The sequence below is a fragment of the Arvicanthis niloticus genome, chromosome 4 (assembly GCF_011762505.2).
Source record: "Arvicanthis niloticus isolate mArvNil1 chromosome 4, mArvNil1.pat.X, whole genome shotgun sequence".
NCBI classification, from domain to species: Eukaryota; Metazoa; Chordata; class Mammalia; order Rodentia; family Muridae; genus Arvicanthis; species Arvicanthis niloticus.
Window position 1 is genome coordinate 2,442,899 of NC_047661.1, and position 72,089 is coordinate 2,514,987.

A 72,089-nucleotide genomic window follows, 5' to 3' on the forward strand; every position below is an offset into this window, starting at 1 on the left:
CAAAATTCCAGCATTCCCAAAATATGTCATCTCAATGTGTCCTAGAAATGACAGGGTAATTTTATCCATAATACTACAACAATATGACAACCTAGACAAAAACCTGAAAAAAAAATACCAATGGACCTGATAGCATGAAAGGAGAAAATCTCATGTTTCTTAAAATAGAACTAGAAACAACTAAGGACTGATGAAATAGTGAGAAAGTCTTCCCCAGGGATGAACCCATAATAGCTTATCTAGTACTAAATGGTCAGTGCTGAAGTTATACATATATGCATAAACTTAAGTTGATTGAAGGATATATATATATATATATATATATAACAATGACAATAAGGAAAAATATCCAATTTGTTCTATGAAGCTACAATTATGCTCATACCTAAACCTCACAAAGACCCAACAAAGAAAGACAACTACAGACCAATCTCCCTTATGAATATTGATGGAAAAATACTCAATAGAATTCTCACAAACTGAATCCAAGAACACATCAAAGCAATCATTCATCATGATCAAGTAGCTTTATCCCAGGAATGCAGGGATGGTTCAATATTCGGAAATCCGTCAATGCAATCCACTACATAAATAAACTCAAAGAAAAAAAACCACATGATCATCTCACTAGATGCTGAGAAAGCATTTGACAAAATTCAACATCCCTTCATGGTAAAAGTCTTGGAAAGATCAGGAATTCAAGGCACATACCTAAACATAGTAAAAGCAATATACAGCAAGCTAGTAGCCAACATCAAACTAAATGGAGAGAAACTAGAAGCAATCCCACTAAGATCAGGGACTAGACAAGGCTGCCCACTCTCACCCTACCTATTCAATATAGTACTGGAAGTCCTAGCCAGAGCAATTAGACAACAAAAGGAAGTCAAAGGGATACAAATAGGAAAGGAAGAAGTCAAATTTTCACTATTTGCAGGTGATATGATAGTATACTTAAGTGATCCTAAAATTTCCACCACAGAACTCCTAAACCTGATAAACAACTTCAGCAAAATGGCTGGATATAAAATCAACTCAAATAAATCAGTAGCCTTCCTCTATTCAAAGGATAAACAGGCTGAGAAAGAAATTAGGGAAATGATACCCTTCACAATAATTACAAACAATATAAAATACCTTGGAGTGAATCTAACCAAGCAAGTAAAAGATCTCTATGACATGAACTTCAAGTCTCTGAAGAAAGAAATAGAAGGAGACCTCAGAAGATGGAAAGATCTCCCATGCTCCTGGATTGGCAGTATTAATTTAGTAAAAATGACCATCTTGCAAAAGCAATCTATAGATTCAATGCCATCCCCATTAAAATTCCAAATCAATTCTTCATAGAGATAAAAAGAGCAATTTGCAAATTCATTTGGAATAACAAAAAACCCAGGATAGCAAGAACTATTCTGAACAATAAAAGAACTTCTGGGGGAATCATTGTCCCTGACCTCAAACTATACTACAGGGCAATAGTAATAAAAACTGCATGGTATTGGTACAGAGACAGGCAGGAAGATAAATGGAATAGAATTGAAAATCCAGAAATGAACCCACACACCTAGGATCACTTGATCTTTGACAAAGGAGCTAAAACCATCCATTGGAAAAAGGACAGCATTTTCAGCAAATGGTGCTGGTTCAACTGGATGTCAGCATGTAGAAGGATGCAAATCAATCCATTCTTATCTCCTTGTACAAAGATCAAGTCCAAGTGGATAAAAGACCTTCACATAAAACCAGATACACTGAAACTAATAGAAGAGAAGGTGGGGAAGACCCTCGAATACCTAGGCAGAGGGGAAAAGTTCCTGAACAGAACACCAATGGCTTATGCTCTCAGATCAAGAATTGACAAATGGGACCTCATCAAATTGCAAAGCTTCTGTAAAGCAAAGGACATTGTCAATAAGACAAAATGGCAACCAACAGATTGGGAAAAGATCTTTACTAATCCTACATCTGACAGAGGGCTAATATCCAAGATATACAAAGAAATCAAGAAAATATACTCCAGACAACCAAATAACCCTATTAAAAATGGGGTACAGAGCTAAACAAAGAATTCTCAACAGAGGAAACTCGAATGGCCAAGAAGCACCTTAAGAAATGCTCAACATCCTTAGTCATCAGGAAAATGCTAATCAAAACAACCCTGAGATTCCACCTCACACCAGTCAGAATGGCTAAGAGCAAAAACTCAGGTGATAGTAGATGCTAGTGAGGATGCGGAGAAAGAGGAACACTCCTCCATTGTTGGTGAGATTGCAAGCTGGTACAACCACTCTGGAAATCAGTCTGGCGATTCCTCAGAAAACTGGACATAGCATTACTTGTGGATCCAGCTATACCACTCCTGGGCATATACCCAAAAGATGCTCCAACATATAACAAGGACATGTGCTCCACTATGTTCATAGCAGCCTTATTTATAATAGCCAGAAGCTGGAAAGAACCCAGATGTCCCTCAACACAGGAATGGATACAAAAAATGTGGTACCTTTACACAACGGAGTATTACTCAGCTATTAAAAATAATGAATTTGAGAAATTCTTAGGTAAATGGATGGAAATAGAAATTATCATCCTGAGTGAGTTAACCCAATCACAAAAGAACACACATGGTATTTAGTCACTGATAAGCGGATGTTAGCCCAAAAACTTGGAATAGGGAAGAATCAACACACAGACCACATGAAGCTCATGAAGAAGGAAGACCAAGTGGGGATGCCTCAGTCCTACTTAGAAGGAGTAACAAAAATACTCAAGGGAGCAAATATGGAAACAAAATTTGGGACAGAAACTGAAGGAGGGGTCATCTGGAGACCATTCCACCTGGGTATCCATCTCATGTACAGTCACCTAAGCTAGACACTGATGTGGATGGCTGGAAGTGCATGCTGTCAAGAACATGATATAGCTGTCTCCTTAGAGGTCTGCCAGAGACTGACACATTCAGAGGAAGATGCTCACAGCTAACCACTGATCTGATCAAGGGTTTCTCAATGGGGAAGTTAGAGAGAAGACTGAAGGAGCTGAAAGGGTTTGTGACCCCATGAGGAGAGCAACAATACCAACTAACCAGAGCTCTCCAGGATCTAAACCACCAGCCTGGAAGCACATAGGGAGGGACCCATGGCTCCAGCTGTATATGTAGAGGAGGATGACCTTGTCAGGCATAGGAGGGAGAGGAGATTCTTGGTCTCATGAAGGACGAACACCCAGTGGGGGGGAATGTTAGGGTGGGGAGGTGGTAGTGGGGGGGTTAGGTGGGGGTATAGTCTCATAGAAGCATGAGGAGGGAGGATGGGATAGGAGGTTTCTGGGTGGTGGGGGGAAGTGGTGTAAGGGGATAAAATCTGAAATGTAAATATAATACCCAATTAAAAAAAAAGAAGAAGAGAATCTATGTTTAATGAAAGGGGAAAAAGAAAAAAAAAGAGAAATACACTAGCCTACGGGTAAAAGGATGTCATTTAGATTAAGTTTACTATTATTTCCATTTAGCAGAATAATAGTAGTATATTTCCTTTAATATCTATAATCCGTCAAGCTACAGGTTCTGGGCCTTGATAATGATGTTAGGAATGGATTTCATTTTGTGGAGCAGACCTCAAATCCAATTAGGAAGTAGTTGGTTATCTCATGATGATTTGGCCACTATTGTAACAGTGGCAATGTCTTGCCAGGGCCGTCGTTATAGCAGCTCTTAGGGTTCGTATCTGGGTAAGACTGATGAGTACTTTTTTCCTATAGCACTATGCACAGCGCATTCCAGCATCAGCCAGTAAAAATGAGAGTTTCCAGGTGAGTGCCTAAGGTTTCTAACACCACACACACACACACACACACACACACACACACACACACACACACACAAAGTGGTGTTGAAAGAATTCTGAGTGCTTGTGAGAAAACTCCAAAAATTGTAACCTCAGTTTCTTTAAAACACAGAACTGTTTTTAGAATGTGTTCTTCACTGGAATCATGTTCCTCCCAAGTGTAGAGGACAGGAGTAAGTTTACTTAGATTATTCATTCCAACTGGCTATTGTTATTTCTTTATATTCATCTATGGAAAAAAAAAAACAGGCTTTTGCCAGATGCAGCTTGTCCTTGTGATTGTGCACATTACTCGTGTGATTTATTTCTCTTAACTCTGGTAGTATAAAGTGTCTGATGCTTTGAATAAAATTGGCTAATTGGATGAGACTTTAGTCTGCTTCATTTTTAAGATTCATTCTCTCAAGCTGGTACTGCTTTTAAAGTAGTAAATACCCCATTTTAGAGCAATAGTGCCCCTACTAGATACCACAAGCTAACAAATAAAAGTCCAGTGCCAAGAATAGATTACCCTTTTGGAGTTGTTGACCAGTAAGGTTCCATTAAACCCTCAGATACTGTAATTATTGTCATGGCTCTTGGTTAGCCTCTAGAACCTGACGATAAGACCATGCTGCTGAAGATACCATACATTAATGGCATTTTTAATGTTTTTAAGAAAATATTTTAAAAGTCATGGAACTATTCCAAATTTCCCCACTGATCAATTCAATTTTATGAAATAGGTTGCCGAGTCATTATCTGTCTTGGACACATGCAATGCAGCCTGTCTCTAGTTTGCTTTGGGGTGGCTATGGCTATGATAAAGAGAGGGCCTCATAAATTCCTGGTAAGGACTCTGTGTTAACTATCTTACAGACCATCAACTTGTCTTTAGTTTTTCAGTAAAAGTTCTCACCCATATTTTACAAATTTTTTACATGTTTACCATATACAAGGAAATTACTATAAGGTGATATAAAAATAAACAATGGATTCATCATTTATAATCATTGCTACTCTTAAACAGTGTTTTACAGACACACACACACACATTCTGGGGCATAAAACTATAAAAATGGATATTGAGTTATTTTGGTCTCCTAACACATATTACACATATTAATATAAATTACACATATTAAAGCAAAGACCTTAGTTTTGACTTGCTAAGAGGTATCAGCTTCATGTAGCTCTTTTGCTAGAATGTTATGGACATGTATGGATAGCACATCACTCCTTTATTAGCATGCAACACCCTTCACTAGGCACTGGGTTCACACTAGTTACTATTGTCATTGAAAGATAAAACAAATTCAAGAGAGGAATAAATATTTTTCTTGAGAAAATAAATTAGAGAGCTTTGCTGAAAATAAGCAGAAAAAAAAGGGAAATAGTGTAAATGCCACTGCAGGGTCTGAACCAGAAAGCTGCCAAGTTAAAGTTTCATAGATTTCCACAAGCGTTCACAGGGTAAATACCACACTTCCTGAGGCCCTGGGAACTTCCTGCTTCCAAAGATAGATCCTTGGTAGCAAGGGTTTTCTTGTCTAAGCACTTGTAGAAAGAGACAGATTATTTTGGAAGACAGTGGCTTTCTGGAGCATGTTATAGGAAGAGAACTGGTCCCCACTGCAGCAATTTATTTTCTTTCTTTCTTTCTTTCTTTCTTTCTTTCTTTCTTTCTTTCTTTCTTTCTTTCTTTTGATGTCTCTGTCTTTGGGTTGGAACATGTACAAACATTAATTCATCTGTCTTTTTATGGGTTTGCTATGTCAAAATCATAGATGGGCATGTTTCAGTTAATCTACCATGTCAGAATTATTTGAATAAAAATAAATTCATATCCACGTTGGTTTTCCTGGCTGTAATTTGTCAAAGTAGTTACAATTTTCCTTGAAAAAAATGGCCATTGGCAACTGCAGGTTCTTTTGATTCCAGTCTTGATTACTAATTTTAACATTCAGATCACACACAAAACATCACCAATTGGACATATAAACCTGTGTGTGTGGAGATGGTGTAAGACCCCAAAAGGGGACTCTCACCCAAGTCCGGACCTGTACGAACCCAAGGACACACGAGAAACCTTCTTGATGCAATTGCAGAGGAGGTTTAATGACGAGGGCCCTCGGGCCGGAATATATCTCACGCAGGAGATAGGGATTCCGACGCTCTAGCCCAGGAAACTTGGGATATTTATGGGTAGGGGTTGGGGAGAGCGGGAAAGTTTGGCGTGGTTACATATGATTGGATATCTCAAACATCCGTTCCCAAGCCTGGTTTCCATCTAGCCCCCATCCCAATTATCCTAATTTACATCTGTATCTTGCTCCTGGGAGAATTCCTTTCAAGTGACTTCCGTTTACTCAGGTATTTTATTGCCTCTATCTTGGGTCTTTTGTGCCTTTGAAATGTTTATTTAAGCCCTTGGAATGCACCCCAGGGGCAGCTAACACTTGAGTGTAAATTGAAACTCTGAACCTAAGAAACCTATGTAAATTGAAACTCTGAACCTAAGAAACCTAATTTTGAGACCTAAAATTTCATTTTTACAATTTATTCTTTCATTTCCTCCTTTTCTCTCATGGTCAAATTCCAATCTTGGAATTATGAATCATCATCTGGGTGTAAAGAGTGATATTGTTGTCTAAGCATCTAATTATATCTTTGTCATTGAATCTTAAACTATCTTTTTCTCACCCCCTGGATGGTTTCTAGTATGTACTTAGGTAAAGTAGCTGTCTCTCTCTCTCTCTACATATATATATATATACATATATATATACATATATATATATATATATATACACATACACACACACTGATGGGCCTGTTGGCTTTTTTTCATCTCGGGGATGTACATATGTAGCTTAAGTCCCACTCTTTAAGGCTGTGTCTGGGACACAGTTTAGATTCAAATGTCTCTTATCTCTGACAATTGGGCAATCTCTATCCCTGTGTCTCCAGGATGGGCATATCTCAGGAGTCAAGGCCTGCTGGTCCTTGGCCTTGTAGAACGGCAGGTGATCTTGAGCCTGAGGAGGTTGTTCAGGTGTCTGGCTGTTCTCTCCAGTTGGCATCAGACGCAGGTGTCGGCACGAGTTATGTTCGACAGCATCAGGAATAGTTTCTTAGTAGCCTGAAAAATCATCTCTCACAGAAGAGGGACATTCTGGGTTTGGAATAGGGACAAGGAAAGGGACACTCTAGCCAGCGCCAGTTCTCAGGGGTAATTTAGTTTTTTAGGGTTCTGTTTATTCTCTCTACCTGTCCTAAGCTCTGGAGACAGTATAAACAGTGGAGCTTCTAATTAGTCTCTAATATTTCTGACAATTTCTGACTTATCTTACAAACAAAGGCAAGGCTATTATCTGATCTAATTATCTCAGATGTTTGAAAACCTCGGGACAACTTTTATTCTAGGCTGTTCCCTTTTAACTCTTTTTCTTATTTACTCTAAGTCTCATAAGCCTTTACTTGTTGGCATATCCTACACTGTCTTATCATTTCCCTGGCCCAAAACCTGAGGTCTATTATATGTTTTTAAATCTCTTGGCTGCTTGGTTGTACTCTTATCTTAAGAGTCTATCTGTGTATTTAACCTGGTAAATCTTTTGTTTTTTTGGGGAGTATAGTTCTCCCTTCTTGTGTGCACCATTTTATATTTTTTTCTAGATAGTATCTGGCAGGATGGCTAGCAATCTGAGTTCTTTCTCTTATTCTGTGTTTTAAGTGAGGCCATCTCTTAGGCCCACAACTGGAACAGGCTCTCATATCAAGACACTTGATTTGTCCAGTTATTGCCTCAGGCCACTGAATCTCTTCCCTTTTGGTGTCCTGGGCAATGAGTACTCACAGTTGCTGGCTTCATCAGGGTTTTCTCTCTTGGTATATAGTCCTGCAGACATGGGCTGTGGCAAAAGCACAACTGTTGTCCATGTAGATGTTGGTTTTCTCAGTCAGCCCCACAAGTTCCAAGGTTGCTCTCTGTACCGACGAGGCCAGGGGTGGGGAGTCAGCCCAGATGACATTTGTCCACCACAGTAACACAGTAAGTTGGCTTGTCTCTGACCAGCATGGAGAAAACTGCTCCCGTCTGTAAAGCAGGTTATCTCGGCTCCTGGCTGAAGTCAGTCTTCTATCCGTTGAATTTTTGTCAGCTAGTTGCAGCCCAGGAAGTGTTGTATCTGGATGTCCATCCTAGAGGGTATCCCCTCAACCAGACAGGGGATAGGAGTAGCCTAGGATGACCATAAATGAATGGGATACCCAGCCCATCTCTTAGTCCACCATTTTCGGGTAGTCCATGAATACGTTTTGACCCATTGGCCTGGAGGAAGCCCCCGTGTCTATCAAAAGTTGGGTGGCCCCATCTATCTCAATAGCCGTCTTCACACAGAGCTATTATCTTCACCACTTGGGGTGGGTGTTTTTCGAGGCCTGGGATTTTCTGGCCCTGGCTTTTATTTGTTAGGGCCCTCTTGGACCCTGAAGCTGGCTCCTTTACTTGCAATGCACACACTGGTCTTTTTCAAAGAGTTTTATCTCTCTTTGATTGGAGTCCCTTTTTTTTCTGCTTTCTGTAAATTTTTTCCTGTCACCTTTCTCTTTCTTCACCTCTCTCTATTTCTCTCTATACCTCTGAACTCACAGCAACTTATCTCTATTCTTCTTCTCTACTCTTTTCTTCTAGACTTACACTAAACCTTCTCTATTCCTCTTCTTTATTCCTTTCTTTTAAATCTTCTCCCACTTGCTATTACCATCAATAATTTTAATATGTAGTATATTTCTTAAATCTTTCAATGACTTATCCTGTAGTCTCTCTAGCCTCTGAAGCCTTGTCTACACTGACAGAATGTCTCTATGAGTTAGTCTAGAAAGACTGTGGGTAACTTATCTGATCTCTGCTTCCTGATCAAACTTAGTGGGGTCTCATGTAACCCTCTCTCTCAAGATCTATCAGCGGGATCTGGCGTGGGCCTTTGGGTGTCCCTTACCTTCTGTCACATGAAGGTCTCAGTCACATCTGCTCCAAATTGACCTGCTGCTGACCACAGCCTGATCAATTGACGGGGTCCCCAATGTCTCTATGTCTGAAGGAACATTTTTTCTCTGGTGTCCCCGCCTGCTCTTTACTTCTGAAGACCAGAACCTGTAAAGGTCTTGTGAAAGCAAGGCTTTTAAAATGAAACTTTTTTTTTTCAAAATATAATTAGAGCATAATTATGTCAATTTTTATCAGTGAAGTATAAGATAGTCTTACTACCCAGTCTATTTTTTTTTTTTTTTTTGACTAACTAGCACCTCTGTCATCTATCTTGACTAAAACATTTAGTTCTGAACCTGGCTTTAGGATGAATGTCAGCTGTCGACCATCTATTTAAATCTTTTTTTTTTTTTCAAGGTAAATAGCTATAAGTTTCCAATCCCGTCAGAAATCCAGAATGACTGAGTTAACTATAATTGTGGGAAGCACAAAGGATAGCTTTTAAAACTTAGTCAATTTATAGAGACCTCTGAACACCTGGAAGAGAGGCTTTTATCTTATTTATTGTTTTTGATCACCTGTAAAGCAGTAAATAGTCTCTTAGAACTCTGTACAGACTAGTGTATCTGTGAGGCTGCATGACTGTTGTTTATATCACACTAGAGACTATAACCTAATTCATTCTGCAAACAGTACCTTGTCCACAAGTGTAATGTGAGCTCACCTCTGAAGCTCTAAGAAAGAAACCAAATCAGAATGAATAGCCTTATCTGTAGCATTTCACAGCAAGGATTATTAAGGTGTTGAAGGTTCACACAGTTATTAACAATTTTTAAAAGGCAACTTGAGTTACATTTGACACTTATTTGAATTTAACTTTTAACAAAATAGAAACTTTGGTAGAAGTGATATACAACGAGAACAACAAAGTAAATATTTTATATCTAACATAAGAGCACAAGTCCTCACCACTTCTTCTTGTCTGAATTTTTACCTTTGAACCAAATCTTAATGGAAGTCTCATATAAATAATGAAATTATCTCAGACAGCAATGGCTAGAAAGTCTATCAAAATAGAAGCTTACATATATATATATTTTGACTCAGGACAGCCTGTAACTTTTTAGCTGTAACTAAAGGAAAAAAAAAGTGCTCTTTTATTTATTAAACTAGGAAAACCCACTATCAACTCTCTTATTATAGAAGTCAAAAAAACTGCTGGCCCCCTTCTAAGAGCCGCTTATGAAAACAGTCTGTTCTCTTCAAGGTTCTTTCTGTTAGTGTCCTTCTCCTGGCCACACAGCAGGGCGAATTATCAGTTTTTCTTGTGTAAATTGAGACTGTCTCACAAGTAAGTTTTAAATTAAATTAAGTAAGCAGTTTTAGTAGTTCATCACACTAAATCAGGCACCTGACACACTCTGTCTCTTCCTCCAGAGGAACAGAGCTTTTTCTTGGCCACAAGCTATGGAACAGGACTTGCCTGTCTCATTGCTTCTGCTTTTAAAACTCAGGATGTTAACACAGTATCAGTCCAGAAGAAAGAAAAGGAACGTCAATTGTCAGTCAGAGTCCAAGAACATGTGAAACAAATAACACAGAATGGAGTTTATCAAGAAAAGACAAGGAAAGACAACACAATAGACTGCCCCTATCACTATATCAGTGGCACAGAATTGTCAACAATCGCAGCGGTGTCTGGAAACCGCATGGCCTGTTGGGAAACGTAGTTCTCAGACCGGCTGCCATCTTGGATATACTTGTCAAAGCTGCAAAGCCTGTTGGGAAACGTAGTTCTCAGGATGACGAGCGCACTCACTAAAGCCCTTATCTCTCGCTAGGCGCCTGCCTGCATGTGTTCGCCACCCGCCTCTCGCCTCCCGCCTCTCGCCTCGTACTTAATTCATCACGGGCGGGAGGCTGGGAACTCATCTCCCGCCTTTTAAACTGCGGTGGGCGGGAGACCTGCATGTACTCTGGCTTCCAGTACCAGGGCGGCTCGAGCGCTGGCGAAGAGGGGACCACCGAGGGGGCCAGGGCAGCCAGTGGTTGTGGAGCCTGGCTCAGGTACTCTGCCACACAGTAGCGGCAGGGAGGGGTTCCAGAAAGACTGTACACAAAATATAAACACACAGAACTAACACAGTCAGACACACTTGCCCGAGTTTGGTCTCATAGAACCAGCCAAACGCGACCTCTGACGGGAAGGATTCCACATCTTCCCCCTAGCAGGAGCACTCATCTCCTGTTCCAAAACAGGGCAGTCAGACCTCCCTGACTCCCTAACCCAGATGGGGAAGGATACCGCCTTTCCCCAAGGGCAGCCAGACCACTCTGACTCCCTAACCACCCGTGAAGCGTCCTTCCCGGGCTGCAGCCTGTGGGTTTCAACACGTCTGTCCATCCACAGTCATTGGGCCCTCACGGTCCACAATGACAGCTGCACTCAGTCTCAGATGGGGAAGATTCCCCTCACCAAAGAAACCGATATCAAAACACAGAAACAAAGACAGCAGAAGAAACCAAAACAAAGAGACAAGGACAGCGGCGCCGCACTCTCACACACACCACTCACACAGACCTACCTCCAAGGGGCCATCGTGAGTCCTGGGGTCGTGCACTTCCCGGTCAGGGAACCAAATGTAAGACCCCAAAAGGGGACTCTCACCCAAGTCCGGACCTGTACGAACCCAAGGACACACGAGAAACCTTCTTGATGCAATTGCAGAGGAGGTTTAATGACGAGGGCCCTCGGGCCGGAATATATCTCACGCAGGAGATAGGGATTCCGACGCTCTAGCCCAGGAAACTTGGGATATTTATGGGTAGGGGTTGGGGAGAGCGGGAAAGTTTGGCGTGGTTACATATGATTGGATATCTCAAACATCCGTTCCCAAGCCTGGTTTCCATCTAGCCCCCATCCCAATTATCCTAATTTACATCTGTATCTTGCTCCTGGGAGAATTCCTTTCAAGTGACTTCCGTTTACTCAGGTATTTTATTGCCTCTATCTTGGGTCTTTTGTGCCTTTGAAATGTTTATTTAAGCCCTTGGAATGCACCCCAGGGGCAGCTAACACTTGAGTGTAAATTGAAACTCTGAACCTAAGAAACCTATGTAAATTGAAACTCTGAACCTAAGAAACCTAATTTTGAGACCTAAAATTTCATTTTTACAATTTATTCTTTCAATGGCAGAATGGTTACAGAGGTTAAATGGGTTGCAGCAAACTGCAAACAGGTCTTATTGAAGGCAGAGACAGAGAAGTGATACAAAAAGGCACTGCAGTGGCTAGATAAGATATTAAGCAATCCACTTCGAGAGCTGCTTCAGCAGAGCCTGGCTGCAGGGTCATAAGGTTTAGGTTGGCTTTAGAGTTGAGTCAAACTGGAACGGCAAGGTGCAGGACTCTGGAAGCCATAGAGGTGAAGCATATGATCAAATGACTGGAGGCAAAGCGAAAGGCTAGGTCTGGACAGATAGATGGATGGACAGATGGCAATCCAAGTAGACTCTATCCATGGTGAAAATGAAGTTAAACCAAACCAAACCAGGAATTCAGATGACATGTCCCTGAGGCTCTCCTCATCCCAGAATGACGACTCCACTTTGTTAGTGTGTCTAGGTAAGGATTTACTAGGATACTGTGTAGTAGTTCAGGTCAGTCCCAAATTCATGAGAGTCTTTTCAGCCTATGCAGAAATAAGGTTTTAGTTCTCTGCCATTTCCAGGATCTCTTCAATTTGGTTAGTTTGACTAAGAGTTTTTCAATCTTGTTTCTTTTTTTAAAGAACCAAATCTTTCATCGATCCACTGCTATTTTGGGCTCTATTTCACTAATTTAATCTTTGATGGTTTATTATTTCTTCTATTAATTTTGTGATTTTTTTAAAATGTAGGCACCCATTGCTATACCTTGCCACTCAAGAATTGCTTTCCTTGTGTTTTACTCATTCTGGTAAACTTTGTTTTCATTTCCTTTGACTAAATACACTTATAAATCAAGCTTTTAAAGAACCAATTTATCATTAAAATGTGTATTATTTAATATATACATATCTGTTGAGTTTTGATAATTATTTTTTAGTATATGTCATTGTGATCTGGTAATGGTAATTTTGCTACTGTTATAAATTGAAATGTAACTATCTATGTTTTTCCATGGTCTTTGGAGACTCCTGTGAAAGGATCATTCAACTCCTAAAGGGGTTGCAACAAACAGGTTGAGAACTGCTGCTGTAGATGTTTTAGGATGTTTGATCTGTAATGGTGTTCTGGTTTCTTTATTGATTTGTTTTTTTCTTGATATTGCATCTTTATGTTCACCAGTGCTTGTTTTATGAAACCAAGGACATCAATATTCAATGTACATATATAGATTTACAATTCACATATTTTTTGTTCTTTAATTAAAATATGATTATATAATTCCCTCTGTTTTCCCCTTCAACCTCTTTCATTTATCTCCCCTGTAAAAAAAAAAATCTGATTATTTCCTCTATAATTGTGTTGAAGATATTTACTGGTCCTTTAAGTTGTGAGACTTCACCCTCATCTATATCTATCATCCTTAGGTTTGGCCTTCTCATTGTGTCTTGGATTTCCTGGATGTTTTGGGTTAGTAGCTTTTTGTATTTTGCATTTTCTTTGACAGTTGTGTCAATGTTTTCCATGGTATCTTCTGCACATGAGATTCTCTCTTCTATCTCTTGTATTCTATCTCTTGTTGGTGATACTTGTGTCTATGACTCCTGATCTTTTTCCTAGGTTTTCTATCTCCACGATAGTCTCCCTTTGTGATTTCTTTATTGTTTCTACTTCCATTTTTAGATCTTGGATGGTTTCTTTTAATTCCTTCACCTGTTTGGTTGTGTTTTCTTGCAATTCTTTAAAGGATTTTTGTGTTTCCTCTTTAAGGGCTTCTACTTGTCTACCTATGTTCTCCTTAAATTATTTGAGAGTGTTATGTGTGTTCTTCTTAAAGTCTTCTATCATCATCATGAGAAGTGATTTTAATTCTGAATCTGGCTTTTCTGGTGTGATGGGGTGTTCAGAGCTTGCTATGATGGGGGAACTGGGTTCTGATGATGCCATGTAACTTTGGATTCTGTTGCTTATGTTCTTGGGCTTGCCTTTCACCATCTTGTTAACTCTAGTGCTACCTGTACTCACTGTCTCTGACTGAAGCCTGTCTTTCCAGTTATCTTGCTTGTGTCTGATCTTCTTGGGGTACAGATGTCTCTGTGATCTTCTCCAGCTGCTCTGAGTGGTTCCTCTAGGATGTCTTAGGATATGGTGTCTCCAAGGTAGCAGACCAGCTAGGTGTCCACTGTTCTGGGTGTAGTGTCTCCTCTAGGATGTCTCAGGATAAGGTGTCCACTGATCTGAGTGCAGTGGCTCCTCTAGGATGTCTCAGGATATGTTGTCTGTCACTCTGAGTTCTGCCGCTCTGGGTTCAGTGGACCCTCTAGGATGTCTTGGGAGGGATCCCGTGTCCATACAGGAGCAGACCAGGCAGGGTTCTACGCCAGGCCTCAGATCCGAAAGAGGGGCAGAAGGGGAGTGGTATTCTGCAGGGGGAGGGTTGTGGTGTCTGCTGAAATCTGAGCGCTCCCTACACCCAGCTATGGGCATAGGGCAGCGTGTGGGTGTTCTTACCTACTGCTCTGGGTTCAGTGGACCCTCTAGGATGTCTCGGGTGGGATCCGGTGTCCACACAAGAGCAGACCAGGCGGGGGTCTGCGTCAGGCCTCCGTATTTTTCAATCTTTACTTTAAGAAACGTTTTCTCTCCCTATAGGTGATGATGATCACAAAGCCCCACAGCTAGTCAAGGTACAAAGAATAAGAAAGTGCAGAATTTTTAGCCATACGTAGAACATTTATATTACCCAACCCAATTCCCAAGCTCATGGATCATTCTGGAAGATGGAGAAGAAAGAGTATAAGAGCCAGAGTCGATGACTACAAGGTAACAGTGCTTTCTGGACAAAAAAGGGTAGTTGTACATATGAACTCACAGTAATTTTTGACAAAATGAGTAAGAATTATGCAAGCTCAAGCCAGACAAAATCCCAGCATCGAGAGGAGGTAGTCCTCAAATCCCACCCCTAACTGAGGATCTATTAAGCAGTTGATAATTGCTGGTTCAGGGTGAGTCAGTTTTATTTAATGTGTGGTCACTGGTGGATCAACCAACCACACATGTAAAAGTATATGGGCAGCACAAATTGAATTTAATTTTTTTTTCTTTAGAGAATACAAATTTAGATGGGTAGGGAACAGGAAGTGAATCAAGGCAGAGTGGAGGAGTTTATGCACTGCATAAAATAATCAAGAACTAATAAAGGATCATTAATAGCAGTTAAATTTATAAAGAATTCAAAATATTAGAAGATTAAAACTTAAGGAATAGGCGAAATTAAAAGGGGAATTAATGAGAACAAAGTGTCCTACTATACATGCATTTAAATGCCATAATGAAATCCATTAGAAAATTAATTACAAAAATTTTAAAAGGTGGGAAAGCATCGATGAATAACAAATGTTAAATCCTCACCTGGGGAAAACTAAAGTACTTTCATCTGTTTGTAAAAGAACATACTCAGAGCATTTAAATAGCAATTCTTGTTACCAGTTGGCCTAGGGAGCTTATGGCCATTTTGGGTAGAAATATAAATAAGCCAAGTACAACTTCTCAATATTAATGGCTCTGAGCGTCGTCAGCAAAACCAACTCTCCTCAGTAGCTCTGCTCTGAGCAGGTGGATCTGGTAGCTACTGGCAGCTCTGTGGAACTCTAGTTATCCTACCTCACTCACTATGATGACTCTTCTTCAATATTAACTTGACTACATCTGGAATGAACTACAATCCATAAATGAAAGGCACACCTGTGAGAGATTTTCTATTTGTCTTAAAGCAGGTAAACTCACTTCTAGTCTGGACCTTTGAGGTTGGAAGACACGACTCTGATCTGGACCTCGAGGAGTGAAGACACAGGCTTACGATCCAGATCTTGAGGCAGGAAGATTACTTTTAATCTGGGCCACACCTTCTACTGGACGTGGAAGAAAAATGGTTTTTATCTTTGCCTGATTGCCCTCACCTTGCTAGCACACTCATTACTTCTAGCTTTGTGGGACTGAACAATTACTAGATCTTGGACTTTCTATTTACAGCTAGCCTTTGTTGAATTAGTTGGCCTGCAACCTGTAAGTTGTTCCACTAAATTCCATCCATCTATCTGTATATATATGGTATACCTCTATATATGTTATATGACATATATCTATCATATATTTGTGATACATATATCATATATATACACAATATATGCTATATAGAAAGAAAGAGAAATGAAGAGAGAGAGAGAGAGAGAGAGAGAGAGAGAGAGAGATATTCATTCCATAAGTTCTGTAACTCTTGAGAACCTTGACTAGTACACTCACGAACCCCTAACTGCTGTGCTATTCACTCCCCTCCAGCAACTGGCTGCTTTTAGTGCCAGCAGCCCAGTGTAACCAGATCTTAGTCTTACCACAATATAATGGCATCAGCCAGAGTTAGAGGAGGTCTGCTTATTTAAAAGAAAGAGTAGGCTCACACACTGTTCTTCCCTCATTTCTGTAGCTGTGATAAAATGTCTTAACAAGGAGTAACTAAGGATAGAAAGAGTTTATTTTAACTTACAATTCCCAGTTATAGTTGATTATTTCAGAGAAATCAAGGTAGGAACTTCAAACAGCTTAGTAACATCACATCCATAGACATGACTAGGGAAAAATGAATAAATAAATGTGCAATTGCTCACTTGCTTGTGATTGACTCAATTTTGCTATTTTTATGTAGTTTAGGATCCCCTACCTAGGGAATCGTGCTACCCACAGTTGTCTGTGTCTTCTTCTATCAATTAACTCAATTCCCTGATACAATGTAGACAATCCCTTATTGAAATTCTCTTTCCAGTTGATTCTAGGTTGTGCCAAGTTGACAGTTAAATCTAACTATCAAGTACATACAGTGTTCTGCCCAACTACAATCTTTCTACTTAGTCATTCATGCCTGTACTGTACTCCTCTGCCTACGTTTCCTAGCTACAACGAATAAAGGTAGGGTCTGTCATGAACCTAAGTAGGGACATCTGTACTTGTCCTAACCTTGCAGTCTAAGAACAATATTTTCCCATTCCTTACAATCTAGACTATATATTTTTTTTTTCTATGCTTTGGTGAATTGCTCTGCCCCTTCCTAAATATGGATTATAAAAAATCCCAACATGTTTTCTCCAGCACACTCATTATTAGTGAAATGTGTATAATTATGGTTATCTTTAAATGAAATTCTCTGTTGATGGCATATTCATCAAAATACCTTTATTTATTTCATCACAAGCATTTTACTTATTTATATTGATAAGCTGAGCTTTTCCCCTGGATATCTCAAATGGAGACAGTGTCCATATTCCCACAATCAGGTATTTCTTCTACCGATTCACAATATTTGTTTTAATTCTACTTCCAGTATTGCTATCTCTTTTCATGTCTTTGTTGTGCTTTCATCTTTGTTAACCACTTTTTTTTAGTTCAATAATAAATTTTTGTAAAATGTCATGTATTCATTACAGGTACCCAAGGAAATAACTTCTCACTTTCTGTGAGAATGGCAGATGTCCAGCGACAGTCAACAACACAGAGATGGTAATATTTTCGCTGGTCCAACTGTGGCTACTTGAGTAATGATTTGTAAGTTATAGAACCAGTAGATTGTGGAGTTTGCACTTTGTGCTTTTATTAAGTTAATAATCTATTTTAAAAACAAACTCTAAACTGATGTTGGGGGCAGAGGAACTAAAATGCTTAGTCACTGAAGGTGATGCACTTATAATATTTAGGTAATGGTTTATAGAATAAAGAACTAGTAGCAGTTTTTACTTTGTGCTTTTTTTTATTTTATTCAAAATAAATATATTCTGAGAATCTAGAATTGAGCTATGTTGCTGTGAGACTGGTTTATATAACTGTTGATACAAAAACAGCCAAAAGAGAATAAAATATAGTTCATTCTGGATGAATATTAATGACCCAAGAAGACAAATTCAGGTTACTGTATTCAAGTACAGTAATATTCAAGTACTATTCAAGTGCTATGTTAAAGTATGACTGAAATAATTTACTTGAGAAAGTTATAGAGCACCATGCTTATTAAGAAAATTAATAGTATACTGAGTTCTTTACTTAGATGACTGACCAAGCAGGCTAGCACCTCAGAAAGGCAAGGGAGTCTAGCAAGGAATCATATGGGTTTTTAAAGTCAAAAGGCTGGAATCACATGACATGGGTACAGACTGGGAGGGAGGAGACCTTTGATCTGTAAAATAGATACAATCTGATCCTCTCCCAGCAGGGAGGGAGCAGACCTTTGATCTGTAAAACACTTCACAAGAATCCTTTTGCAGAAGTGAAGAGACCATTTGTTAATATGTAGGATGAGGCTGCAGGTGTGGGTGGGGGTCAGGGTAACCTGACCTTTCCTAAAGCCACTTTATCTTAACAGTTTCATTAAGTTTTTATAGTAATAAAACACAGAAATACATAGGTGGGGGCCTAGAGAGATGGCTCAGTGGTAAAGAGCACTAACTGTTCTTCCAGAGGTTCTGAGTTCAGTTCCCAGCAACCGCACAGTGGTTTGCAATCATCTATAGTGGGATCCTATGCCCTCTTCTGGTGTGTCTGAAGACAGCTACACAATACTCGTATATATATATAAAATAATTATAACTTTAAAAACTCAATGGCTTTAAAAAAAAAATACATGGGTGGAAATGAGGCAAAAATAGAAGGTAGGAAGTTACAATGACATAAGAGGAAAATCTCCAGAGAGAAGATCTGGTCTTCCCTGTCCTACTCCAATTTACTATCTAAAATTGGCTACAGAAGCAATGCATGCTTTCCAAAACATACTTACTTTATGTTGTGTAAGATATATTCTTTGAATAATGTTGAGAGGGTGTGTGTTGGAAGTGGAATGTTGTTTTGAATAACATTTAGAGATGTAACTTGAGAGTGACCAACAGCCTAGATTGTAAAGACACTTAATCATGACTCTTCTTGGAATAGTTCATTGACCATCCTGTTGGGATCTCCTTCCTCATTCTTGAGGAGTTGATGACCTAAATGGTTCAGATGGACTAAGCTCTGGACAGGAAGATTGATTTCACTGATAACACCTGTGGGTTGATAGGTTCTGTGACACTTCTGACTAGAGGATCAACAAAACCTCTTTGAGTAGTATCTACAACTTCTAGACTGCAGGGTAACTGACCTGCAGGTGGAATCTTCTGTCTCAACACTTTTCAGTCTAATAAATCCCTCCCCATTTTCCTACTTGATCCAACCTGTAGGGACTCAACTTCCTTATAGAGACGGTACTGCTACCCCAGTTGTTTGGCTCTCCACATGGAGACTGAGCAGCACACCCGCTACATTTGTGCTGGGGCCTCGGTCCGGCTCAGGTATGCTCATTAGTTGGTGGCTCAATCTCTGAGAGCTCCCAAGCATCCAGGTTAGTTGATTCTGTTGGTCTTCTTGTGGAGTCTATATCTCCTTTGGGGCCTTCAATCCTTCCTTCCCCCAACTCTTCCATAAGAGTCCCCACCTCTATCCAATGTTTGGCCATGTGTCTTTATATCTGTTTCAGTCATCTGCTGGGTGAAGCCTCTCAGTACACAGCCATGCCTGACTACTGTCTGCAAGCATAACAGAGTATCATTAATAATGTCTGGGATTGTTACACATGGGATGGGTCTCAAGTTGGGCTGATTATTGGTTGGACATTCCTTCAGTCTCTGGTTTCTTTGTCCCTGAATTTCTTTTAAACAGGACAAATTTTGGATTGAAAGCTTTGTGGTGGGTTGATGTCCTTATCCCCCCACTGGGGGTTCTTGCCTCACTACAGGAGATGGCCTTTCCAGGTTCCATATCCCCACTACTATGTTCTCAGCTAAAGTCACCCAAATTGACTACTGGGATCCTCCTCCATCCCAGGTCTCTGGTACTTTCTAGAGATGCCCCACCACCACCATCAATTGCAGTTTCTCCTGGCCCTCTGGTCTTTTCTCCAGTCTCTCCCCACACCTGATCCTGACACCATCACCCTCATTCCCCTCTTCATCTCCCACCCAGTTTCGTCCCTTCCTCTGCTTCCTATGAGAATTGTATGCCCCCTTCTAAGTGAGATTCAAGCATACTCCCTTGTTTCTTCCTTCTTGTTTAGCTTCTTTGGGTCTGTTGAGTATATCATGGGTATCCTGTACTTTATGGCTAATATCTACTTATCAGTGATCACATACCATGCATGTTCTTTTGGGTCTGAGTTACCTCACTCAAGATGATATTTTCTAGTTCCATCCATTTGCCTGAAAAATTTCTGATGTCTTTGATTTTTAATAGCTGAATATTATTTCATTGAGGAAATGAACCACATTTTCTGTATTTTTTCATTGATGGACATCTGTGTTATTTCCAGTTTCTGAATATTACAAATAAAGCTACTACGAACATAGTGGAGCACATGTCCTTGTGGTATGGTTCAGCATCTTTTGGGTATATGCTCAGAAGCAGTATAGCTTAGTTTTTAGGTAGGACTATTTTTAATTTTCTGAGAAACTGCCAGATTAATTTCCAGAGTGATTATACAAGTTCGTAATTCCACCAGCAGTTAGAGGGGTGTTCCCCTTTGTCTGCATCCTCACCAGCCTGTGCTGTCACTTGAGTTTTTGATCTTAGCCATACTGATGGGTGTAAGATGGAATCTCAGTGTCGTTCTGATTTGCATTTCCCTGATGATTAAGTACTTTGCACGTTTCTTTAAGTGCTTCTTGGTCATTTGAGATTCCACTGTTTAGAATTCTGTTTAGATCTGTACACCATTTTTTCCTAAAGATTTCTTTGTTCTTTATTTGTATGAGTACACTGCAGCTGTCTTCAGACACACACTAGAAGGGTGCATTGGGTTCCATTACAGATGGTTGTGAGCCACCATGTGGTTGCTGAGAATTGAACTCATGACCTCTGGCAGAGCAGTCAATGCTCTTAACCACTGAGCCATCTCTCTATCCCTGTACACCATTTTTTAAATTGGGTTATTTAGGTTGTTGGAGTCTAACTTCTTGAGTTCTTTATATATTTTAGGTATTATCTCTCTGGCAAATATAGGGTTGGTAAAGATCCTTTTTCAATCTGTTGGTTGTCATTTTGTCCTATTGACAGTGTCCTTTGTCTTAAAGAAGCTTTTAAGTTTCCAGAGGTCCCATTGATCTTAGATCCTTAACTACTGGTGTTCTGGTTAGGAAATTTTCTCCTGCACCAGTGCTTTTAAGGCTGTTTCTCACTTTTTCTTCTATTAAATTTAGTATATATGGTTTTATGATGAGGTTCTTGATCCATTTGGACTTGAGTTTTGTGCAGGGTGATAAATATGGATCTTTTGCATTCTTGTACATTCAGACATCCAGTTAGACCAGTACCATTTGTTTAAGATGCTTTCTTTTATACATTGTATGGTTTTTGGTTTCTTTGTCAAAAAACAAGTGTTTATTTCTGGGTGTTCAGTTTAATTTTATTGATCAACATGTCTATTTCTATACCAATCCATGCAGTTTTTATCATTATTGCTCTGTAGTACAGTTTAAGATCATGGATGGTGATACCCCAGATGTACTTTTATTGTTCAGTATTGTTTTGGATATTCTGGGCTTTTTGTTTTTCCATGTGAAGTTGAGAATTGCTCTTTCAATGTCTATAAAAAATTGTGTTGCAATTTTGATGGGAATTGTATAGAATCTGTAGGTTGCTTTTGGTAAGATGACGATTTTCACTATGTTAATTATGCTGATCCATGAACATGGAAGATCTTTTCATCTTCTAATATCTTCTTCAATTTCTTTCTTCAGGGACTTGAAGTTCTTGTCATACAGGTTTTTGTTTTTTTTGCTTGCTTCTTTAAAGTTACACCAAGATATTTTATATTATTTATAGCTATTATGAAGTGTGTTGTTTCTCTAATTTCTTTCTCAGCCTTTTTATCACTTGTATAAAGGAGGACTACAGATTTCTTCAATTTAATTTTGTATCCAGCCACTTTGATGAAGGTGTTTGTCAGCTGTAGGAGTTCTCCAATAGAGTTTTGGGAATCACTCATGCATACTACCATATCATCTACAAATAGTGATACTTTGATTTCTTCCTTTTCAGATTATATCCCCTTGATCTCCTTTTGTTGTCTTATTGCCCTTGTTAAAACTTCAAGTGCTAAATTGAATAGATAGGAAGAGAGTGAGCAGCTTTGTCTTATTACTGATGTTAGTAGGATTGCTTTAAGTTTCTCTCCATTTAATTTGATGTTGGCTGTTGGTTTGCTGTACATTGCTTTTATTAATAGGTATACATCTTGTATCCCTGATCTTGCTGAGACTTTTAACATGAAGAGGTATTGGATGTTATCAAATGCTTTCTCAGCATCTAAAGAGATGATCTTGTGGGGTTTTTTTTCTTCTAGTTTGTTTATATAGTGGATTATGTTGAGTGATTTTCATATATTGAACTATTCCTGAATCCCTGGGATGAAGTGTACTTGATCTTGGTGAATGATGTTTTTGATGTATTCATAGATTCTGTTTGTAAGTATTTTATTGAGTATTTATCTCAATGTTCATAAGAGAAATTGGTCTGAAATACTCTTTCTTTGTTGAGTCTTCGTGTGGTCTAGGTATCAGAGTGACTGTAGCTTCATAGAAGGAATTTAGCACAAAGCAAGCCTCAACAGATACAAGAAGATTGAAATAGAAATGCATTTTGTGGAATAGTTTTAGTAGTATTGGCATTAGCTGTTCTTTGCAAGTCTGGTAGAATTGTGGTCTAAAATCATCTAGCCCTGAGCTTATTTTGGTTGGGAGACTTTTAAAGAATATTGATATTTCCTTAAGGGTTATAAGACTGTTGAGATAGTTTACCTGATTTTGATGTAACAGATAAGTGGCATCTGTCTAGAAAATCATCCATTTCATTTAGATTTTCAAATTTTGTGGAGTACAGGCTTTTGAAGTAAGACCTAATGGGCTTTTTAAAAAAATTTCTTTAGTTTCTGTTGTTATGTCTCTCTTTTCATTTCAGATTTTGTTAATTTGGATATTTTCTCTGTGTTTTTTAGTTAGTTTGGCTAAAGGTTTGAGTGTTTTATTGAGTTTTTTTTTTTTTTCCAAAGAACCAGCTCTTGGTTATGTTGATTCCTTGTATTGTTCTCTTTGTTTCTAATTGATTTCAGCTCTGAGTTTGATTACTTTCTGCCATGTAAGCCTCTTGGATGGATTTGCTTCTTTTGTTTTGTTTGTTTTTGTTTTTTCTTTTTCTAGAGCTTTCAGGTATGCTGTTAAAGTCATAGTATGAGATCTCTCCAATTTCTTGATGAAGGCACTTTGCTATGAACTTTCCTTTTAGCACTGCTTTCATTGTGTCCTTTAAGTTTGGGTATGTTGTGCCTTAATTTTAATTCTAGAAAGTCTTTAATTTTTTTCTTTATTTCTTCCCTGACAGTGTGATTATTGAGTAGAGAGTTGTTCAGTTTCCATGAGTTTGTTGACTTTCTGTTGTTTCTGTCATTGTTGAAGTCCAACCTTAATCCATTGTGAACTAATAAGATGCAAGGGGTTATTTCAATCTTCTTGTATCCATTGAGACTTGCTTTGTGTCCTATTATATAGTCAGTTTTGGAGATGGTTCTGTGAGATGCTGAGTCAAAGATATATTCTTTTGATTGAGGTAAAAGGTTCTGTAGATATCTGTTAGATGCATTTAGTTCATAACTTCTGTTAGTTTCATTTTTTCTCTGTTTAGTTTCTGTTTTGAGATCTGTCCATTGGTGAGAGTGAGGTATTGAAGTCCCCCATTATTATTGTATGGGGTTTGATGTGTGATTTGAGCTTAGTAAAATTTCTTTGACAAATAGAGTGCCTTCGCATTTAGAGCATAAGTGTTCAGAATTGAGACTTCAACTTGGTGAATTTTTCCTTTGATGAATATGAAGTGTCCTTCCCCATTTCTTTTCATAACTTCTGCTTGAATGTCTACGTTTTAGATATTAGAATGTCTACTTCAGCTTGTTTCTTGGGTTTGTTTACTTAGAAAACATTTTCTAGCTCTTTACTCTGAGGTAGCATTTATCTGAGTTCCTGAGGTGTTTCTTTTATGATGCAGAATAATGGATCCTGCTTATACATCCAATATGTGAGCCTGTGTCTTTTTATTGATGAATTGAGTCCATTGATGTTGAGAGATATTAATGACCTATAATTGTTTCTGTTATTTTGATGTTGCTGGTGGTATTGTGTGTGTGAGATTCTCTTCTTTTGTTTTTGCTGTGAGATGATTAATTTCTTGAATTTTCTTGGGTATAGTTACCCTTCTTGTGTTGTTTTCCTTCTAGTGTCTTCTGTAGGAGTGGATTAGTAGAAAGATAATGTTTAAAATTGGTTTTGTCATGGAATATCTTGGTTTCTCTATATATGGTGACTGAAAGTTTTCTTGGGTATAGTAGTCTGGGCTGACATCTGTGGTCTCTGGGACCTTCTGGCTTTTAGAGAAGTATGTGTAATTTTAGTAGGGCTGCCTTTGTATGTCACTTGACCTCTTCCCCTTATAGCTTTTAATATTCTCTCTTTGTTATGTACATTTAGTGTTTTAACTATTGTGTGGTAGAAGGCTTTTCTCTTCTGGTCCAATCTAGTTGGTATTCTGTAAGTTTCTTCTATATTTATAGTCATCTCTTTCTTTAGGTTAGGGAAGTTTTTGTCTGTTATCTTGTTGAAGATATTTTCTTGGCTTTTAAACTTGGAGTCTTCTCCTTCTAGTCCTATTGTTCTTAGGGTTGGTCTTTTCATAGTGTTGAATATTTCCTGGATATTTTGCATTAGAAACTTTTTAGATTTGACATTTTCTTTGACTAATATATCAATTTCCTCTATTGTATCTTCTATGCCTGAGATTCTCTCTTACATCTCTTGTATTCTGTTGGTGATGCTTGTGTCTGTAGTTCCTGTTCTCTTTCCTAAGTTTTCCATCTCCAAGATTGCCTCTGTTTATGTTTTCTTTATTAATCAATTTTAATTATTTATATATAATCTATTTCTATTTTTATATCTTGAAGAGTTTTATTCATTTCCCATACTTGTTTGATTGTAGTCTTCTGTGTTTCTTTAAGGGTTTTCTTTATTTCCTCTTTAAAGGCTTCTGTTATCTTCATAAAATGAGATTTAAGGTCATACATATTCTTGCTCTTCAGGTGTGTTAGGATATCCAGGGCTTGCTGTAGTAGGAGAGCTGGGATTCTGATGTTGCCATATTGCACTGTTTGTTTTTTTTTTTTTTTTTTCTTGTGTTCTTATGCTTGCCTTTAGCCACCTGGTTGTCTCTGGTGTGGGCTTAGCCTAGCAGTCCCTGGAAGTAGGAGGCCTCTGGGACTTGTTATCCTGGTTGATGGCAGCCCTTCCAAAAGTCAGGCAGAGCTGTGCAAAGTATTGTTAGCTGAGTATTAACCTATTAACTCCCCTCAGTTATCCTTATATCGAAACAATTCACCTCCTATGACCAGCTCACAATTGAAATTATAAGAGAAGCCTTTAAGATAGAATAAAACAAGAAAATCAACTCATATTTTTCTGTATTTTAAACTTACTTAAATTTAAGCTTTGGGGGCCAGCAAGCTAAATGGGTAAAGACAATTGCTGTGAAGCCTGCTAACCTGAGTTCACTTCCCAGAACTCAGAGAGGAAGAGAACTGACCCCTGCAAGTTCTTCTTCAACTTTCACACACATCCCATGACACAGACAAGCAGGCACTTATACACACCGAAACACACACACGCGCACACACACATACATGCACAAACACACACACACACGTGCACCCACACAATACCATTGTTAGAATTTTTTAAGTCTTGATTAACTATTAAATTTTGTTGTAAACTGCCTTTTCAACAATCAAACTTATAAAACCATTTTAAAGATAATAAAGTAAAAACCCCTCTAAGAGCCTGAACTCATGTGGGCTCCACCCTTTTCATTGGTGTCTCCTTTTCTATTACTCACTGTGTTTAAGACCTCTGCTAAACATGCTCTTAAACAAACACCAACTCAGCTTAATGGTAGCTCCTATTAAAATACTTTTCTATTGCAAGACAAAAATCTAGCTTTACCTGAGAGGAATTCTTGCAGGGGGATGGGGGACAGGGGTGGAGAACCAAACTTTTCAGATTACTGTGTTCCACGGTGTCTACAGTTTTTTGCTGTGATATGATTCAGCAACAATGCATTGACTAATTGCTGACAAAAACTGAAGCAAACATTGAGCCTTGCCATGTACTTTAAATACTGTTGGTGGTTATGTACACTTTATTTCGCCAAATAAATCTCAACAAGAACAAAAGCCCCAACCAATCTCCTGGCTCTTCCAGATAACAGTTAAGCACTTTCTGAGAAGGAGGGTAAAGTCTTTGCCTGGGTCTGGATCCTGGATCCAGGAAAGCTTTAGCTACTTCACAATTGTGCTAGAAGGTAACCTTCAACTCTGGGATCAATCAAGAGCCATGCATAGCAAAAGGTTGTATGTTTAAGGAGTATCTTGGACAGCCCTAACCAAACCCAGAACAAGGCTTCTCATGTCTGATACAGGCTGTTTGGTCAGGTGGTCTTTGGCTCTTTGAAGAAACGTTGTCAGCCTAAGTAAGAAGAATTCATTTAAACTATATATGAATATTAATAGACAGAATTATGCATGTTGTAGAACTTTTATGGGCAAATAACTAATAGTATGATAGCTTATGACTTTTGCCAAATCCTTTACCCTCCCATCTCCTTTTTCTGTATTTACCTCCCTGACTCATCTCTAAAGAGCTTCTCTTTCCCCGTTTCCATGGTCAGGTCACTTAGACTGTGTTTGTCTCCTTTCCATTGCTCCCCTTGCTTCTCCCCTACTTCTACAGTTACTGCAGCATTTGTACTCACATCTGAGGTCTTGGAGCTATGAGCCTCCAATAAGAGACAATATGTGATGTTTGACTTTCTGAATTTGGGTTATCTCATTCAATGTGACCTTTTCAGCTCATTTACATGTAAAATCTATGATTCATTTTTCTCCACAGCTGAATAGTTTTTCATGTTGTATATGTACAACATTTTTATCATTCATTCAACGATTGAATGGCATTTCTATTTCCTAGCTATTGTGAATAAAGCATCAATGAACATGACTGAGCACATGGGATAGGCTATCAAGTCCCTCGGGCATATATCAAGAAGTGCTACAAATGGGTCATTTGATAGCCTCATTTCTAGACTTTAGATGATTTTCTACACTGATTTCTGTAATCACTTTACAAATCTGCAATACCACCAAGAGTGAACAAGGGTTCCCTTTTCCACCTATGTCCCTTACAGCATTTGTTGTCAGCTGTTTTGATGAACTTTTCCACTGTGATAGGGGTAAGATGAAATCTTTAAGGTGTTTTGATTTTCATTTCCTAATTGCTAGAGATGATGGAAAGTTTTGGAGATATTTCTTAGCCTTTTTCCCCCTTTGCTTTTGAGAGCTCTCTGTTAGGTGCCAGGCCCATTTTCTGAATGAAACATTTGGTTTTTGATTTGTTTCTTTCTTTGTTTTATTTGTTTTTAAGCTCTTTATGCATTCTAGCTAATCTTCTGTCAGATAGAGAGTTGGCCAAGATTCTTTTCCATTCTGTGGGCTCCCTCTTCATCTGGCTGATTGTTTCTTTAGCTGTGCTGAGGCTTTGTAGTTTTATGAAGTCCCAGTTGTCAGTTATGGGCCTAAGTTCTTGGGCAGAGGGAGTCCTAGTCAGAAAGTCCGTTTCCATGTCTACATCACATAGGGCATTTCTTATGTTTCCTTCAGTTTCAGTGTTTCTGGTTTCACATTTGGGTCTTTAATCTATTTAGAGAATGTGTGCAGTGATAGATGCAGATCTAATTTTATTTTTCTGAATATGGACATCCAGGTTCCCTAGCAAATTGGCTAAAGATTGTTAGATGTCCGCATTAGATGTCCGTGCAGCTCAGAACAGACCACAGGGTTCCAAGGGGCAGGGAAGGTTTATTCAGGAGATAGGGCAAAGGTGGGGGCAAGAAGATGGAAGAAAAAGAGAGGAAGAAGAGAAGTAGAGGCCGGCCATGACCACGTGGAGAGAGGAAGAGAAGGGGGAGGTGGGAGGGGACAGAGAAGCTAGAGGCAAGAGAGTAAGAGGGTAAGAGAGAGAGGAGGGGGCAAGCAGCCCCTTTTATAGTAGACCAGGCCTACCTGTCTGTTGCCAGATAACTGTGGAGGTGGAGTTTAGACAGAATACTAACAAAGATGATTTTCCCTGTTTATGGTTTTGTTTGGCAACTTTGCCAGATATTAAATAGCTGAAGCTACATATATTTATTTTGGAGTTTTTGGTCTTATTCTGAAGAGCTCCAAACTCCGGAGACCCTTCCTCAAGTCTTAGGACATTTCGGCCACCCAAAAATCACAAGAAACCATACCTGGATGCAATCAGCAGAGGTTTATTAGGGGAGGAGCCAGTGGTCAAAACGATAAGCTCTTTAGCTCCAAGAGCAGGGTTTTGGCCCGGAGTGGTGGGTTAAAGGGTCTTTTATAGCATGGGGTTGGGGGAGGAAGGCATTTTCATGCGCTTACACATGATTGTTTGTTTTACAAATTTTGAACATAGCACTGGGAAGACCAAGGGAGGGGTAACCAAGAACAGTGGAACATTTCAGAGAATCTAGCCCAAATGATCTAGAGTCATGTGAGATCACTCTGCACACTCATTCTTCTCAAAAATGTGGTTTTTACCATGCTATTGTGTCCTATCCTGCCATTTCAGATTACTATCTTTACTTTTTCCGGCTATAGGGCTATGGCCCCACCTAGGTGGCAGCATCTTTATCTGTAGTCAGGAATGCCTTCCTGCCTTGGGCGAGGCTTGGGGAATGTAATCCAGCAAGTGTCCTTCACCTGGAATGTGAAGGCCTGAAATCTTATTTTCAGTTCCAAGTTCTGTAAGGCCAAAAATCTACACATATTTCATAAAATGGCCTTTATAATTTTTCACTCTACAATTCCATTGATCTACACATCTGTTTTGTGGACCATACTCTTTTTATTACTATAGCTGTATAAAACAACTTAATATTGGGAATAAGAAACGCAGGCAATGGAAGAAACTCTAATTTGTAAGTTGTCCATCTTGAACCTGCTTGTGCAGAACTTGAACTCTGGTTAATAAAAATGCCAGGAAGAAACTGCCCTGGGCTGAGCCAGTCAGGGAAAAGAGAAAAAGTGCCTAAAATTATAGAGGTTATAGATAAATTGCTCAAGTTGGCTGAAGTCATCACTGATCAATTCCTGTGAGCCAGGATGCCCCTTACCAAATAAGGTAATGGCTAGGCTAGAGCCACACTCCCCCCCTACCCCCCAATTCCCTGCTAAACTAATTTTAAAAACCAGCCTTCTAGCTCTCAGCACTCATCTGCTCCATTGGAGAAGTCTGAGGGTCCAAGCTTAACCTCTTTGCTTTTGCATACAGATTTGGACTCCTGTGGTCTTTGGGGACCCTGAAATCTGTGCACAACAGGAATGGTAATCCTCCAGCATTGTTGTTCTTGTTCAGGATTGTTTTGGCTATCTGGGGTGTTCTGTGACTCTACAGTCAGCCTGTGTCTTTGGATTGGAGAATTGGAGGTATTTGTCTTAGTCAATGTTCTATTGCCATGAAGAGACAAGATGACCATGGTAATTCTCATGAAGTAAAACATTTAGTTGGGCTCAGACTTACAGGTTCAGAGGTTTAGTCCATTCTCATCATGGTGGGAACCATGGGAGTGTAAGAACTCAGTTAAACTTAATTTTTAGTTAAAGTTAATTTTTAACTGCCCCACGACGCATCCTGGGAAGAGCACATTCCTTAGTCCAAGGACACCTACTGGATTACCCTGCTGGATTAACATTCAGAGGAAGAAGGGATTAACATTCCTCAGACCACAGGGAAGAGAACCCAACTGCATGTGAGGATTGCCCAAAGCATGTAGACACATTCTGCAGGATGGACCAACCTTTGACTCTTACAGACAAGGGAGGTCCTTGCTACCTCATTCCCCAAAGACCAATCACTTTAAAAGTCACTTTTAAAAGTACTGCCAATCATATTGTGCCTAGTCACTGTTTCTGTAGTACACCCCTTAAACTATATAAAAACTGCTCTTAACCTCAACTTGGGGTTCTCTTGCCTATGATGCAAGGGAACCCTGGTGCAAGGGAACCCTGGTGCACCATTAAACTGCCGGGAGCCAAACCCAGGAAATTACCTGCTGTTTTAGAAAGTCTAGTCAGTACAAGGTTAAGAAAGGACATTCACAGGTCTCAGGTCCCAGGAACTTAAAGAACGTCTGGCATTTCCTTGGAGCTGATTATGACAGTGGGATGGTCTAGGGTGATAAGATTATGACAGTGGGAAGGTCTTAGACAGTAAAGATCCCATAGTAAGATAGCCCTAAACAATGACCCTCACCCAAACTCATGTTATTGCAGTAAATCCTGTCCCAGTGAGTTTCTGGGGAGCACCATGTCCCCTGGATTTGGATTTTACAGTCCAACAGCAGCAGGCAAACAGACATCATACTGGAGTAGGAAGAGTTCTACATCTTGATCAGCAGACAGCAGGCAGAGAGAGCTATATGTGCCGTGCCTCATTTGCAAGCCCAACAAACCAACCAGGAGCTGACTCCCAGGCAATCACATTAGGGTCTTTTTATTACAAACTCGAATTCCACTGACTCATGGGACAGTTTGGTGAAGCAGCCCCAAACTCTCAGCAGGACAAGGTTTTATAAGAAATGGGAACAAGTGAGGGAGTGTCCATCCTGGCAAGGATCTAATTGAATGAGTATTGTACGCAAACAGGCGGGTGCTCTGAAGCAAGATCATATAATCACAAACAGTCTAAAAGTACATCTGGAACAATCAGACTAACCTTTGATTAACTGTTGCTAGGAAGTAACTAAGGAGTAACTCTGGGAGGGACAAGCTGTAGAGTCAAATATAAAGCTTAAACAGATGAAAGATGCAGTTAAGTGTGTCCTGAAGAGAAGCAGTTTAGGTGTGCCTCTAAAAGACTCCTTAGATAAGAATTCGAAGAATGAAAAATTCCTGCCTATTTTAAGGCAAGTTGCTTGGGAGAGGTCCTGTGGAATTTGCTCTATGACCTAAGGCAAAGTCAGCTGGGTAGCCTTGAGCTACCCCACTGTAAAAGTGAAATGGTTCATCCCTACTGACTTAGCTTGGAGCCCTGTACCCCATGACCGTGACATGGTTCAGTCTGCCAAGGGTGTAACAGAGGAGCTGGAAGATTTCTTTGATAAGCAATTGGACCTTTGATAAGCTTCTATTTTGGCTTAGAAAAGCCTTCATGGATGAGATAGAGATTTTCTCTTTGGGCTTTCAGGAACAACAGAGAAGCAGCTGGCAGGACACCCTTGAAACGGGATTCTAGGAAGGAGAGCTAAAAAGCCTTCTTGGGATGGGGGAGCTCAAGGGAAACACAGACTAATTGGGTAGAATGATACAGATAGAAAGAAATTTCTAAAGAGCTAGCAGTTTAGTTGTAGCATCAGGTTGACAAAAGATATTTTGTATATAGTTAAGAAAGTAGTTACCTCACTAAGATAGCATGGTTTTGCCTCAGTTTTAGCCTCCCATGTCTTCATTGCTGTAAATATTAGTAAAAATTTAAAGGGATAAATAGTATACACCCTCAGTGGCAAACTTACTCCAACAAGCTCACACCTCCTAATGGTGCCACTCACTGGTGACCAACCATTCAAATCTATAAGCCTATGGGGGCCATTCCTAATTCAAATACCACACCACTGATACTTAAAGTTATGATTTGAATATGTGTGTTAATTGTGATCAAAGTGTTGTTGATATTTGGTGGTGGTGTTCATGGTATTTTGTGTTTTAACAACTATGGCTTCACATTTCTTTCCACAGTGTCTCTGTTATGCTCAGTTCCTCTTCAGCCTCAAATATTGCTTTCTGTGGTTTTTTTAGGTTTTGTTTGTTAGATATACAACTTTTAGTTTGAATGAATCATTGAAGGATTTTCTTTCTTTTTTATTTAAGGCAGATGGTTTTGCTGGATATATTCTAGCTCAGCTGAAGAGCTCAGCTGAGGAGCTTTGGAACACTTGCCTCCCCTCCCCAGGGAGAGACTAATTAACATTCCTGGTCACCTCGGCAACTTTGGAAAGGTCATGGGACATTTGCTGGATGGGAGAGGCTGGTTAACATTCCTTAGACCACAGGTGAAGGAACCCATCTGCAGGTGAGGAAGGCCCAGAGCACATAGACATATTCCACAGGACCAACCCTTGCCACCTTATTCTCTAAAGATCAATCAGTTTTAAAAAATCACTCTGTTCTGCCAATCACATTGTGCCTAATGGCTGCTGCCCTAAAACCTGTATAAAAGCTGGCCAAATGAGCTGCCCCCGGGTCACTGCCTCGCCTTTGTGTGCAGGGCAACCCCAACACATTGGAACAATAAATTTCTCTTGCTTTTTGCATCGATTCTCAGCTCTGCATGGATCACTCAGGATGTCCCCAGTAAGCTTAGGCTCACAAGAGTCTGACACAGCTGTGATAGTCTTTCAAGGGTTAGAATATATTGTTCTTTGCCTTTCAAACTTTCCATTGAGCTGTTTATTTTGATGGGTTTTCTTTTTATATGTGACTTGTATTTTTTCTCTTACAACTTTCAATTTATTTTCTTTGTTGTTGAAGGAAGCTCAGGCCTCAGCCTAAACATTAACTTCTCCAGAGACATGTTCTGGGAGAAACATATTCCAAAGACTTACACACATTCCAGGAAGGGCCCAAGATAAGAGGATTAAAAGGTCATCAGGAAGCTGGGCCCTTAGCACAATAAACCTGGGTAAACAGGAGCTACAGTAAGATACACTTAGCTAACACTCATTGTTATAAGACAATGTGCAAATATGAGTTGCCAAGAAACTGTGGGAGCAGCTGTTTGAGGTAAGCATTTCTGGTTAGCATTGCCTAAGAGGTGACTGTAAGATTGTTCTTGTAAACCTTGTGAAAACCATATAAAAACTGCTCTTAGCTTTAGCTCTGGGTTCCTCTAGCCTGTGTGTGTGTTGGGGGGACCCCAGTGCGTGGGAATCAATAAGCCTTTTGCTTTTGTATCAAACCCCATATTCATGAATGTTTCTCTGGGAGCACGTCTTCCTGGTTTGGATCTAAGGGTCCAACGTTGTGTATGCTTAGTATTTTACCTGTGGTATGCCATGAAAAGTTTCTTTTCTGGTCTTGTTTATTTGATATTCTTTGTGTTTCTTGTTTCTGTATAGGTTTATCTTTCCTTCTACAATCCTTTTGAAGTGCTTGTCTATATCTCTGACTTGGGACTCTCCTTCCTTACCTAGGCCTATAAATTGTGATAAAATATTTCTCTGCTGGTAAAATGAGCCAGTTCAAGCCAGATTTTATATATGTATATGAAGGTTTATTAAGAAGCTTCTCTTGAAGAATGAAAAATTATAAAAATCATTTTTATAGAATATACATAGATAGATAGATGCTTTTAAAGTTCTTTTAGGGACATGGAAAATTTTCTCTGAAACAAGCCAGGCCAATTTCAGGAACTGGCTGTAAAGAATGAAAGTCATTCAGGTGGCGAAACACAATGACCAATGACCAGGCTGTGGCTCTATGGCTTGAACAAGTGAGAAATAGTTAATAAATAGTTGGTAAATGCCAGGGTAGGGCACAGTGACATGGTAAAACCACATTTTTGAGAAGAATGAGTATACTGAGTAATTTTCATGACTATAAACCATTCAGGGTGGGTTTCTCTGGAATGTTTCACTATTCTTATGTTATGTATCCTTGGCAACCCCTCACCCCCTCCTCACTCCCCTGGTTTGTGGTTTTCCTCTTTAAAAGACCCTTAGCCCACCACTCTAGGCCAAACTCTGCTCTTGAGAGAGCTTGTGGTTTGACCGCCAGCCAACTTCCCCAATAAAGCCTCTGCTGGTTGCATCCAGGTACGATGTCTTGAGAGAGTTTATGGGTGGCCGAGACTTCCCAAGACTTGAGTGGGGGTCTCCCAACTTTGGGGGTCTTCACTCTCAGGTAGGCAAGTTCACTGGTCCCGAGAAAGGAGGTCAGGGAAGTCACCATGGGAAAAGAGAGGAGAGGGATGAGAGAGACAGACACACATACACACACACACAGAGAGAGAGAGAGAGAGAGAGAGAGAGAGAGAGAGAGAGAGAGAGAGAGAGAGAGAGAGAGAGGTTATGTCTAGGTCTTGAAGTCTCTAAGAGATCTCAAAGAATTGCCATATCTGCTGTAGAGAAACATAAGAGCCTTTTATTTCAAACCCAGGTTTGGACCGAAAATTGCACAGAGCAAAGTTCCAGCCCCGTATCTAGGGATGTAGAGAATATATACAAGCAGATTACATGGGAGGGGGAAGCGGCAGATGAGGGAAGCTATAATGTTTTTACAAACTGTTCACAGCTGTTGCCTGGGAACGCTTAATTGGCATGATTTCTCTCTAAGAATGTATGGTTTTTGCTTTTCTCAAGGCCATAAGCCACTTGTGTTGGGGAGTGTTTGGCCATCCATCGGAGAGGGTGCCAATTTTGGTGGCATGGAGACTGAAGGCTGCATTTGTTTACCTGTTCTCAAGCTGATACCTTCATTCCCAGGATGGGGGTTCACACGTAGGGAGTGCTATTGGAATGAGGATTTGTGGGCCTTTAGCTCAGGCTGCATCTTTTGGGAGAGTCAGGTGGTGGGAAGGAATGGGGGGGGGCTTCTGTGTGTGTGTGGCTGAGTCGATAGCCAGCTGCTAGGCTTCTGAGGAAGTCACGGGCCAGTGCTAGTCACTTGGCTCAGCAGAGAGAGAGAGAGAGAGAGAGAGAGAGAGAGAGAGAGAGAGAGAGAGAGAGAGACAGAGACAGAGAGAGACAGAGAGAGACAGAGAGAGAGAGAGAGACAGAGGAGAGAGAGAGAGCGAGAGAGAGCACATATACACAGAGAGAGGGAGAGAAGAAAAGACAAAGAGCAAAGTGTCTGGATTATACAGGAAAGAGCCCCTTGGGGAAGGGCAGCCCCACTCTTGGGCTGGAAAAGTTTAGGGTTAGGGTCAGGGTATGCTAGGTAGGAAGTGTGTACCTCAGCTCATTATCCTAGGGTCTGAAATTAAACTATTTTATGGTTTTTCTATTTTATTGTGTCCCACTTTTCCTTTATGTTCCTTTCCTGTTTTTTGTCTGTTTGTTTTGTTTTTAACTTTTTATATTCCTTGTTTATTTGGTCTAGATTTTCATTTTATCTTCTGCTTGATTCATCAACTTGTAAGGCATGCCTTTAAGTTTTCTAGTTGAGTTATTGGACTTTTCAATTCTATCTTCACTTCAGTTTGAGCCCTTGTAAATGTTTCCATCTCTGATTGAATTTCTTAAGTCTTGGATTTTCTTCATTATTTCCATCAGTTTTATATTTGTGTTTTCTTGGGCATCACCCGGACATGTACTCACCCTTAGCTTTTTCTTGTTAATTCCATTGAGTTGGTTTTATATGTCTTCTTTAAATGTGTTAATTTTGTTGATGAAATGTTAATTGTTCTTTTAAATTCTGTTTCCTAGAATTCATCTAGGTAGTTCTCATTGGCAAGCATTTTTACAGAACTGGTAGTTTTTAAAGAGAAAATACTGGCTTGATCCTGTATATTGTTTACTTTTTTGTGATGACATCTGTGAATTACTGTTGTGATTTCTATTTCTGATATGGGCAGAGCAGGTTGGGAATAAAAAGAGGATGTGTGAGTGGAGCAGGCAGAGCATTTGTGAATTGCTTGAGTAGAGTAAAGTTAAACAGACAAACTGGAATGCAGGATATATTTGTGGTCTAAGGTGTAGGTGTAGATCTGGCTGAGTGGAAATGTTGAATATAGGGCATGGGAAGCCCCTATACAGTGGGGTGTAAATAGAGAGAGCCCTGGCCTAAATCTAGAGGTCATTTTCATGCAGGTGGGGAAGGCCACTAGGTCAGGGCACTGGTTGTAGAATTGACTATCCCGATTTGTGTTTGTTCCTAATTATAATGACTAACACTGTAAATTGTAGAACTAACATGAATCCAATGGTATTTGGCATGACACTCAAGGTGGCTTCTTACCCTTAAATTCTGAACCTCCTTCCAATAATTTGAATAGGATAAAGACCATCAATCCATTCTTCCAAATGCCTATCTAAATTGTCTGGTACATTCAACACATTAGTAACTTTTTTGTTAAATGATTAACAAAAGTAGCTGTCTTAACTTCTTGTGTCACAGCAATTGCAGAAGCAGAGGTACTAGTAATTAATGTAATTAAAGCTGTTATACCAACAATAATCAAGCCCACTACCCTCTTACTTCTGCTTAAAGCCTGAATAATTTCATCCAGTACTTGCAAGCCATTTTTAGAATACCAAGGTTCTGTGATACTCAAGACACTAGAACAAAATCTGGTTGATAGACCTCCATAACTGACATGCTGGATTTCAAAACACAAACACAATTAGAAGGTGTACAATCAATGCAACTTACATTAAATACTGTAGAAGAAACAAAAGTATTTTAACTTAACAATTAAAAAAGCCTTAACACATGTGCCAACATCTGTTTGAAATCCAGATCCTGCCCCAACTTTATCTTTTGCTTAACATAACATCATAGAGAACTGCAGCTAATTTCCATATATGTCTCTGAAAATGTCCAGAACCAGACTTCCAAGTGAGGACTGTTATTTCCAATATTGGATTGATTTCTAGACCAGTCCATAATTGAGTCTGAATAACTTGTCACATTTAACAACAATACAAGAGGCACTATAACTTCTCTTTTTGATTCTCTGTTCCACAAGGTCTAAGAACTTGAGGCATGGCAGCTTGTCTCATGAGGAGTATAGATAAGCAATGGTGAGACTTATGTTCAATACAGCTTCCCAGTCACCATTGTCAGGGCACTCAACAAGCTCACAGGTCAGCATCATTCTTTGTCCTGGCATCGTCATGTCTCACCCATCACTCTGAGGGCCACTATGCTCCTTCAACATCCTGCAGAAAAGCACAAACATGCCCTCTTCCCCATATTTAATACCTGATCGGGATCATACCTTATGCCAGTAAGTAGATCCTTCCCTTTCACCTATGCATAAGTATGCCTAGTTGTAGAGCACCATAGACACTCAGCAGAAAGTTCCTTGGTATCCAAATTTAAAAAAAAAAAAAAAACTCTAAAATAAAAATTAAAAAGAATATGATTTAAATAAATTTGTGGTGTACAAGGGTATATCTCCCCCTTTTTTATTTTATGAAGATATTGTTTTAAAGTTCCATAAGCCCAGTCCACAGTCTCTTGTTCTTGACAATTATAAGGAATCCCCGTAATATGAGTAATGTTACATTGCTGCTAAAGAATCTCAAATGTCCTACTGCCATGGCCAGTTCCATTATTTGTTTGTTTGTTTTTCTTTTCTTTTATTATTGGGTACTTTATTTATCTACATTTCAGATGTTATCCCCTTTTCCCTTTCCCCATTCCCTACCCGCAGAACCCCCTTAACCCATCCTCCCTCCTTCTATTTCTATGAGGGTCTGCCCCTACCCACCCACCCACTCCCATCTCCCCTTCCTCAAATTTCCCCTCACTGGGGCATCCAGCCTTCAAGGGACCAAGGCCTTCCTCTCCCACTGATGCCCAACAAGCCCAAGTCCATCCTCCTCTACAAATACAGCTAGAGACATGGGTCAGAGGGATGTTACTTACTGGCTTGCTTCCCCTGGCTTGCTCAGCTTGCTTTCTTATAGAACCCAAAAGATGACCAGCCCAGGGATGGCACCACCCACAATGGGCCCTTCGCCCTTGATCACTAATTGAGAAAATGACTTACAGCTGGGTCTCATGGAGGCATTTCATCAACTAAAGCTCCTTTTTCTGTGATAATTCCAGCTTGTGTCAAGTTGACACAAAACCAGTCAGTACACTCTCTAACATATTGGTTCTATATGAGATAATAGGATGGTCTATGAAGTGTGCTCAGGAGAGGCCCCAAGGCAAGGGCTCTTTCCAAAGTAACTGCTGTCATTCATTCATTGACTGTGAGTCATTTCCTTTTTCTGACTTCCTCTTCCCTGGTGGTGAGAGGTTGTGTTTCTAACAACAGAGTTCCTCAATCCCTGCTCAATCGCTCTCTCTCTCTCTCTCTCTCTCTCTCTCTCTCTCTCTCTCTCTGTGTCTCTCTCTCTGTCTCTCTCTCTCTCTGTGTGTGTGTGTGTTGTGGTGGTGAGATGCTGAGGATCAATCACAGGATTCTATGTGTGCAGCAGCAATTACACTGTCACTGACACTGAGACAAATTCATATTCCCAGACCACTCTTATTTCTTATAGTCATTCAAGTAAGAAGACGCTGACATGACAACATTCAGCTGAAATGTGCCCCTGCCTAAGTAAGATAAACTGACTTAAGTTTATACTTCTGGTGGTCAACTGAAGATACAGATGTTAAGAGCATGAACAAAGCACATTTAAAAATATTAACTTTGGGCAAAGTCTTAAAAAGTTCTTTTTTGGTACCAAATGAAGACTAAAAGCATATTTTGTGATAAAATTTTATAAACTTTATTATTTAAAAAATGCAAAACAAACATACTCACACAAAATTAACCAGAACCAAAAATCTATACATCTAAGTTAACTTCAAAATCCTGAAGCCATGGAGCTTCACGCTGGATTTTACATATTCAATGTTGAATATATTTTATGAACTTATAATAAGTTAGAAAGCAGATTTCATTCACTGTCAAGAGTACTTTTAAACTTAATGTAAGCAGATTCTTTTGAACAGTTTTTAGTTGTGTGGTATGTGAACAAGCTACTCAGTCACAGAGATACACATACAACGCACACAGACACACACACACACACACACACACACACACACTCCCCTTAACCTGGCACCCTGGCTCTGGCTTTTATTTTCCCAGTAGTTCATTTACAAAAAGTAGGAGAGACATGTGCGTGTCATCAGCGAGCACGAGTGCGGGCTGGGCTTCAGAGCAGCATTTTGTTAAGTTGTACCTGTTCTGCTGTATTAAAGGACACATACATACGGGTAAATGAAAGACTGTAGAAAAATGATGGATTGCATTTTAAATTTTGAACCAATTATAGATAAAAGTTTTAAATTCAAAAGTTCCATCCCTGTAGGGAACCGCGGTGAACGGTGACAACATTCGCCATTACAAGATGGCGTTGCCATCCGGTGCTCATACAAGTAAACAACTAACTGCGCAGGTGCAAGAGGCGAAAGCACACCAAGTCACTGTCCATCCCGGGGCGTAATATGGGGTGATGAGTAAGCAGCCAATCAGAAGTGAACACACCACTCTAGGGTGCATATAAGCAGTGCCTTTTCCGGGCTTGGGGTCTTCTGCTTCAGCTGATACAAGAATAAAGCCTGCTGTAGTAACTACCCGATCACTGCCTCACCTGTCTCTCTTGCAGGCGAGGGGACTCGGAAGGGGTGCGGAACATCTGGTGCCGAAACCCGGGAACTTCAAGGCAGCACAGAGACACCCCCCCCCACCCCCGAGACTTGGGGCGGGTTAAAAGACTACAGGATCGAGGTACGTCTCTGAGAGGTATGTTTGGGGTGGAAGCCTTGGTTGCGAGCGGATTTTCACCCATTGCCGCCGCTGCACTAGTTGGTCTCTTGCTTGTGTTGCTTTCGTTTTTAGCTTATTTGTGTTGTGAAGATCCAGCTTGCAGCACAGCTATTAATGCAAGTCAAGAGGTTTTAGAAGAGGTCCACTCCAGTGTATCAGAAACAGAGCGTGTTAGCCGGCATCAGGCCAAGGAGCCTGGGGAAAAAGATAAGGCCAAGGAGCCTGGGAAAGGGAAGCAGGCAAGAAGGCCTGGACAAAAGAAGCAGACCCAGAAGTCTGGTAAAAAGGGAGAGTACTCAAAAGAAACAGAGGCCACTTCAGGGCCTGTTAAGAATAAGGACCCTTCACCAGCTGGTGAAGAGAGAGTGGAGGTCAAAAGGACTCCCTTTACCCCATTAAGGAGCTTGCCACCATAGACCTTAGCAGCTCTGAAGAAGATCTAACGCAAGGAGAGGAAGAAAGCCTAGAGGAAGAGGCAGTCGCCTATGAACAAAACAGATATGGACCAAAAAATAACCGTCCTGAGATAAGACTAAGAAAGACCTTGAGTCCTTCGGCCCCGCCCTTGCCTCCGGCCTTTGCCCCGGGCAGCATCTCTAATTCATTTCTCAGCCCAGGAGATTGGAGACAGCTACAGCTGGCATTTCCGGTCTTTGAAGGGGCAGAGGGAGCCCATGTTCATGCCCCAGTAGAGTATAGGCAGGTCAAAGAATTAGCTGAGGCAGTACGTGCATATGGAATTGGGGTTAATTTTACCATATCCCAAGTGGAGAGATTAAGTGCAACTGCTATGACACCAGGAGACTGGCAGGACACAGTGAAGGCGGTACTTAACAATATGGGCCAATATTTGGAATGGAAATCGCTCTGGCATGAGCAGTTACAAGCACAAGCCAGAGCTAAGGCAAGCATTGAGGGTCAACAATTATGGACTTTTGACATGCTGGCTGGAGTTGGCGAACATGCGAACGACCAGACTACTCATCCCTGGCAGGTCTACACACAGATAGTATCAGCTGCAATAAAGGCATGGAAGTCTCTCCCTAGGAAGGAAGGCAGTAACCTTTATTTGTCCAAGATAATTCAGACATCTAATGAGTCTTTTTCTGATTTTGTGGCCCGAATGACGGAGGCAGTGGGTAGGATTTTTGGTGACCCAGAACAGGTGATGCCATTGATAGAACAAATGGTCTTTGAAAATGCTACAGCGGAATGCCGCACAGTCATTGCCCCTCGTAGGAACAGAGGGTTACAAGACTGGTTGAGAGCCTGTCGCGGCTTGGGAGGTCCCCTTACTAATGCCAGACTTGCAGCATCAAACTTAGAAATGGTTGCAGTCCTCCTTAAAGGTCAGAATCGTGGAAAACCCATTTTGGAAGGGAGCCTAAGGTTTTGATAGTGCCTTATACTGCCCATCAAGTCCAAATATTAATAGCAACCTCTGATGTTTGGGCAGTGCTGGTTACTTCCTTCAATGGTCAAATAGATAATCATTATCCTCAGCATCCCATCTTACAATTTGCCTTAACTCAAGCTATCATATTTCCATATATTGTGTCTCAGGAGCCACTCCCAGATGAAATGGTAGTTTATACGGATGGGTCAAAAACAGGAGTGGGTGCCTATGTGGTTAATGATAAGGTTACATCCAAACAATACCATGAAACCTCACCTCAAATTGTGGAATGCCTAGTGGTGTCAGAGGTTTTGGAAATCTTTCCAGGTCCCTTAAATATTGTTTCAGATTCCTTCTATGTGGTTAGTGCAATAAAGCATTAGAAGTTGCTAGGTTAATTAAGACATCTAGCAGACTTGTAGAAGTTTTTCAAAAGATTCAGCTTACCCTGGCTAAGCGAAGATTCCCTGTCTTTATAACTCATATTAGGGCTCACTCAGGCTTACCGGGACCTATGTCCCGTGGAAATGACCTGGCAGATCGAGCCACAAAGTTGATTGCAATTGCCCTTTCCCCAAAAATGGATTTGGCTAAAGCCTTTCATAAAAGGTTTCATGTGACAGCTGAGATGTTATGATGTCGATTTAACATCACTAGAAAGGAGGCTAGAGATATCGTGACTCAATGCCAAAACTGCTGTCAATTCCTACCTGTTCCCCATACAGGAATTAACCCTCGGGGAATTAGGCCATTACAGATCTGGCAAATGGATGTTACCCACATCCCATCCTTTGGCAAATTACAATATTTGCATGTCTCCATTGATACCTGTTCTGGAGTTATGTTCGCCTCTCCATTGACCGGAGAAAAGGTGGCCCATGTTATTCAACATTGTCTCGAGGCTTGGAGTGCCTGGGGAAAGCCTAAAATCCTTAAAACTGACAATGGACCAGCCCACACTTCTCAAAAGTTTGGACAATTTTGTCGCCAAATGGAGGTGACACACCTGATGGGTCTTCCTTACAACCCTCAGGGACAGGGCATCATTGAGTGTGCTCATCGTACCCTTAAAACTTATTTGATAAAACAAAAAGGAGAAGTTGAGGAAGCTCTGCCCACGGTGCCACGGGTTATTGTCTCTCTGGCACTTTTTACTCTTAATTTTTTGAATTTGGACAGTCAGGGCAACACGGTGGCTGATCACCATTGCCTGGAACCAACTAGGCCAAAAGAAATGATAAAATGGAAAGATGTTTTGACTGGTCAATGGAAAGGCCTGGATCCTATTTTAATAAGATCCAGGGGAGTGGGTTGTGTTTTTCCACAGGAAGAAGACAACCCGTTTTGGTTGCCGGAACGCCTGACACGATGCCTCACAGTTGTGGATGATGATTCCTCAGCGGGTTCCCCTACAAATGCTTTTGATCGCTACATGGATTCTCCAAGCTTGGGTTCCTAGTATATATAGTGAATTTAGATGGGCTATCCTATCTGCTTTTCCAAAACCTATGCCCTTGCCTTCTTAAAAGGTGCCGCTTCTGCTGTCAAAGAATTTCTCCTATACCTTTAACTATACCAAGCAAATTAATGCCTCACTGCAGTTTGTGTGTATCCTCCATTTCTTTTCATCTTATCCAACCACTCCTTTAATACTTGTACCAATGTAACTTGCTTTATGTCCCAGTGCTGGTCTGCTCTTGTCTATAAGCAGGCCCTAATAGCCAGAATACCACAATGGATCCCTATCCCTGTTCAGACATCTGGGACCTTGACTTTATTTCGACAGAAGAGAGATTTTGATATAATGGCAGCCATTGTCACAGTTATTATGCTCGGAGCAGACGGTGCTACCATTGGAGCTATTGCCATGTTTCACCAAGTACAAACCACTGAATTCGTCAATATTTGGCAGAAAGAGTTAGCCAGGCAATGGCTACCCACTCTTCCTCCACAGCAGAATTGAAAGGAGGTATTATGATACTCAATCAGAGATTAGATTTGGTTGAGGAAAGACTGGATATCTTATTTCAGTTGACATAAATTGGCTGTGAAAGGAAATTCGGAGCTTTGTGTATTACCAACATTCAATACGAAAACTTTACAAAAGCAGCCAATCTCTCATGTAAATTGTCCTTATATCTTTCAGGAAATTGGTCTGAAAATTTTGGTAATCTTCTTGAACAACTTCGCAGAGAAATTATTCTTGTCAACTCCACCCGCCTGGATCCCTCCATCATTAAAGGACTTTCTTCTTGAATTTCTTCCGCCTTTTCTTTCTTTAAGGAAAGGGTGGGGATAGGCATGTTTGGTGCAGCCCTATGTTGTGGATTTGTGTTCATGTTATGGTTGGTCTGCAAGCTCAGAGCCCAACAAAAACGTGATAAGGTCGCTATCGCCAAAGCACTCGTAGCCTTGGAACAAGGATCTTCCCCTGAAATTTGGCTATCTAAGAAAGTAACTGATGACTGAGACCCTCAGTTGATGCACCCCAAGGGTTCAGCCCATTGCACTGGGTCGATGAGAGGTCTAAGTCTAGCCAGCCCTTGCCTGAATAACTGTGGTACCTGAATATTTAGAGGTGTTTGCGAGTGGGTACTCGACAGGGAATGTTCCACGAGTGTAGATATATTTCCTGAAAGTATGCCTGATTGCACAAAGGTTTGATGCCAAGAAACCTCCTCCCCTGGTGGCGCCCCAGGGTGGAGGCTCCCTTTCCACGTCAAAAGGCATCGAGATGGGTATGGGAAGTATTACTCATTGCACGACAACGAGAGAAGAAACCCATTACAATATCTCATTTTGCACTGAGTTGGTGCCGCGCTTGATAGGCAAAAGGCTGTTCCATCTTAATAAAATAGAAAGGGGGAGATGTAGGGAGCTGCAGTGAGCGGTGACAACATTCGCCATTACAAGATGGTGCTGCCATCCGGTGTTCCTATAAGTAAACAACTAACTGCGCAGGTGCAAGAGGCGAAAGCTAGCCAAAGTCACTGCCCATCCCAGGGCGTAATATGGGGTGATGAGTGAACAGCCAATCAGAAGTGAACACACCACTCTAGGGTGCATATAAGCAGTGCCTTTTCCAGGCTTGGTGTCTTCTGCTTCAGCTGATACAAGAATAAAGCCTCGCTGTAGTAACTACCTGAACACTGCCTCCCGTGTCTCTCTTGCGGGCGATGGGACTCGGAAGGGGTGCAGAACACATCCCCCCCCCCAATTTCTGGTTTTGTTTAAAGGGACAGAGAACAGCTTGAAAGAATAGAGAATATGGTCGATGAATTCGAAGGCTAATCAACAGCTATAATGAAGCCTGTGCATATAGAGAGGACAAAGAACAACACAAAGGTGGTGAAATGCAGCCACTGCCTCAGCCTCTCCACATGATGTAGAGCTTAATTCTAGCTGAATGGTGCTGTCAGAACAGACTCCAGAATGGCACAACACCAACAATACCAACAACAACAACAAAAGTCAAACAGTTCCATTACATTTCTTCAGGATGATTTCATGCATTTTATTTTCTTTTGCATAGAAAATAGTCTGTCTCTTTGGAAAATCCTGCTGCTTATTTTACAGTTGAAGGCTTCTAGATTAAGCTATCCTTTCATATGGTATAATATTACTTCTACGTGATTCAAATTAATTATAATTATCATATGAGCTACATTGCAGTTTGGCTGTAAGAATCAATATAGGTAAAAGATGGTGTCCTGACTAGTTTTATGTCAACTTGACACAAGCTAAAGTCATCTGAGGGGCAGGACCCTCATTTAAGAAAATGCTTCCATAAGATCCGGCTGTACACAAGCCAGCAGAACATTTTTTTAATTCTTGATTGATGGAGGAGGACCCAGGTTATTGTATGTGGGGCTATCCCTGGGCTGGTGGTCCTGATTTCTATAAGAAAGCAGGATGAGCATGCCACGAGGAACAAGCCAATTATTCATCTCACTTCCATGTTCTGTGCATCAGCTCCTGTTTGAGTTTGTCCCCTTTGAGTTCCTACTCTAGCTTCCTTCAGTGATAAACTATGATGTCAAAGTGTGAGCCAAATAAATCCTTTCCTCTCCAACTTGCTTTTTGGTCATGCTGTTTCATTGCAGCAATAGAAACACTAACTAAGACCCACAGTAACTCTAAGTCTTTAACAGGTATGTCTGAAGATAAAGTATCTTAAATGAAGAAATCAGGTTTCTGAACATCGGAACTGTAATGTTTCAGATCCCACCATCCTCTCACATCTACTGTGAGTAATGAGTGTTCCTGGTTATTGCCAGCACTCAGTCTTGGGGAGACAACTTCTTTTCTAGATTTTCAAGCAGAACAACAACATGTCCATCTTCAGACATGACTTGCACAGCTCTGCACAGAATCTCAGCTGGAAGACAACACAAGAGGTAGTAGAGGTGGAGGAACGATTGAGAGAGCACGAAAGCAAAGCAAGCAATAAATACAATACCCCAAGACACCGGTTAGAAAGAAATGTATGCAACTTATCTCTCTGTCTCACAGATTGTTCTTGTCCACAGTGAACTTGTTTTTAGGGCTATAATAATGAAATATTACTGACAGCTATTTAATTCCTAGTTGTTTTCACCATTTTATTTTATCGTTATTAAATGTAAGACAAAGAGTTGTTGTGTTTATTACAAAACTCAGGCTTGAATATGACACAAGGGTGCAGCCTGTGAAAAATCAGACTGATGGTGAAGACCAGTCATCTTTTTATTCACTAGGGAACTGTATTCATAACTTCATTAATTAAAATATGATAAAAAAAGAAAGTACTCATTAAATGGTTTTTTGTATGTGGTAATTTTTTTTTAAATCCTGTAGGAATTAGCACTATAATTTTGAAAGTTTCCTTTCTGAAAAATTCTGGTATCTCTTTTTTTCTTTTTATGAGTATTTTCCTTTTATTTTGAGATATTAGTATAATCACATCATTTTTACTATTTTGTGATAGAGGTTTGGTGCTCTTTCAATGGCTTCTCTTTGAACAAACCTGCACATAAATAAACACCAGGTACAAGATGTGGTCCCTGCTCTTTGGATAATCTCTGAATTTTCAAAAATAAACTGTTTAGGAAACATGGAGCCACTGGCAAGTAAAGTCTATAACAACAACTCCAGACACCTTTCTGTGACAGATAAACTCATCTGTTGTCTCTGTCCTCTGATGCAGAAGACACACTGATCATTTAAAATCAGCCAGTGGGGCTGAAGAACTGAATCTTGAGTTATATTCCATTTTTTATTTAAATATAAATGTGCACATCACATGTGACCAACAACATTCAGAACTTGAGCTGGTGAAAGGCTGGTGGCTGCCTCAGAATGTCTAGATTTCCTGCATCTCCAGAGAGGTGGCTGCCAGTCTGTAAATGTCCACTATTCTTTTTCACACCTGAAACTTCAGAGCAAACTTTGGGACAAGAAGAAAGCAAACGGGGAGCATGACTCAAGAGTTTCTGATGTGATCTCAGCTCTGGGTAGTACTTCCTCTGGACTCCTCCTGGAGAACTGGGGTCCTTCCAGTGCATGTTCCTGGTATAGCACCCCATCTTGTCTTCCTTTTTATTCACCTGGTCACTTCATATCAGGTGCAAATGGGACTCAGCCTAAAACTAGACTAGGGGTCTTACTAAGGAGGCTTCTTACTTTGGCTCAGGAATGTGGCTGGCAGGAGAAGCATCATCATCCACCAGGAGGCTAGTGGTCAGACAAACTACATTCCTTTCCTTAAGATCTATGGAACAAGCTGGCCACTTGAACCTGATCATGAAGGAAAATCCACATCCTCTAATGTTTTGCATGACTTATATTAATGAAAAGAAAGAAAGAAAAATACTAAAGTCCAGAAAATGGCATTTTATAAACCAACTTAATCAAGGTTAAAACACAATGAACAACTGTGCTACTCAACTGTATTTGCCAATGTGCCAAATGCTTAAAGTTCAAGCAACTATTTAGACTTTTCAGAATCTATAGTAGCCCTCCACATTTGCCATAGATTGCAGACCTTTTAGACATAGTCCCCTCTTCTATAGAGATCTTTTGTGGAGTCAGAGTCAATATTGCAGATAAAACTGACATGGGAAACTAAGGAGTGAGGTGTCCTCTGTGCCAAACTACATGTTTAAGTTGATTGTTTTAAACTAGGGTGAAATCAGGATGGTTTTGGGGTGGAGTAATAAAGACAATTCCAAAGGTTTTTGTTGTTGTTCTTTACTGTTGAAAGAATTAGAGGTAAACTATTTAAAATTTTGACTTCTCGGTTTATAAGTACATTAATATTTTAGTCCTTGATATGAAAATTACAGGGGCATGCCTGCAATTCCAGCACTCAGGGGGCAGAGACATGAGAATTGGATGTTCTAGGATAGCCTGGGAGGGGAGTGTTGGGGAGGAAGAATATCCTTTATTTTCTTGTGCTTTTAAGAATCGGTCTGGCTTCTGATGCTGAAATTCTTACGGCACGTTCTGGTGTTGTTCACTGCTTTATGAAAAATGCCAGCAACAGATGCACATCACCCTCTGCTGGACAGTGAGGGAAACATTACCTTTAGCTTTGAAAGGTAGTCATTTGTAAGAAGCTTTCACCAGCATGAATGCAGTCCTCTTTGGAGTCAAGGTACTGACTATCTCAATGAGTGACAGCTCTACACACACGAGGAGTCTATGCCCAGGAGTTTGCATAGATGGCAGGGCAGCCATCATGATCTGAGTCCCCGTCCCTACTGTTATCCTGACAATTATGTCTTAAGACCCTGGGGAACGACTATTAAACCTCTGTAGGATTGAAGTTTATTGTTTAGAAAGTGAAAAAAGCAATACCTTGAGCTTATTTGAAGATGTCTGCACCGTACAAAATGCCATGGATACATGACCTGCATTCACTTGTCTGTTGGAGAAAGACCACTTGGAAGGTAATACACATTCTCTTAAAACAAATTGTAAAGACAAAGCATGAATGTGTGTGTGCAACAGACAGCCATAACTGAGAACCAGAAAGCAGAGAAGACTCCTTTCCCACATTAAGGGAAAGTTTATGTACATTCTCAGTGTACACATAACCTTCTGCTATTTACTTTTGTCTTAAACCTCATTTTTATTTTTGAAACGAAACAAAGTACATTTTAAAAACACACTAATAAGTAGCATGCAAACTAATAAAAGCTGCCATCAAAGCATGAACTATAACTTTAAACGGGTTAAGGCATACTATTTAATTCTTGATATTAGTGAAAAATATAATTTTATTATCAAAAGCATATAAAGCATATTACAGTATACTATGGAAGAATATTGTATAAATTTCAGTCACTAGAATAAAAAATAAACTCAAACATCTTTGACTGAACGAAATAGAAGAAAATTAATACAATAAGAACACTTTACAATGAGAGAAAAAATATGACAATAGAGTTTTTAAAAACATAAACTTTGAATGGGTTAAACTCTTACTAAATAACAAGATTTTAAGTAATTGAATAAAAAGAAAAATACATCTTTTGAATTCTTAAGCGAAACCCACTCAAAGAGGTAGAAAATATATGAAAGATGAAATGATTTAGATAAAATAGCAAGTGGTGTTCTACTCATCACTAAGGCTAGATGTGAGTCTAGTAAAATGTTAATTGACAAATCATACCATATGCAATGATTTGATCAGAATTCTATATAGTAAATAACCTATGAATTTGTTTTGCAGAAGCAGAGCATCAAAGTATATAAATCACACCTGCTAATCAGAGGAGAATTAGCAACAATGAAAATGAAACTCTCCCGGTCATTCTTTATGCAGCCCTGTAACAGACTTGTGTGTGAATGTTATTTTTGATTCTTGTTTTCTGGCACCATCTAGTGTGTAATAAATGCCACTGCTCCTATGGGTGTGTGTTTCCCAAAGAACTATCAATCCAGGGAACATGAGATATCTATTGACCCAACAAGATCAGTGGAAAATTATGAAGGAACTTTGCTGCTCATGTAACCTTGGAACAGCATCATTATCTACATTAGTCAGTCATGATGGAAAAGACTAAAGCCCACAATCTTAACACTGCCTGGGCCTGTATTCTCTGCTCCTGCAATATCCCAGGAGGTAGAACAAAACCACCATCATTACATGACCTAGTAAAGAGGAGATGTGTGTTTTAGTGTTTGCTGATATTTTCCCAGGATACACAGACACCTATGCCACCCTGACTGGACGCTCAAAAACAACAAAACTTCCCCCTTTGAAGCTCAGCAGCCTCTGTATTAACCAAGCAGAGGTCATTTACAGCTATAAAGTGTTCTTAAAAGTTTTTGTCAAACAAGAGATTCCCTAGATTAGTCCTATATGTATAGTCCTATACGTAAAGATAACTACCTCTCTAAAACGAGCAGTAGTATTTTTCTTTCTATCGTGGATTCCTCCACTGCTTTATTTAATTCAGACACTGTTAGTGTAACCACAAAAAAAATTTTAAAGATCTAATTTAGTGATACTTTGAAGGTATTTACAACTCTCCTATGTTATGGTTAATATTGTTATTTTATTTGATCTATATGTGTATTATCATTTGATTTCAAACAAGAGATAAATAATATAAAAATTAAGCAATAGTGGGGCTGGAGAGATGGTTTAGAGGATAAGAGCACTAGCTGTTCTCCCAGAAGAACTGGGTTCATTTCGCAGTACCCACATGGCAGCTTATAACTGTCAGTTCCAGGGGATCTGACTCCCTCACAACAATGTATATTAAAAAAATTAAAACTTAAATTATTAAAAATTAAGCAATAGCTTAAAGACAATAGGTTTGATAACAAATAAACCATAGCACTTAACATTTATAACATTAATGAACGCCACTGCTCCTCTGGATGGGTACTTCCCACAAATTCTAGCATAATGATGATGTAGCCATTTGGAGCTTTGAGGTTCTCTTCTACTTCATGGTTTAGAAAATGTTCACATCATGAAGATAGTTGAAATAAAATACTTTCTGAAAAAAATGTACACACACACACACACACACACATCATGATGTATGTCCTAGTAAAGAGGGATAGCCTACTTCTTTTTCCATACAAAAATGCCAACAGTGTGGTGGGTATGCTGATGATCTAGTTTTAGGCCTTCAGAAGCTGCGGCAGGAAGCTTGTGAGTTGAAGAGTCTCCTGGTTGACATAGTGAAACAACATTTCAAAAACCAATCTGTATTGATTAATATTACTATCAACTTGACTGAATTTGAAACTTCTAGGTGAGTCTGTGAGGGTGTTTCAGAGATGTTTAACTATGAGAAGCACCAAACCATAGGGTGTGTATTCTGAACGGGATTAAAAGGGAGAAAGGAAAGGCAAGCTGAATGGTAGCACATACCTCCCTGCTTCTTGACTAGGGACACAACATGGCCACTACCATACCTTCCTTGATATGATAGACTATACCTTAAACCATGAACCAGAATAAACACTTTCTTCTTCAAGTCACTTGAGTCAGGTGTCTTGCCACAAAAATAAGAAAAGTGATGCAGAAAATCAGTGCAAAGGATTAGGATTATTTCTGTAATAAAGCTGTCCTTGTGAGTTGTAGGCTTCAGAAATTCATTTTCAGAAGAAATGTGGAATAATTTGGAGTTGTTGGCTAGGGAAACACAGAACTGCAGTAAGGTCATTCTGGTAGAAACCATCTTTTCCTAGCCCAATTAAGCTGCTCTTATCCCAGAGTTATTTGGCCCAGCTGCAGTCACACAGCTCCTGCACTGGACCAATCTAAGGCAGGACAGATTCTTATATCAAACATTCAACCCAAAAAAGTCAGCCCATGGGTCCAGGTCAAACCACACGGACAATGCAAATGAGCAAGAAGCATGTCTCCTGTCAAACTCACCTGTCCTATAGAGATATTCTTTAATAATATCTACACAGATAAAGCAAAAAGTGCAGAATTTAAAACAACAATAATAAACATTTATCTAAAAATCTAAGGAAGTTGAATAAGACATGAACAAACATTTTGTTGACCTCCAAGAGTTAAACAAGAAATGCTAGAGTTATAGCAAAGAAAATACAAATACCCAGCTGAATGACATGTCAAAGATAATTAAGAATTTGAAGCTGAAACTCAAAGCAATCCCATTAAAATAAAAAATTCCCCATCCTCCAATCCTTTTCAATACAATGCTTGAAGCAATAAGACAAGAGAAGAAAATTAAAGGGATACAATTAGAAAGCTAATTCAAATGATCATATTCTATATGATATGATATTATACATGAGATATTCAAAAAAAATTACACCAAAACTTCTAGGAAAAAAACAGTTTTAGCAAAATGACAAAGTACAAAATCAAGTTACAAATATCAGGAGCTTTGTATACACCACCACCAACACACAAGAAAAACCTATGGACACATATCATTCAAGACAGTAAAATACATTGAAATAAATGTAATTTTCAAATCTCTGAAGAAATAAATGAAATGAGACACTAGGAAATGGAAAGAAATCTTTTGTTTATGGTTTAGTAGAATTGATATTTTGAAAATTAGCTTCCAACCAAAAGTAATTTACAGTTTCAATGTAACCTGAAGCAAAATATCCACAACATTCTTCAAAGAAATAGAAAATCCTCAAATTAATATGCGATCACAAGAAACCCCAAAGGGGTTTCTGACTTTAAAATGTATTGCAGAACAATAGTAATAAAAACAATTCAATACTGACACACAAACAAACATGTAAACAAATGGAATGAAATGGAAGGACCATGCATGAATACATGCATGACAAGAAAACCATACACTGGAGAAAATATATCTTTGATAAATGATGCATGAGAAAAACTAAATGCCTAAATGCAGAAGCATGAAAGTAGACTTACATCTACTAACTTGAAAAAAAATCATTGAAAGCACCAAGTAGATCAAAGACCTCCATCTGAAAGCTAAATTGGTAAAAACCACAAGAAGAAAATACCGATAGTGCTCTACATAATATATACCTAAAATTACTTACCAGTATATATAGTGTGCATGTACGTGTGCGCGTGCGCGTGCGTGTGTGTGTGTGTGTGTGTGTGTGTGTGTGTGTGTGTAGTTTCAGTATTCATAATAAAAGTCCTGGAGTCAAAAGGAATGCAAGGAGCAAGTATCAACATAATAAAAGTGTCTTAGTGTTTTATTCCTGTGAAGAGACACCATGACTAAGACAACTCATTAATGCAAACATTTAATTGGACCTGCTTACAGTTTCAGAGGTTTAGTCCATTATCATCATGGTGGGAAGCATGGTGGCATGCAGGCAGATAAGGTACTGGAGGAGTTGAGAGTACTACCTCTTGATCTGAAGGCAGCCAGGATGAGGCTGGATTTCACACTGGTGAGAGCTTGAAGATAGAAAATCTCAAAGTCCACCCTCACAGTGACATACTTCTTTCAACAAGGCCATACCTACTCCAAAAAAGGCCACACCTAACAGCGCCATGCCCTATGAGCCAAGCATTCCAATACATAAATCTATGGGGGCAAAACTTATTCAAACTACCACAAAAAGCAATACACAGTAAGCCCATAGTACACTTCATCCAGAACTGAGAAAAGCTCAAAGCATTTTCACTAAAATCAGAGTTTCTACTTCTGTTCAATATAGTCCTTAAAAGTTAGCTAGAGCAGTAAGAAAACTGAAGAAAATCAAGGGAATACAAATAGAGCTATTGAAATGAAATAGGCATCTAGAATAACAAATATACAAGACCAGAAAAGAATCCCCTAATATCATAAAAACACTAAATGTACAGAATCAATAAAGGATATTGGAAAGAGCAAGCAAAAAAGACCAAGTCACATACAAGAGTAAATGCTTTCAGAAAAACACCATAAAGCCAGCTCTACAGAGGATATTAGAAAAAATATATTGTCTTCTGGCTGAAACCTTATCCTGAACCTTCCTAGAGCTGCTGGTAAGAACTCTCCCCCCCCCCCAACCCTAAGTCCCAGGACTTCAACTGGGAGCCTGGGGCACTCTGGACCCATCACCCACCCAAACCCCGCCCCTCAGAGAAACCACTCCCCTTCCTTCACTCCTTTGCTCCTTTTGGCTGGGCCAGACACCCAGTAGGTCTGCTTCTTATCCTGATCCTTCCTAGAACAACAGGTAAGAACTCTCCCCCACAACCCTAAGCCCCAGAACTATAACCCATCCAAACCCTGTCCCTCTGGAATACCACTCCCCTTCCACCCCTCCCTTGGTCCTTTTGGCTAGGGCAAACACCTGGCTGGTCTGCTCCATGAAGACACCATATCCTGAACCATCTTAGAGCATTGGTGGAACCACTGCACTCAGAGCAGCAGAATTTTAGGATCCCAGAGGAAGCCTAAGTCCCAGGAGCTCTTCCACCCAGGAGCTCAAGATCACAGGATCACAAGACATCTGGACTCTGAGAAGTTCTGACACAAACAAGATAACTGGAAAGACAATCTCCAGTCAGAGACAGTGAGTGCAGGTAGCACTAGAGTTAACCAGATTTAATTCTATTCCATCTATCTTTCTGCCTGTCTCTGTACCAATACCATGCAGTTTTTATCACTATTGCTCTGTAGTACAGCTTGAGGTCAACTGGAGGACAACATGTAGAAGAATGCAAATAGATTCATTCTTATCTTTTTGTTCAAAGCTCAAGTCCAAGTGGATAAAGGACCTTAACATAAAACCAGATACACTGAAACTAATAGAAAAGAAGGTGGAGAAGAACCTTGAATATTTGGACACAGGGGAAAAGTTCTTGAACATAGCATCATTGGCTTATGCTCTAAGATCAAGAATTGACAAATAGGACCTCATAAAACTGCAAAGTTTCTGTAAGGTAAAGGACACTGTGAATAGGACAAAACAGCAACCAAAAGATTAGGGAAAGATCTTTACAAATCCCACATTTAATAGAGAGCTAATATCCATTATATACAAAGAACTCAAGAAATTAGACTCCAGATAACCAAATATCCCTATTTAAAATGGGGTAAAGAGCTAAACAAAGAATTCTCAACTGAGGAAACATGAATGGCCAAGAAGCACCTAAAGAAATGTTCAGCATCTTTAGTCATCAGGGAAATGCAAAAACAATCCTGAGATTCCACCTCACACCAGTCAGAATGGCTAAGATCAAAAACTCAGGTGACAGCAGATGCTGGTGAGGATGTAGGGAAAGAGGAACACTCCTCCATTATTGGTGGGATTGCAAGATGGTGCAACCACTCTGAAAATCAGTCTGGTGGTTCCTCAGAAAATTACACATAGCATTACCTGAGGACCCAGCTATACCACTCCTGGGTATATACCCTGAAGATGCTCCAACATGTATCAAAGACATATCCTCCACTCTGTTCATAGCAGCCTTATTTATAATAGCCAGGAGCTGGAAAGAACCCAGATGTCCTTCAATAGAGGAATGGATACAGAAAATGTGGTACATTTACACAACGGAGTATTACTCAGCTATTAAAAACAATGAATTCATGACATTTTTAGACAAATAGATGGAACTAGAAACTATCATCCTGAGTGAGCTAACCCAGTCACAAAAGAACACACATGGTATGCAGTCACTGATAAGTAGATATTAGCCCAGAAGCTTGAAATAGCTAAGATTCAACTCACAGACCACATGAAGCTCATGAAGAAGGAAGACCAAGTGTGGGTGCTTTGGTCCTTCTTAGAAGAAGTAACAAAATACTCAAGAAAGCAAATATGGAGACAAAGTATGGAACAGAAACTGAAGGAGGGGCCATCAGGAAACTATTCCACCTGGGTATCTATTCCATGTGCAGTCACCAATGGTAGATGCTGATGTGGATGTCAGGAAGCTCATGCTGACAAGAGCCTGATATAACTGTCTCTGTAGAGGTCTACCAGAGTCTGACATATTCAGAGGCTGATGCTCACAGCTAACCATTGAACTGATCAAGGGGTTTCCAACGCAAGAGTTAGAGAGAAGACTGAAGGAGCTGAAAGGGTTTGTGGTCTTATGAGGAGAGCAACAATACCAACCAACCAGAGCTCCCAGGGTCTAAACCACCAGCCTGGGAGCACATAGGGAGGAACCCAATGGCCCCAGTTGTATATGTAGTGGATGGCCTTGTTGGGCATAGGTGGGAGAGGAGGTACTTGGTCCCTTGAAGGCTAGATGCCCCAGTGTGGGGGTATTAAAGGGGGGAGGGGAGATGGGAATGGGGGTAGGTGGGGGCACATTCTCATAGATGCAGGAGGAGGAGGGAAAACATAGGCAATTCCTGGATGGGGGGGAAATGAGGTAAGGAGATAATATCTGAAATATAAATAAAATATCTAATAAAAATGAATAAAAAAGAATTTGATAATATATATAAATATTTTAAAATATATAATCATATATATATTATATATATATATATGATTATATATGTTGGTCTGAAGGGAATATAAGCACACCCAAGATAATACAAGTAATATATACTTGTTAAGCAAAAGACATCTAGGAAAATAGCACTACAACAAAATAACAGAAATTAGTAAGCACTATTCAATAATAACTCTCAAAATTAATGGTCTTAGTTCCCTAGTGAAATACAGAAACTAAAAGATTGGATTTTTCTTTTAAAAGTTTGATATTATTTTTTCCTTCCAGAAACATATTTTACCATCAAGGACAGATACCACATTAGGTTAAAGGGATAGAAAATGTAAGCAAAGTAAATGGGGCAAAGAAGCAAGCAAGCAGTGTAACTATTCTAATCTCTAACAAAACAGACTTCAAACCAAAACTAACCAGAAGCGATAAAGGACATTTTATAATCATTGATTGAAAAGTCCATCAAGAAGATATTACAGTTTTAACCTCTACACACCAAACATAGAAGCACCTAGTTTCACAAAAGATCCAGTAGATCTAAAATCAGAGATTGATTCCAATCCAGTGATTATGGGTGTTTTCTGCAAACATTGCTTTTATTTTCTCAGATGAAATGATGAGATGAGAGCTGTACCCAAGGTGTGCAAACATTGGGCTTGTGTTGAGTCAAGAGCATTTCCTTCTGTGTTCTAATTATGCCTAGGCCTATGCCTGGAAACTTTAGGCCTCCATACAATCTAATATTCCAAGCTGGCTGATTCAATCCAGCTTTTCTTGGCTGCTGACTGAATTGCTCTGCCTGGCCTCATACTAACTTTGGCAATCTGTTCTAATCTTCTGGTTTCTTCTCATTCTCTCTCTCTCATCCTGTCTTCACCAATAAGTTTGTTTTCTCTACAACTTGTCTCTGTAAAACTGACCTGTTAAAATTGTCATACACACCCACCACCCACCATACTACTCTTTTTCTCTTTCACTTCTCTTAAGTAGCCTTTCCTGCTGTTCTTGTGAGAGTTGGGTACATCCTATCTCTGACTCATTCTGTCAAATCTTTCTCTGATTCATCACTTTGTCTGCCCTTCAACTGGATGTCACTTCCAAACTGCTTCCTTCTACAAACTAATGTTACCTTCATTGCTAAATATTAAAGGTATGTACTAAAGGAGTGTCGGCATTCCAGCTGGACCATATCCTTGGATATGATTCCTTGCCAGAGCATCTATGTTGCTGGATTAAAGCTCCTCTACAGACTTCAACACTCCACTCTCACCAGAACAAAATTGTAAAGATAAAGAAACTCAGGAACAAAATGACATCATAAATCAAATGGATATAACAGATATTTACTGAATGTCCACCTAAACACCAAAAAATAAAAAATACTCTTTTATCTAAGTAGTCCATAGAACTTTCTCCAAAATTGACCACATACTAAGACAACATCATGAAACTGTAATAACATCTTACATACTAAATGACCACTAAAAAATAAAAGTAGATATTAACAATAGAAACAAAAGAAAGCACACAAACTTATAGAAGCTAAATAACACACTATTAAATGAAAATTGTGTCTAGTAAAAAAATCCAGGAGGAAATTTTAAATTCCCTAGAGGGAAATAAAAACAAAAACACTATACATTAAAATCTGTGGGTCACAATGAACGCAGTGCTGAGTGGAAGGTTTATTTTCCACTGAAGTTAATGAAACAATATGAGAAGGTAAATGCAAAGAGTCAATGAAACAGAGTTGGTACATTGAAAAGATTAGCAAGAATGGCAAACATTTAGTCAAATTAGTCAAAAGAGAAAGAAGACTTTAGTAAAGTCAGAGATGAAAAGAGACATTATCATTAATGCTGAAGATATACAGAGAACAATAAAGGCATACTCTAAAGTCTACACTCCATAAATCGCTTCATTCTTATTATGTCCTGCCAAACAACAAAAGCATTCCTTTTTGTAAATTTTATGAATGCTATTTCTTAAAGTTTCAATGATTCGGTTTCCAGTGACCCAAGGACATATGTCCAAAGTCAGATCTGGCTATTCTTGGGTTGATAGATGGTAACTGATATATGAATTTAGTAAAGGAAGCATCAGAATCCTACTGGTGCATTATGTATCTTATTGTTGGGAACAATCATGGCTGGCTTTTAACTGATCTCTCTTAAGTGTCCTCTCCTTGCCCTATGTTAGAGAACATAAGTCTTATTATCCTCTTACTGAGGTAATACTTTGGATTCTAGGCACCTAAACGTCTGCTAGAAAGATAACAACTGGGAACTCAGCATTGAAAGGGGAATTCTTTAGTTAGCCTCAGGCTACCTAGCTCTCTCACTGTATTAAATTGTGACAATATGGAGAACTCAGAGAACTTGTCTGAATGTTGGTTTGGTATGTAACACCTAGACTAGTGGTCTCAGCCTTCCTAATGCTGCAACCTTTAAAGACAGTTCCTCATGTTACAGTGATTCCCCAACCATAAAATTATTTTGTTGCTACTTCATAACAATAATTCTGCTACTGTTATGAATCATAATGTGAATACTTTTGGAGATAGAGGTTTGCCAATGGGGTTGAGACCTATAGGTTAAGAACCACTGATATAAATTATTTAGTCAATTTTTCAGACACAAAACTAATCTATTAGCTTTCAACTTTATATTAAAATAATTTTATACAATCATATGCAGGCAAATTTCTCTTCTTTTACATTCAGACGCAGTTTACTCTCTGTAGGTGCAAGACAGTTGCATAAATGGTGCTTTTCAGTAATACCTTTTTATAAGTGCAATTTCTTTTTTTGTTTGTTTGTTTGTTTGTTTTGAGACAGGGTTTCTCTGTGTAGCCCTGGCTGTCCTGGAACTCACTCTGTAGACCAGGCTGGCCTCGAACTCAGAAATCCACCTGCCTCTGCCTCCCAAGTGCTGGGATTAAAGGTGTGTGCCACCACTGCCCGGCATAAGTGCAATTTCAATATATTTTATTACACTCACATATCTATATACTTGATTCTTTACAGTAAATTTGTTTACTAAAAAAGTTGTGCTTGTAAGTTAACTTCTCATTGTTAAATGGATCATCAAATTTATGAGGTAAATGACTCCCTTCTTTGATAGAATGTACTAGAAATTCATGAAAATAAAAAGATCTACACCAAAATGCTCTATTTATTCACTGCAGGCAAAGGTTGACACTGTTTGAATTTCTGTAATAATTTCTGATGTCAATTTTGGTAACCATGTAACTAATTTAGAATTACTTATATAGTTTAAATTTTAATTCTTTAAGGTAAGATTGAGTCTTGATTTACAAGAGACTCTAGAAAGAAACTCATTGAGAGTGAAGGGTGACTTTCACCAAGTCCTTGTTCACTCTTTCCATTTTCATTCATCCCCAAGAGATCATATTAAAAGTAAAAATAACCTTAAAAGTCCTCCAGTCTTGGCAAATTCAAATACATGAAATTTTCAGTCTCTTTAAATTAGCCAATCTCTTTTTAAAATCTAAAGTCTCTCAACTGCAGGCTCTTGTAAAATCAAAAATAAACGCAATACTTTTTTTACTTTAAGAGGGAAGAAACAGGCACAATCACAATCATATCAAAGAAAAACAAAACTTTAAAAGTGTAAATAACTCAACATCCAATATCTGAGATCCACTAAGAATATTCTGGGCTCCTCTAAGGGGTTTGGGTCACTTCCCTGGCTCTGCCCTCTGCAACGTATGTAGCTTGTCTTCTCATCTCTGACTGGCCCACCCTAGGGCTGCTGCTGTTCTGTCTCATGGTACTGGCATCTCCAAAATGCTGGATTCTATTCCTGAAACTAGGATTAATTTTCACCAGTGGACTCTCCTGTGCTCTTTTCACAGAGCCAAACCTTGACCTCTCTGCATGTCCAATCACCCCTGGGCCTTCAACTTCTACTGAAGCTGCACCTTCACCAATGGCCTCTCACAATGCCAGGCCTCAGTTGCTTTTCATGATCCCTTCATCCTTTAGAACCACCTGGGTAACTCTATCAGGTTTGGCTACCAGTGTGTGGTACAACCTTGGCCACCTCTGGAGCACAGCTTCTGTGTACTGAACTCTAAGCAAACACTTTCAAAAACTTTTCACCTCGGTGGTTCTGGTCTCTTCTTAATTACCACTAATTTCTTAGCTCCTGTGGACCAGAATCAAATATCCCAGCAAAGCAAAGGCTTCATTTTAGTAGTTCTTGTATCCTGCTAATCACAGCTAATTCTTCAGCCCCAGCTAACTAGACCCACAAAATCTAAATTTAAAATAGCAAGTGGCCCTGACAGAGTCTTCAGATTTCCCTCTAAAACTTGATAAGCCTCCATTGTCTGTCTGCATTGACTTCAACGTTCTTGCTTTCCAAGCTCCCACAGAATAGCTCACAAAGTATTGAACACCCAATGGCTTTTTTTTGCCCAAAGTTCCAAAGTAACATGGTTAGGCTTGTCACAGAAATAATCTCATAACTCAAGTTTCAACTTGTCTTAACTTCAACTTGTCTTAACTTCAACTTGTTGTGATGAAACATCATGGCGAATAAGAAAGTTTGGGAGAAAGGGGTTTGCTTGGCTTACATTTCCACAGCACTGATCAGCAAAGGAAGTCAGGATAGTAACTCAAATAGGGCAGGAACCTTCAGGCAGAAGCTGGTACAGAGGGTTTGGAAGGCTGCTGCTTACTTGCTTGCTCTCCCCCACCCCGCCCCCCCCAGCTTGCTCAGCCTTCTCTTTTATAGGACTCAGGTCTACCGGCCTAGGGTGGCACCATACACCACCCTAGGGTGTATGGGGCTGGGCCCTCCTCTATTCATCAATAATTAAAACACACCTTACAGGCTTAACTACAACCTGATATTATGCAGGCATTTTCTTAACTGAGATTCTGTCTTCTCCAGTGACTAGTAGCTTATGTCAAGATGAATGAAACTATCCAGCACATCTAGTTTAAAAAAAAAAAAAAAAAAAAAAAAAAAAAAAAAAAAAACTTTTGCTAGGAAACCATTATGAAATGTCAACAAAATTCAATTGGAATAATAATAATAATAATAATAATAATAATAATAATAATGTGCAAAAATCTCAATACATACTTTTAAGAAATGACAAGTTTAGGGCTGCATACAGCCTATGGCCTGTTGTTAGTGGACTGCCTCTATTTATACTGAACCCACAAGGGTGTAATATGGCTCCTGAACCCAGCTCGTTCAGTCTTCCAATGTGAATTAAAGACCTGTGGCTCTCCAGGAACCCTCTGCACCATCATCACCAACTTGGAAGTAGGGAATCATCTGGCCTCAAGACTGAGCAATTATAGTGTCCAGGTTCTCCAGAAGGAAGACAGCATTGTTGGTCTACATTGTTGGTCTACATTATGAAATGTAATCAGACCATATTATGCAATCCAATCTAACAAATCTTTTAAAAAGTAATTTAAATTTCATTTTTTCCCATATGGTTTTCTTTTGTCTTTATGAAGGCAGTTCTTTCCCTGGGCTTTGGTGGAGGATGTGAGGCAGCAGCAGCAGCAGCAGCAGCAGGTCTAAGTCATGATGGGGTGTTTAGTCCTTCTGGGCTTTGTGAGATATATACTTGACTACCTTGCTATGAATGGCACAGCTCCCTGAGTGATGCAGCTTGACATAGAGCTTGGGAAGCACAGAACCATTGGAGACACATGTTTCAGAAATATCCCGGCTAGCAGCAGGCTCTAGAATGCTCCCAGTGATGATGAACTTGTTGATATCCTTGTCTTTCACATGCACCACTAGCTACATCTTGGAACCAGGACTGGAAAAAGGTAAATTTTTTTTTTTTAATCTATCTAACCATTCTATCGGTTCTGTTCTCCAGAAAACCCTACCATAGGTATGTGGTTACCTTTTAAACTTTGTAATAAGATTTAGGGAAAAGATCATCTGTTATCACATTAGAAGAACTTTATAAAAATTCCTTTTCACACTGATGTCTCTGGAAGAGAGTGATTGAGACAATGCTTAGAAGGTTAAGTAATTCAGTTCAAGAGAAAACAAAATGAACAAGTACCAGAAGTTCCAACAGCTTAGAGGCCAGTCACAGGGTCTGAAAAGTTCCAGTAGAGCAAGGGCAGGCAAGCAACCTGTGAGTCATGACCCCTGAGGGAATCAAATATCACATATCCTGCTTATTAGATATTTACATTACAATTCATAACAGTAGCAAAATTATATGAAGTAGCAACAGAATAATTTTATGCTGGGGGGGGGGTCATCACAACATAAGGTATTACAGGGTCACAGCATTGGAAGATTGAGAGCCACTGAAAGCGGTGCACTGTTAGTAATCTAGGCTTACCACCCACCCAGGACCCTGTGGCCCTGGGAAGGCTCAAAGAGACAGGCCCTGAGGTAGGTACCACTACAATGAATGGAGATGTGATGGAGACTTAAGAAAAAAAGAGTATGTGGTACAAAGATGATAGAGAAAGTTAAGCCGAGTGTTTCATCCACTGTGGAGAGGTGGGACTGGAGATGCACCTGTGGTGAGAAACCAGTGGATATGAGGAGCCTGCACAACCACTTGGAAGAGCAGGCCCCACCCATCCCCAATACCTCATCAGGGTAGCACAATAAAGTTGGCCCTGGTAGTGGAGTCTGGGGGAAAGTGGGTGAAGCCAGCAGGCGAGATGGCACCAAGGGCAGGAGAGCAGGAGAATTGGCCCCACTCCTCACAGACTGTACCACTTGGGAGAGCAGGTCCCATACCTCACCTGGGCAGCATAGTAGAGCTAGCCCTTGTTGCAGGGATGCAAATAAGCTGGCCCTAAAAACATGAGCTCGGGAGAGCTGTCCCTGCCCTTTGTCTGCTGTGTGGTGGCATGAGCACAGGAAAGATGCATCCCCTGCCTCATACCACTTATGACAGACAGGGAAGCTGGCCCTAAGAGCTGGAAAGCTAGCCTTTCCCCTCCCAGACTATAGCACTTGGGAGACCTGACCTTGGACCTAGCCAGGGCAAAGCAAGAGAGCTTGCCCTGCTGGTTCAGGCACAGAAGAACTGTTAAACTGACCAACTCAGTTTCTATTTAGGCCCAGATCCAGGGCTTTGAGTTTTCCAACCCTACATCTACCCCATCTGTGAGCTGCTAGAGCATGTGAAGGGGCCAGTTCTTCAGAACCAAAGCTTCAGAACCAAAGTTGCTCTGTGACACAGGGCAACAACAGGATGAGCCCCAGTGAGGTTCCAGTATTGGTAGTGTAACAGGAGCCAGAGCCTCAAGCCAGACTAAGGACTTATTGCAACGAACATTTGCAAGTAAAGCTGTTTGGGCAAAAGGATGTACTGTGGGGCACCCGATAGCTTCCATGCTAAGATGTTGCTTTGTTGTTTGTTTTTTATTTTATTTTTATTTTTCATTTTCTATTGAGGGGAAGGTTGCAAAGGTAGAGGGCAGATATGAGCGCAGATATGAGATATGAAGAGATAAATGAGATTGGGGTACATGCTTTGAAATTCATAAAGAATCAATAAAAGTAAAAGTAAAACAAATCTAAGCTTATATATTTTGGGTCTAGTGAGGGAAGCCAAAGTGGGAACTCAGGGTGGGAGCCTGGAGGTAGGAACTGAGTCAGAGATCATGAAGACACACTACTTACTAGCTTGCTGCTTGAGGTTCATCTCAACCTGATTTTTCATACAACCCAGAACTATCTGCCAAGGGATGGCATTACCCACAGTGAGCTTTTTGGGTTGTCTTAACCATTTACACACACACATACATGCACACACACACACATACACACACACACACACACACACACACACACAAGCATGCAGATATGCACTACAACACCTACTTTATTGCCAAAATTCATATACATATGCATATGTGTATATATACACATATATGTATGTATATGTATGTGTATGTATATGTATAAGTATATATAGTGGTATCTTTAATCATTGCAGATTAAACAAGCTTCTTTTTTTATGAAGTATGAAATTTCAGATCCTTGTTATAGCAATGCAAAATGGACTACTAATATTGCATACTTCAGAAATATGCTAGGAATTTAGTGAGCAACAAGAATGGCAAAGTGAATTTGAATTTTCATTTCAAAGAAACCCAAAACATGCAAACTTTGTTTCCAATTTCAGTTAAATTCTGGGCAACATAGAACGGAGGTAGTAGAACTGTAACAGATCCGCCATCTAAGTTCTTTCGTGTCTGAGAACATACACTATGCTGTTTTGTTTGTTTGCTTGTTCATTTGTTTGTTTGGGTTTTTTCGAGACCAGGTCTTGATATATAACCCTAGCTTTGAGCCAATGATTCTCTCTAGAGCTCAGATTATAGGAGTACTTATTGCCTTCTTTTAAAGACCTATATTAAAGCTACAAAAATACAACAAATATATTTATATATTTACTCCTGTATTCCATAAACCAACAGTTCCCTGCAGCTACACTTTAAGAATGAATTGAGAACAACTTGCAAATATGAGACCCATGTGGACTTCACCACAATAGGTACTTGCTTATGTCAGCATAGTGTAATAATCAGCCAGGAAGTTAATGCCAATACACTATTCTTACACTATTAGTACACTTAAATTTCACCAGTGGTCCCATTAATCATTTTCCTCTTTCCTTCTTTCTTTCATAACCTCCTTCCTTCTTGTATTTCTTCCCTGTGTTGGGATAGAAACCAGGGCTTCCTGCATGCTAAACAAGTGTTGTACCCCTGAACAATACTATAATATTTTTCTGTAACAGCATGACACCATTTCTGAGATGGGTGTGGTAGCTGATAACAATAAACATAGCTCTTAGGAGGCTAAGATGAAGGAGGGGGTTGAGTTTGAGGCTACCATGGGTACAAAATGATAACTTGTCTTTTTCTTAAAAAAAAAAAAAAAAGCAAAGAATTTCCTATCAGAACCAAATTTAAGACAAAATACAGCATTTAGTTGTCATATATTATCTATCTCTCTTAATCTGAAATATTTATTATCTTTCTTTCATGATCTTGACATTTTGAAGCACAAGGAAGTCTACTAATTCTTATGATCAGATTCAAGTTATGTGTTTTTTCCAGGAATAATACAGAAGTGGCCCATGTCTTTCTTAGTGTACCCTATCAGGAAGCATCACTAGTCACACTAACTCTGACTCTGATGATCTCATTAAAGTTCTATGTGCAACTAACGTGTATGTTAAATTACTGTTTTTCTATATGTAATGGGGCTTGGGTCATTCCTAAAGCTAAAGGAAAGGGGCAGTCATGAGTTTCTGTGTGTAAAGGGAAATTGGTAGGCTCTGATACTTCATCTTTGCAGAAAGCACATATAACAGAAAAAAATGTCCAAATGGAAATCTGAAAATGTTGGTGCTTCAGCTACAAAACAAAGAATCTGTAACTCTGAGGTTTCTGGAGACAAATAGTAAAGCCTTAGAGAAACAGCTATTCTCCTGCTGACAGCAGCTCCAACGGAGCTAAACTGCCAGAAAAACGAGAGTTTCTATGATGCTTTGTATATTTGCTCACTGTTGGATCACTCTTCAGAAACTCTCTGACAGGATGATAATGTCTTGTGCTATTAGTCATACTTTACAATCAAAAGAACACATATGCCTGTGTTAAAACTACGGGTCTTGGCTTCTAGCTACTTAAATCTTTGAGGGGAAATTCTATTGAAATTGTAAACGTTATTTGACATGTTTGTTTGTTTGTTTTCTGGAGTTATAAATGTAGTGCAATCAATGATCAGGATGTTCATAATCTATTCTTTCCCAGGGTCCTATCTTGTAGAAGAGGGTACAATACGCCTTCTTCATAGCTGCAGTTACAGGAAGACCTGTTCACATTGTCATGGCCTTGGTGATGGCTATTATTGTTATCACCTTTACCGTATCTGGAGTTAGCTAAAACCCAAGAAAGTCTGATACATTTTTGAGGAATTTTTTTAATCAAATCATTTGAAAGGGGAAGGCTCACTTTTAATGCATATCTTTGAGGTAGGAAGATATACCTCTAATACAGATCTTTTAAAGTGGGAAGGCTTACCTTTAATCTGGACCACACCTTCTGCTGGCAGTTTATATAAAGGACATGAAAGAAGGAACTTCTCACTTTGCATGCTTGCTCTCACTCTTGTTAGCAAGTCTATTCTTTCACTAGCATTAGAAACAACTTCTTCTTCTTTTTTTTTTTTTAGAAGTCAAAGTTTATTTTCAAATGATATAATTATATATACAAGTGACCCTAAAAGTTTCACCAGGAAATTCCTACAGCTGACAAACATTTTCAGCTCTGGTTGGTTGGTATTGTTGCTCTCCTCGTGGGGCCACTAACCCTTTCAGCTCCTTCAGTCTTCTCTCTAACTTCTCCACTGGGAAACCTTTGATCAGATCAGTGGTTAGCTGTGAGCATTTGCCTCTGGCAGACCTCTAAGGAGACAGCTATTTCAGGCTCCTGTCAGCATGCACTTCCTGCCACCCACATCAGTGTCTACCTTTGGTGACTGTACATGGGATGGATACCTAGTGGAATGGTCTCCAGATGGCCCCTCCTTCAATTTCTGTCCCACACTTTGTTAGAGACAACTTCTTTAGGATTCTGACTTACATTGAAGACCAGCTGAAATACACAGCCTTGTGGACTTAACAACTACTGGACTCTTGGATTTTCCCTTCATAGACATCCACTGTTGGACTAGCTGGACCAGAGCCTGTAAGTCATTTTAATCAATCTCATATATACAATAAATCCCATATATATATTCTTTATACAGATCTATACTTATACCTAAACCCATATCTATATAGATATATTCATTCTGTAAGTTCTGTTCCTCTAGAGAACTCTGGTAATACTGTAATGGGTCAGTCTTATGCTGATTATATTCTAATGCTAAAACAGGTTCCTCAAGATGTGGTTACCCACCCTCCCTGACCAATCAGATGCTCACATACTCAACTGATGCTATGTGAACCTTTTCCAAAATTTAACTGGTCAATAAAAGGCCTGTGATTGGGCAGTGGAAGGAGTAAGGTGGGACTGGAGGTTTGAGAAGAGGTTGAAGGTAGAAAAGAAGAGGAGAAAGACAGAGATCTCAGAATGGAAAACAGGAAATGTGTTGCTCTGGGACAGAGGCTATGTCTATATTTAAACAGGAAAAGAAAAAGCTATGAGTTACTTCCAAGTTGATAAAAATTAGACATGGCAAAAGGAAACACCCTGAAGATCTTGGCTATAAACAAGAAGGAGATTGACAAGATGAACAAATTAGGTAATGTATACACTGATCTCTGTACACAAGGACAACTCTGGGACTGGCTGAGACTTAAACAACTATTTGCAGCTGTGATAGTTTGTATATGCTTGGCCCAGGGAATGGCACTATTAGGAGGTGTAGCCTTGTTGGAATAGGTCTGTCCTTGTGGGTGTGGGCTTTAATACCCTCATCCTAGCTGCCTGGATGTCAATCTTCTGTTAGATGCCTTCGGAACAAAATGTGGAACTCTCAGCTCCTCCAGTCCCATGTCTGCCTGGACACTGCCATGCTCCTGTCTTTGTGGGGAGCTGACAGAAGGCAGCTATCATCCTTGCAGCCATCTTGAGCCATATACCGATTACATCAGTCTACAACAGCTGAGCACACTCTGATAACATCTTGCTTTAGATACCCAGGATCTTCCCTTGGGTATGTGAGACTTAAAGCTGGGATTTAGAGCCGAGACTTAAGGGCTTGACTTAGAGATCAGATTTAGAGACAAGGCCTAAGGGCATGACTTAAAGGCGTGACTTAGAGGTGTGGCTTAGAAGTGAGACATATAAAAGGCAAGAGGCAGACAGAAGAGTTCAGTGCAACTTGGAGTACAACTTGGAACTAGGAATTAGGTTAGACAGTACAACTTAGAGTACAACTTGGAGCTAGTTATTAGGCATTAGGTAGAAGACACTTGGACTAGAGAACTCAGAAGAACTAGGTAGTAGGCATTAGGCACTTAGCACTTGGAACTTGGAACTTGGAGGCACTAGGGACTAGGAACTAGGGACTCAAGACTTGGGACTTAGACTAGGAAGATAGACTGAAGAATAAACGGGATTGAATCAGTCTGTCTGGTCTCCATTCCTTGAGTTTGTCCTCACTCTCTCTTGCTGTACTCCGACCTGCGGACCTGAGCAGCTTGGGGCAGTGCAAGCTCTTAACAGTTTAGCCCCCAAAGCTTTTGGCAGTGCGGGTCCCAACACTGACAGAACAGTCCAAGACATTTTGGCCCCCAAACATGGGGTAGTGCAGTTCTCAACATTTCTGGCCCCCAAGTGTGGGGCAGCTCAAGCTACAACACTTTTGGTGCCTAACGTAGGCCAGAGCGGCTGGGGCGGCAACATATCTTGATGATAATGGACTAGACCTCTGAACCTGTAAGCCAGCCCCAAATAAATATCATCCTTATATGAGTTGCCTTGGTCATGGTTTCTGTTCACAGCAGTAAGACCCTAACTAAGACAGCAGCCAATAAATCTTATTGGCTACAAAATTCTTATTACTTATTATTACATATCTTTCAGATGGCATAAAGGGAAATTTATATTGCAGTTTGATTATATGATCAAATTAACCTCTAAAGAAAGTCATCTTCCTTTATTGTTCTTCCTTAATTGATCTGTGCACCCTGCGGTTTCCGTATAAATGTTTTTATGGATCTAAAAATTGCTTGTAAGGCTTGTATATTGCAGAATGAAAGACCAGAAAGACACCCCTGACAGGATTCATCCTAGAAGATGCTGAGATGCTGGGACTTGCTGTTTCAGCTCTCTGCTTGATTCTAACTCAACTGCATTGAAGCTTTTTCCTCTAAAGATTTCCTTCTAGGACATTTTCAGATCAGCTGGCTTGGTCATCCAGCCTTTCAGACTGTTACAATCAGGACTTTGGCTAAGCCATGAACTTTCTCTGCACATAGAGACTGGACAACAAATGATGCCAGCTAGCTTTCTTTTGACAAAACTATTTTTCCAATTTTCTTTTGGGCCCCCCAAAAGAAATTATTTGTAGTGACTCAGTGGGAAACAATCATAAGAAGACTGTCACTGCAGTCCCTTGAGTTGGAGTGAATGGTTTTGTTTATTATATGAGTTATAGATAAGTTGTCATTTAAGGGAATGATTTACAAATAAGTAATCAAGTGATCACGGGACTTTGTTTATTACCTTGCTTGTTCTTTGACTGTGTTTATTGTCTTGCTTGTTCCTTGACTATTTGCATCTATTGTATTGCTAATTCTTCAACCTAGATCGGACCTTAACACTTGCATGTAATTAAAATGGTATGAAAGCAGATTTAGAGGGGAAAAAAAAGGTTTAGTCCCAGTCCTTTTAATAGCCACTATCACAAACTGGTTTTTTGTTTTTTGTTTTTTGTTTTTTTTGGGGGGGGGGGTTGTTTGTTTTTTTTTGTTTTTTGTTTTTTGTTTTTTGAGACTGGGTTTCTCTGTGTAGCCCTGGCTGTCCTGGAATTCCGTCTGTAGACCAGGCTGGCCTCAAACTCAGAAATTCACCTGCCTCTGCCTCCCAAGTGCTGGGATTATAGGTGTGCACCACCACTGCCCAGCCACAAACTGTTAAGGATGATTAAATAATGCAAGCCAATCAAACTCATAGTCAAGTTAGATATTAATCTGGATTATGACAAAATATGCATCTTGGGTTGTACAGATAATATGTAGCTGGAGACAGGCAATGTTTCCTTGTTCGGATAGGCTATGAATAGATAGATGGTCTTCAATAGCATCAGAGAGCTGCAGAATATGACATTTAAAGTTATTTCATTAGTAAAAGATTTTTTGACTATGAGACAGTTTTGCTCCTGACAGTATCCTAATTCTGCTTCAAAGAAGATGAGCATCAATAACTTCCACATGAAGTTGCTTCAATTGTGGCAAGCTAGCCACTGGGCAAGAAATGTCCTAACTTCATCTGCAGACAAAATGCTGTCCAAAGAGCATAAACAGATACAGGATAATTGACTGCTAAGCTTTGCCAAGACAGGGTGAGCTAGTCCTTTATAATTCCTGCTTCACTTAACATCTGTCAGATTTTCTGGAATATAAGGCTGAAGATAGTTGCTTCAACATTATAAAAATGTTGGGGACTGTCTAGGCCTTCAACTGTCTCTGTCATTTATTTTTTTATTTTTTGGAAGCTGTATTCCTGTGCTTTCTGCTACTTAGGTAATATTTATTCCTTCTCAGGTCTCTGATGGGGTTGAAGATTAGACAGTTATAGTCTCATAATTGAACTTAAGTTGTTTAGCATTTTAAAAGATGTTCTAGATTTGAAAAGATGTTTTTAGGACGGTTATACAAGTTAAAATAAAAAATGATTTAAATCAGAATTATAAACTCATTAAGATAGGATAATTAAGTACCTTATCTAAGTTACAAAGTTCAAATTTTTTAAATCTAATTTATATGTAATAATCTTCATAATTGTTTCATAATAGTTCCATATATATGTGTGTGTGTATATATAGTTATATATATATATATTATTATTATTATTATTATTATTATTATTATTATTATTATTATTATTATAAGAGAAAGAGCCTTTTTAATTGGACAAAACCGGGGGAAATGTAGTGGGTTGGTCTGATGCTGCTTTTATTCTAATGCTAAAACTGGTTCCTCAAGTTGTGTCTGCCCCATCTTAGTTAGGGTTTTTACTGCTGTGAGAGGACACCATGACCAATGTAACTCTTATAAAGGACAACATTTAATTGGCTTACAGGTTCAGAGGTTCAGTCCATTATCATCAAGGTGGGAGCATGGCAGTGTCCAGGCAGACATGGTGCAGGCAGAGCTGAGAGTTTTATATCTTTATCTGAAGTCTGCTAGCAGAATACTAACTTCCAGGCAGCTAGAATGAGGGTCTTAAATCTATGACCACAGTTACACACCTACTTCAACAAGGCCTCACCTCCTAATAGTGCCAGTCCCTGGGTCAAGCATATACAAACTATCACACTCCCTAACTGAGCAAATGCTCACATACTATAGTGATGCCAGGCGAACCTTCTTCCCAATTTAAATGGTCAATAAAAGAATATAGCCTGTGATTGGACAGTGGAAGGAGTAAGGTGAGACTGGAGGTTTGAGAGAAGGTTGAAGATAAAGAGGGAGAGGAGGAAGATGGAAAGGAGGAAGCTGCCATGGACCAGAACTTCATGGCCAGGAGAAACAATAAGTAACAAGGGGCTTTATAGCTGGAAAATAAGTTAGAATAGCCCTAGATCTGCCCAAAGTAGCTCTTTGCCTTATATATAAAATATCTGAATTTGTGTCTTTTATATGAGCTTATTAGAACAATAATTCCAACAACATAATACACCCCCAGAGAAACACTGCACAACAAGGGAAAGTCTTTTGAGGTCAGTTTGCTAGGGCCTTGAACAATGGTAACTGATTTTTCTCCCAGTTATTCAAGATGAGAGAGCTGGGCAGGGGATGGGGTGCAACCAAACTAAAGATATATATAAAAAAAAAAAACACAAAAAATCTTATTATTTTAGAAACTAACTAAAAATATGTTTAAAGATATAAGAGAAGCTTGAATAGAGCTGTTCCACATGGGTAGATAATGCTGCTACTAGAAGCTAATTGATTTTTTTAAACCAACATGTCAGTGTTAGGTGTGGGTTACTGCTCTATAATTGTTGGTCAGGGAACAACCTCTAGAGACTGCCAGAATAATACAGGCTATTGCCACTGTCCTTGGTTTCCCACCAAAACTAGGTGGTAAGACTCTTTTACTGAAAAAAAAAAAAAAAAAAAAAACCCCACACATTTAATCTTACACAAATGTAAGATTAAAAAGAAAAGAAAAAAAAGGAACTGGAACTAAACTGAAAGGGTCTTCCTTGTTGGCTAGCATTCAGTGTTGGAAGATGTTATTACACCTCATGTGAAGGAAAGCCACTAATAAGCTATGGACCCTGAGTGTCATATATTGACTTGCCAGACTATCTACAGATGAAATAGTTGCATGACTGTTCCAGGGTTAAGCAGCTACTTCTTGATTAGGTTGGAGATCTATTCTATGAGATAGAATCATGCCTTTCACTGTACATAGGCCAAAGTCTATTCTGAGAAATGTTATGGGCCCTAGTAGAAATTCTACTGCTGGTATTTTGTTAAATACTGGTTGGTGCTGTTGTTGTTCATGGGCTTCATAGCTGGATAGAGTCATTGGTTGCTTTTCTTTTTTGGAAGCTTGCAGCGTGTCTTCTGGTGCCATGAAAGATAAAACTCTGGAAGGAGTTTTTCAGGTAAGTTTCAGCTCAGAACCCAAGTCTGAAGTGTATGGTATCTTTAGGGACTTGCTGTAGGGAGATTTTAACTTCTTTGAAATATTTAAAAAACAAGGAAATATTATAAGAATATGTTTTCATTTTAATCCCAGGTGTGGGATATGGGGTTGCTTCAGGCTGTCAGTAGCAGCTGACTGTGATTTGCCTCATGCTCTAGCAGAGGTGTGATTTTGCCAACTGCAGATAGTTTCTGTGATTGAATGATACTTAGAATTCTGGGGACTTTTCAAAGGGTATATAAATGCTAGGGTCCTGAGAGGTGGTGTTGG

General features: G+C 39.6%; 1 long non-coding RNA gene across 4 annotated transcripts; it reads left to right on the plus strand.

Moving 5' to 3' along the window:
* Nucleotides 1–12,173: 12,173 nt before the first annotated feature.
* Nucleotides 12,174–43,321, plus strand: LOC143441940 (uncharacterized). Of its 4 annotated transcripts, none has more exons than XR_013109699.1 (8): nt 12,174–12,442; nt 13,392–13,434; nt 14,617–14,787; nt 15,738–15,895; nt 17,442–17,559; nt 32,048–32,249; nt 39,508–39,644; nt 42,392–43,321. It is a non-coding gene; the product is annotated as an uncharacterized LOC143441940 (long non-coding RNA). The 4 variants fall into 4 exon arrangements; XR_013109698.1 differs by having other exon boundaries at nt 39,508–39,629; XR_013109702.1 differs by having other exon boundaries at nt 15,741–15,895; nt 39,508–39,629.
* The last annotated feature ends 28,768 nt before the right edge of the window (nt 43,322–72,089 follow it).